Below are 72089 nucleotides of genomic sequence, written 5' to 3' on the forward strand. Positions count from 1 at the left end.
ACATGATGGTGTTGTACGATCGAGCCCGTGTGGGCCCCACCATGAAAACTTCGGACGAAATCTCTATCATATGTTTGTTCCGGCTTATTTTGCAAGCCAAATCCTTTGTTTTTTGTTTTATTTTGTGGTATTCGAGTTGCTTCAATGCCAAGTGTTGATTCCATACCTTCCCTAAGCGGTGTTCTCATATTTCTATGTGGATACTAAGCCTTCTTGATCATCGAGATTGTCATGCCAATTCTTTTCCAACCGACGTGATCTTTTTCAAGTGGATCCGATCATTTCAACGTTCTCAAGATCAGTTCTAAGCTTTTTCTCAACGGTGTTTATTCCATCTGCCCAAGTTGCCTTTGTTTTCCCGCCCTCCCACCCTTTTTATTCAAGGACTAAGATTTCTTAACCAAGTATCCTTTTATTGATGGGAAGCCTCTCCATCCTTTTTCGTCAATGTTCTTATCTGGTGATTCTCAGGAAGATGCTCAGGAAGCTTCAAGTTCATCATCCTTCGTTGTTGTTTCTTCTCTGGTGGACTCAAGTCAAGCTTTCAGTGTTGATCGTATTCTTTTCCTCGTTTCAAATGTTTTCTCATGCCGGTGCACCTCTTAATCATCCACCTCTTGCTATTCATGTTTATCTGGAGTGCTGAAGATATCCCAGAAGATTCAAGTTTCTATTCGTAATCCTTTCAAGCTATTTCGAGGTCTTACTTTATTCCAGCCATTTAATTCAACCGGCGCAATCTTTCTTTTAAATCGTTCAACGGTGTATCTTTTGAGTGGGCCCTAACCCACAGGTCTTTTCCCAGGATCTTACCTGACTCTTCTAATTTTTCGGAGTTATTCTCAAATTCATTGCAAAGTTTGACGTAAGAATGAATTTTCTTCATTCATATGTCTTTCTCCAAGATCTTTCAAATTCTTTCATCGTTGGTTCATCATTTCTATTATCCATTGTTCCGGAGTGTCTCAATAATTTTGGTGGTATTTCTCATCGTCATTCTCGGATTTTGAAGACCGAAGAAGAGTTCCTCTTAAATCCTTACCCGTTCTTCCAAAGATTCATGGTTCTAGCTTGATGCCATCCTCTCATAATTGTTTTTTCGATTGTGAGAATTCTTTTCACCCATCCGGAGCATTTCATGAGTTGTTTTCATTTCTTGATCATCCGAAGGCCATCATTTCAGAAGATTTATTCGTTCTCAACATTCAACTCTCGTTCTCCAAATCTTACCGGTGTATCATTCAAGTATTCTCTAATCAGTTCATGATCTTTTCGTTCTCATGTGTCTAAATTCTGTCAAGTATCTTTATTCGTTTTCTAATTCTTCCCGATGAATTGCGCCTTTGCTACTTTCATTTTCAATTCTTACGGTGGTTCATTCAGGAATTCTCTTCTGTTGTTATCGTATCAATTCATTCGTTCTTTTCCAAATTCTCTTCCGTTGTTACCGGTGGTTCGTTGAAGTCCTTCTCAAGTTTGCGCTATCTCTCTCTTAATCCTTTCTACGAGAATAAGTAGTATGCCAAAATCCATTGCTTCTCATCAATTTAAATTGGTGAAGGATACGCATAACATAATCCTTGTTCTTGTTTCATCCAAGTGATTAATTTCTTCTTTCCGGAGTTGTTCATCATATCACATTCTCGATTCGAGTTGCTTCATCTTTATTTTCCGGAGCTCCAAGTTATTTCAATTATATCATTTCAAAGCTCCACCCAAATCATTGCAAGGCTTCACCTTGTGTTGTCAACTTCTCTTTCTTTTTATCATCCTTTTATTACCGGAGTTCTTCATGGAGGCTCTACATGGTGCTTCGTCAAGGATTCTTTTCATTCTTCAATTGTTCTTCAAGATTTTTCTCGAAGTTAAGATCCGTCAAGCTATACTCTAAAATAAACATGGTGTTCAACACATGTTTTGTTTTTTGGAGTTCAAGCATTCTTCATCTTGCATTCCGAAGTGCAATTCTTTCTATCTTATCTTTTGAGGTGGTGGTATGTCATTCTGGATAATTTCCCTTCGGGTTCATGATTCACAAAGTTTTCAAGAGTGACATATTTAAATCCATCATTTTATCTTCGTTCAAGAGATCTTTTCTACCAATCAATCTTTTTGTTGGAGTTGTATTGGGTTATATTTCACCTATAGCCTTCCCTAAGGAATGTAGCTATTTGTGGTGTCTAATAATGATCCAAGTTTTCTCCTATCCTCTCGACGAGAGAAGTTTTCATCTCTTCGTTGATCTCAAGCAAGCAATTGTTTCCGTTAGTGGCGGGTAGTCACCTCATAATTTTGAGATGTGTTCCATAAGCCCACAACAAGCTTGTTCTTTCCGTTGTTGATTTTCCAACAACTCCGTTATAACCTTCTTGGAAGGGTGCTTTCCAAGCTCATTTGTGGCAGAAGTTGTCATTTTCTTCTCCATTCGTTATTCCAAGGATCTATCTTCTTTTACTTATTTCTTCCGGAGGCATGGTGATGTTGCTCTCTTCGCTTATCATCTCGAATCGTGAAGATCGTGTTCTTTTCGTACTTATCATTTAACCGGAGTGTTGTGTCATCTCCTCAATTTCTTTTCATCTTATCAAGTTTTCCTTCTCTTTTCAACCGGAGTGCTGTCATAATTATGTCATTCTTGTTCCTTGGCTATCTCGTTATACCGGTGTGGTTTCATATTCTTTGGTTTGTTAAGCCCTTGTTAAATGTCTTTGAACCCACAAGGTTCTCGCAATGTTCCTTGTTTCTCTTTTCTAACGGAGTGTTTTCAACTTTGTTCATCTTCGTTGTATTATTTTCTCGAAATTGTTCAACTTCCAAGGTTCTTTGGTTTCACTCGTTTGTCAAGAAGCAATTTGTTTTACCTCTTCCCCTTCCGTTTCTCTCCGGTGCCATCCTAGATCTCGGGACGAGATCCTCTTGTCGTGGTGGAGTGTTGTAACGCCCCGAGACCGACGCTCCAGAAGCCTTCCATGTTTTTTGTGTTCGGCGTGTGTTTTATTTGTGTGTTGCATTCATCATCGCATCATTCGCATTGCATCGGCACTCCGTTGTCGTCATGTTTTAAAACTTGCATTCGTTCGTCGTTGTCGTTTCTTCCTTTGCCTTCGTCACCCTCTCACTGACCGCTTTGTCTTCATTGGCCTTTCATCAACCCCTCGTGTGCGCGTCCGAAACTTCCCCGAACCCGAACCGGACTACCGTTACCGTTGGGTCCGGATCATCCCCTAACATCTACAAAATATCTCTGTTTTGTTATTTGGACTCCCTACCTATTTATTCTCGATCGTCCGATTGCGATCGGAGGGACGAGGTAGCCCCTAACCTAATCCGTGATGTATATATTCGTCCACCCCTAGCCCATTTTGGCAAACCCTAAATTTTAGGAGGATTGTCCCTCGCTGTCGCCACCCAACCAAATCCTTCTCGGGATCTCCTCCCGATCCACCTGCTCATCTCCTACCGAGCGCCGCCTCCACCTACCAATCCAGCGATCCACCCAACCAGAGCCTTCCCATGGCTCCCTTCAATTCCTCCCTCCTCCTGGCCGAGGAACCAGCGCCGCTCGCCGATCTCCTGCGCCTCCCCTCGTCCAGGAGCATCTGCTCCTCTGCCCAAGCACCCCCAGCCTCGGCCTCGCGACCCCGCGACTCCCTCCTGCAGCCCGCGCAAGCCACCAGGAGGCTGGCTCCCGTGCTGCACAGGAGCTCCTCGAGCCCTCGATCCAGCCGGCCTCGTCCGCGTGCCGCTCGTCGGAAGAACCAGTAGGCCTCCTGCCTCACCGGAGGTCGACTACGGCCGCCCAGGCCCGTGCTCCGCTGACCCTTGCCTTGGTCCCCTCCTTCCTCTTGATTTCTCCTCCTCTCTCTCTCAGTCTAGTGCCTCTCCTTGTACAGGAGTAACATGAGCTCCCTTCGCCGCGCCATGGCGCCGTTCCGCCGCTTCATCGCTGCCACGGGACACCGGCGCCCCAACCTGCCTCGCCGCCCCATGCGGATCCGCGTCCCCATGCCTCTCCTTGTTCGGATCTGACGCTTGCCGCAAGTCCACAGCCGCACCATGGACTCCTCTGCTTCGCGCCGCCGCCTGCTCAAACTGCTCGAGCCCCGCGCGACCGTGCGCGTTGACCGCGCGACCGTGCGCGTTGACTGCGCTCCTCCTCGTCGTGCAACTGGCCAGCCTCCCACGCGCTCATGGGCCGCGCCACGGCCCAGCCACCCGCTGCTAGATCCCCCTGCCGGCCTCCCTCTCCGCCGACCTGGGCCTCAGCCCGTGGTGAGCAGCCCAGTTCCCTCAGTTTCGGCCCGATATGTTTTTTTCCTGCTTTGGACGAATTTGTCTATTATCCAGTGATTTACCTGTTTTACAGATTAACCCCTAATGTTCATGCATCTAATAACTAATTAACCGTGCATCAGATTAAAATGATTTTAATATGAAAAGTACTTAGAATTTCATCTAGTTTCATAATATGCCACTTTCATCCCATGTTAAAATGTTTAAAAATGCTGTTTGTTTAAATTTGCTTAAATGCCATGTTAAAATGATTTATTTCATAACTAATTAACCTATATGTAAATGGGGTAGAAAAATGCCTAGTTTAACATTGTGCACTTTATTTTGCTGTTTAACAACTTTAAAATATGGTTTAGGGTAGAACAGTACCAAATCTAAAATATGGACATGAGGATTTTCCGGAATTGTTGTTTGTTGTTCCGGCCTCATTTAAACTTGCCTAAATAGTTAGTTTACTTATGCTTCACCTCTTGCCATGTTAATCAACATTTAATATTGTTGGGTACATAACCGAGAGAGAACTAAATATTTGATGTGGTGTTTTCGTCAATATGCAACTTGTTACATATTGAGCTCCACTGAATTTGTAGTATTGTTTGTTGCATTTTGCCATGCCATGCTTCATTTAAACCGGACGTGCATCATACTTTATTGTGCATCATGCCATGTTTATGTGATGGTTGTTTACTATGTTGTTTGTTTCTTTCCGGGTTGCTTCTCTCGTTAGCTTCGGTTTCGTTCCGGAGTTGTGAGGATTCGTTCGACTACGTTTGTTTGTCTTCTTCATGGACTCGTTCTTCTTCCTAGCGGGATTTTAGGCAAGATGACCATACCCTCGATATCACTTCTATCTTTTCTTGCTATTTGCTCGCTCTATTGCTTTGTCGTGCTACCTACCACTTGATTATCAAGCCTCCCAAATTGCCATGAACCTCTAACCTTTGTCACCCTTCCTAGCAAACCGTTGTTTGGCTATGTTACCGCTTTTGCTCAGCCCCTCTTATAGTGTTGCTAGTTGCAGGTAAAGTTGAAGATTGCTCCATGTTGGAACATGTTTATATTGGGATATCACAATATCTCTGATTTAATTAATGCATCTATATACTTGGTGAAGGGTGGAAGGCTCGGCCTTATGCCTGGTGTTTTGTTCCACTCTTGCCGCCCTAGTTTCCGTCATACCGGTGTTATGTTCCTTGATTTTGCATTCCTTACGCGGTTGGGTGATTTATGGGACCCCCTTGACAGTTCGCTTTGAATAAAACTCCTCCAGCAAGGCCCAACCTTGGTTTTACCATTTGCCTACCTAAGCCTTTTTCCCTTGGGTTCTGCAGACTCAAGGGTCATCTTTATTTTAAACCCCCAGGCCAGTGCTCCTCTGAGTGTTGGTCCAACCTGTCAATCGCCGGTGGCCACCAGGGGCAACTCTGGGCTCGCCTATCTGAAGCTTGGACAATCCGGTGTGCCCTGAGAACGAGATATGTGCAGCTCCTATCAGGATTTGTCGGCACATTTGGGCGGCTTTGCTGGTCTTGTTTTACCATTGTCGAAATGTCTTGTAAACCGAGATTCCGAGACTGATCGGGTCTTCCCGGGAGAAGGAATATCCTTCGTTGACCATGAGAGCTTATAATGGGCTAAGTTGGGACACCCCTGCAGGGTATTATCTTTCGAAAGCCGTGCCCGCGGTTATGTGGCAGATGGGAATTTGTTAACGTCCGGTTGTAGAGAACTTGACACTCGACTTAATTAAAACGAATCAACCGTGTGTGTAGCCGTGATGGTCTCTTTTTGGCGGAGTCCGGGAAGAGAACACGGCTTTTGGGTTATGTTTGACGTAAGTAGGAGTTCAGGATCACTTCTTGATCATTGCTAGCTTCACGACCGTTCTGTTGCTTCTCTTCTCGCTCTTATTTGCGTATGTTAGCCACCATATATGCTTAGTGCTTGCTGCTGCTCCACCTCACTACCTTCTCCTACCCATAAGCTTAAATAGTCTTGATCTCGCGGGTGTGAGATTGCTGAGTCCTTGTGACTCACAGATTCTTCCAAACAGTTGCAGGTGTCGATGATACCAGTGCAGGTGACGCAACTGAGCTCAAGTGGGAGCTCGATGAAGATCTTGTTCGTTGCACTACTAGAAAAAGGTCTATAGATGGGATTGACACTAATGGCGCACCACCTTCTGATACGCCATTAGAGTTGAAACTACTAATGGCGCACCTGGCGCAGGGTGCGCAATTAGTATCAAAAAAAAATTTAACAAGTGCGCCTGTCCAAACATACTAATGGCGTATCCAGACACAGTGCGCCATTACTAGTTGTAACTAGTAATGGCGCACCTGGCCCAGGGTGCGCCATTAGTATCAAAAAAGTTTGTTTTTAACTAGTGCGCCTGTCCAAACATACTAATGGCGCATCCGGACACAGTGCGCCATTACTAGTTTGGCGCACCTGGCCCAGGGTGCGCCATTAGTATCAAAAAAAATTTAACTAGTGCGCCTGTCCAAACATACTAATGGCGCATCCAGACACAGTGCGCCATTACTAGTTGTAACTAGTAATGGCGCACCTGGCCCTGGGTGCGCCATTAGTATAAAAAAAATTTACTAGTGCGCCTGTCCAAACATACTAATGGCGCACCACCAGAAGGTGCACCATTAGTAACCTGGATTACTAATGGCGCATTTAGAGTTGGTGTGCCATTAGTAAGTGGGCAGCAACAAGATATTTTGGACAGCCTCTCCTACCCACACTCACTTTCTCCCCACTTCATTCTCTCCACCTCCTCCTTGTCTCGGGTGCCTCCTCTTTTTCACCTCATTTCCACCATAGATTCATTCAATTTAAGTGGTTAAATTACCTTGTTTTGATAGGTAAGTAAGGGGGGAGCTATATTTATGTTGTTCTCCCTACAACAATGTGCACATGCACTTTTTATGGCCTAGCTAGATCTATGTATGTTCGTGGTGTTGCATATGTTTGTGGTGTTGCATATGTGTTTGTGTTTGGAGGTGTACCGGTATTTGAAATGCGATACTTGCCAATATTTTGCCGGAATGTTGATTCATTTCCGTTTCGGCGAGAATTTTGGCATTAAGCATTCTTTTTGGTCCTATTTTTAGGGAAAGTCATGCCAAATTTTTTCTTGGTGCTAAAATATCGTTTTGCTCTACCCCGCAGGCGACCATGGTCCGCATGATGACCAAAGGCATCGTGAATAGGTTTTTGAGGTCCGCGAAGGCCGAGATGCTTCAAAAGAACGAGACGGAGATAAGATGTCCGTGTCGAAGATGCAAGCTGAAGAGCCTTATTGCGGACCCGGAATCCTGGCAGGTGCGGGACCACCTGCTCTTGCGTGGTTTCATGGATGGCTATCGGTGGCAAGGTGATGAAGATGACTACGAAGTCGTCCATGGGGGGCGGGCAAGAAATGAGGAAGGGCAGCAAGACAACCAGCGCGGCTCGGGCGGGCGAGAAGACGAAGAATCCCCAGGAGATGATCACGACGGTGATGCTGTACACAGTCATCATGTAGAAGATGCAGGACATGATGATGAGGAAGATGCCGGAGCAGATGACGGGCATGATCATGAAGATGATGATGCCGGCGGAGCAGACGACGCTGGACCATCGATGGGCTGGGTGCAGGACCCTCATATTCAAGAGCTGCTTCTCAAGCAAACGGATAACGCAAGAGCTGCCGCCCGAGAGAAAGCCAAGATGGATCAACTTGAGTTAGACGCGGTTACTCCATTGTATGAAGGATGCAGGCCCGAGGATACCCGCCTGAAAGTAACGCTCATGGCTCTGGAGATGAAGGTAAAACACAAAATGACCGACGCATGCTTCAACGAGAACATGTCATTCTGGCACGAACGTCTTCCCAAGGGGAACAAGTGCCCGACCAGTTTGGAGGAGGCGAAGAAAATCGTGTGTCCTCTGGATTTACCGCACGTGAAATACCATGTGTGCATGAACAATTGCATCATTTATCGGGACGAGCACGCGGAGTCTACCATATGTCCGGTGTGCGGCGTCACTCGATACAAGAAGAGGAAGAAAGCTCCTCGAAAAGTGGTGTGGTACTTTCCGATCACTCCTCGTCTGCAGCGGTATTTCGCGGACCCTAAGGTAGCAAAGCTCCTGCGTTGGCACGCGGATAGGGAGGAGAAGAAGCGAGAAGATGACGCAAATGATCTGGAGATAGATAAAAAAGACAAGATGCTGAATCACCCTAAGGATGCGAGCCAGTGGCAAGCGTTGAACTTCGAAGACCTAGAATTTGGGAACGATCCAAGGAACATCGTGCTGGGCGCGAGCACCGATGGAGTCAATCCGTTTGGCAGCCAGAGAAGCACACATAGCACCTGGCCTGTGTTTGTGTGGATGTACAACCTTCCCCCCTGGTTGTGCATGAAGAGGAAGTACATTCACATGAGTATGCTAATTGAAGGACCGAAACAACCAGGGAACGACATCAATCTGTATCTGGGGCTGCTGAAAGAGGAGCTTGACACGCTGTGGAAAACGCCAGCCAATACGTGGGACGCCGCAGAGAAAGAATATTTCCCTATGAGAGCCGCGCTGCTCATGACGGTGCACGACTATCTCGGTTACGGATATGTCGCGGGGCAGGTGGTCCACGGATTTTCTGGATGCATTAGGTGCATGGATGACACAACGTATCGCCAGCTAGATATAGATCTCGGGTCTTCGAAAACCGTGTTCATGGGACATCGAAGGTGGCTTCGCGACGATGACCCGTGGAGAAAACGCAAGGATCTATTCGATGGTGAAACCGAACCCCGAGGACGCCCGCGTACGAGGAGCGGCGAGGAAATAGACGAGCTGTTGAAAAATTGGAAAGACTGCCCACTGCCGGGAAAGAAGCAAAAGGCGGCAGAGCCGGGAAAGAAGCGAAAGGCGCCAGAGCCGCTGCTGAAGGTATGGAAAACGAGGTCTGTTTTCTGGGACTTGCCGTACTGGAAGATCCACCGTGTGCCTCACAGCCTTGATGTCATGCATATCACGAAGAACGTGTGCGAGAGTCTGCTTGGTATCCTGCTCAACATGCCAGAGAGGACCAAAGATGGGCCGAAAGCAAGGGCAGACTTGAAATCAATGGGCATCAGGCAGGAGCTTCACGCTATATATGATGATGAGGCGAAGCAGGACACGGAAAGTCGTCGCAAAGGCAAAAAGGCCAAGAAGACCGGAAATGACTACCCTCCCGCGTGCTTCACTCTAAGTCAGGAGGAGATCGAGCAGTTTTTCACCTGCCTCGTAGGAGTAAAACTTCCTTACGGTTACGCGGGGAAGATAAGCAGATACCTAGACCTAGCGAAGCTGAAGTTCAGCGGGATGAAGTCTCACGATTGTCACGTGCTGATGACGCAGATACTTCCAGTTGCAATCCGTGGGATCATGGACGCGCATGTCCGTGAAACGCTATTTGGCCTATGCAACTTTTTCGACGTCATCTCTCAGAAGTCTGTTGGCGTGAGGCAACTCAGAAGGCTACAGGAAGAGATCGTGGTGATACTATGCGAGCTTGAGATGTACTTCCCGCCCGCATTCTTCGACGTTATGGTGCATCTGCTGGTCCATATCGTGGACGATATCATCCAACTCGGGCCGACGTTCCTGCACAGCATGATGCCGTTCGAAAGGATGAATGGTGTCATCAAAGGATACGTTCGCAACATGTCACGTCCAGAGGGAAGCATAGCCAGGGGCTTTCTGACCGAAGAGTGCATCTCCTACTGCACGAATTATCTAGGCATCGAGAACCCCGTTGGTCTGCCTGTCAACAGGCACCTCGGCAGGCTCGCTGGATGGGGTCACCGTGAGGGTCGCCGCGAAATGCATGTCGACTTCGAGGGTCGACTCGCCGACTTTGAAAGAGCAAACCTAGTCGCGCTACAACACATAGACGTGGTCGATCCTTGGGTGGTAGAGCACAAAACCTTTATTAAGAAGACGTACAATGACCGAGGCCAACAGAGGACGGACGGAGATATACTCAAAGAGCACAACTCATGTTTCACGCGTTGGTTCAAGCAGAAGCTTCTGTCGTACCCTTTACATGAGGATTCTTCCGCGGAAGAACAACTCATATTCGCCTTGTCACAGGGCGCCGAGCACAACCTGATGACCTATGAGGCGTACGATATCAACGGCTACACATTCTACACCGAGGCCAAGGACATGAAGAGCGATGGTTATCAGAACTCTGGGGTAACGATGGAATCCTACACCGGTAACGACAAGGACAGATACTACGGAAGGATCGAGGAGATCTGGGAGCTGAGCTACGCTGGAGAGAAGGTCCCGATGTTCCGTGTCAGATGGGCCAAGAGCGTCCTAAAAGAAGACCGGTATTTCACCACCATGGTTATACCCGAAGCCAAATCCAAGACCGCAGGCGCAAACGTCACCGCGAAAAATGAGCCATGGGTACTGGCTTCCCAAGTGGACCAATGCTTCTTCATTACCGACCCGTCAAAGCCCAGTCGTGTTGTCGTGAGGAGAGGCAAAAGGAAGATCATCGGAATGGATGGAGTAGCCAATGAGCAAGACTTCGACAAGTACGGCGACCCGAGAATCGAACATGACGACGATGATGAAGTAGCAGCATACACCACAAGAAGAAGCAGGACCACCCTACCTAAAGGACGTCCGTTCCACAGAAGAACTCCATTTGCGAAAAAGAAGGGCAAGAAGATTGTGAACAGATAGCTAGCTAAGATCGATTGTATTTAAATCGTAGCCTTCATTTCTCGATTGTATTTCATGGGCACTTTTTGAACTATCATGAATATTTTTAAATTTCATGGACACTCGATCTCGATCCCCCTCCATCTCGATCGCTAGCTATCCCACCTCGCCAGATCCGGTCCCCCTCGCCGCCGAGCACCCCCCGGTCCACCAGCCCCCCGCACCCCGCGCACCCTCCCCCGCTCCACCGGCATTACTGTTTGATGATATTTTTTAAAAAATTATTACTGTCTTATAAAAAAATATTACTGTTATGATTTAAACAAGTTTGAACATATTTAAACACAAATAAATATCAAGCAGCATTTTAAATGCATAAAAAAAATTGTGGAGCCTGGGAATCAAACCCAGGACCTCCTGGTGTGAGAACTGGCTGCTGACCAGTCGAGCTAGTAGAGGGAACTTGGTGTGGATCAGGTAAGGTGGAAGATAACCTGTTGGCTCGAGCAGAAATCAAAAAAAAAACTAATGGCGCACCAGGGTGAGGTGCGCCATTAGTATGGATGTACTTATGGCGCACCAGGGTGAGGTGCGCCATTAGTATGGATGTACCTGTTGGAAGATAACCTATCCCCTCTCTCTCCCTCGCCCTCGCCCTCGATCCCCTTCCCCTCTCCTCTCCCGACGCCGCTGCCCCGCCGCCTCGACGCCGCCCCGTCGTCCTCGTCTCCGCCCCGACGCCCCGACGTCGCTGCCCCTTCCCCTCTCCTCTCCCGACGCCGCTGCCCCGACCTCCTCCTCGCCCCTCGACGTCGCCCTCGATCCCCTTCCCCTCTCCTCTCCCGACGCCGCCGCCCCGTCGTCCTCGTCCTCGCCCTCCTCCTCGTCCGCGCCACCGCCGCGCCGCTCCGACCTCCTCCTTGTCCCCTCCGGCCTCCTCCGCCTCCTCAGGTATGCCCCCACCTCTCCCTCCCCCTCCGGCCTCCTCCTTCCCCTTTGTAAATTCTAGGGTGTAGGGTTTGCAAATTTTAGGGTTAGGGCAGTAAATTTTAGGGCAAATCTAGCACAGTTAGCAAAGTTAGAAATCTTTTAGGAAATTAGGGTAGTAGCAAAAACAGTAGCAATTTAAAAAAACAGTACCAAAAAAATTAGGTATAAAAACAGTAGCAAATAAAAAATATTAGCAAATATAGCTAGGGTAATTTTGTTTAGGTATAAAAAACAGTAGCAATTTCAAAAGAATAGTAGCAATTTTAAAAACAGTAGCAAAAAAATAGGTATAAAAACAGTAGCAAATAAAAAAAGAGTAGCAAATATAGCTAGGGAAATTTTGTTTAGGTATAAAAACAGTAGCAAATAAAAAAAGCAGTAGCAAATTAAAAAAACAGTAGCAAAAAATTAGGTATAAAAACAGTAGCAAATATAGCTAGGGCAATTTTGTTTAGGTATAAAAAAACAGTAGCTACAATTTGTAAAAAGCATGAGCAACTGATCTGATTCATCTCATCCTCTCTCGATATGCAGGATACAAGTGGAACAAGGCAGGGGCGTAGGTGCTTGCTACTCAGGCACGGCGGCAGAGCCAAGCACACCCTCCTCTCCCAAGGTACCAACCCCTCTTCCTCTCCCCCTGTATATACTGCTGTCCAGTACATTTTTTTGCTCAATTTGCTGTTGTCCAGTACATCTTGTTAAAATTCCTGCTGACCAGTACATCTTTGCAATATATGGTGATGTGTACCATTCTTGATAGGATGTATCAATTGTAGTAGATGGTCAAGAAGATGTATAGAAAAGAAAAATGATGGTTAGGGTGGTGGCCTAGTTGTATAGGATGGTTAGGGTGGTGGCCTAGTTCTTTGGGCTGTCTTTGGCTGTACTTAGAATAATCCGCAGTTCAAAAAAATACCATGTCAAGTGTTGTTTCTCTGAGATGTTATTAAATAGACATTGAGAAAAAAAATGGAACTAAGTTACCTGGAATGATCATATTGGCCAACTATCTTGAAGTAGAGTATTCATATTGGCGAGCTAGCAAGTATATATGATTGGTTCCCTCTTTGCTTTACTTGGTTCAAATTTCAAACTCTGCGTCTTTTTAGTGACAAATCCAAATACGAAAGGCGGAGCGTGCATGCATATTCAGCTCATTACACTTATTCATTGTGGTTGGGGAGTTTTCAAGTGTATATGATGTGTTTACTCTTAGCAGAAATCATTGATAGTTTTATTAATACATCACTTTAACATTGGTATCAGAGAGAAAATACAACTAGGCCACCACCCAACAGTGAGAAATCTGCAATTCTCAGAAAGTAATGGTGGAGATTTTTATTCTTCTAGCCAGCGTAGCTCGAAACTTCCAGCGTAGCTCGAAACTTCCAACTAGGCCACCACCCAACAGTGAGAAATCTGCAATTCTCAGAAAGTAATGGTCAAGAAGATGTATAGGATGTATCGGAGAGAAAAACTTCCAGCGTAGCTCGAAACTTTTTCAATCTTCAATTCTTTGCATACATTGGCACACACCCGACGTTCGTGAAACATCTCGGATGCCACCAGCAATAACCTGCGCGTCCCTGCTACTGCTACCTGCAGATTGCACAAGTCAATTCTCTGTTTTATTTGCTTTCACATAACGGAATAACTAATGGTGGCTGCCTAATGATGACAGACTAAGTTTCTGATTTATTTTGTTATAGAAGTGTAGATTCATTGGTAGCAATTGTTTTCAGTGTCTCATGTTGCTTGTAGTGTTTTGTCCAAAATGTTGAATGATACTGCTTGGAGATGCATATATTGTTTCACCTCTTCACATGCCAATGTATTTTCCATGTTGTGATGGAGGCCTTTTTTGCCTTGTCCACCCGAGAGGCCCTTGAGTTTGCCGAAATGTCGATTAACTTCCGTTCCGGCAAATTCGGGTACTCCATATGTCCTATTTTCAGCAAAGGTCATGCTGAAATTTTCCGTGAATTTTAGCATGACTTTGCTAAAAATAGGACATATGGGGTACTTGTGACTAATGCATGGGCCGGGGTATCTTAGTAGGTAATTAAGTAGGATCAAGTGCCCCGGCGTACTTGTGACTAATGCATGGCTTTTAGGGTGCCTCGGTGTCGATAAAAACCGAAATGATGAAAGCTTAGGCTTTTAGGGTGCCTCGGCGTCGAAAAACCCTCAATGATAAAAGCTTAGCTTTTAGGATGCCTCGGTGTCGACAAACCCTAAATGATGAGACCATGATCTTGTTCCTTGACAATAACCAACTTTTTGACCAAACTTTGTTCCTATTTAGAGAGAAACATGGCCAACAACGATGAGGCCGGGGGTTCGAGCGTCAAGCCATTCTGGAAGCTGTCCAGGAGATGGAGGAACAACCTCACTTGTATGAGGACGCCGCCTTCCCCACCGATCCTGAGACCACTAATGGTACCGCCGAGGATGACCCCACTGATGCCACCACTGATGGTGCCGCCGAGGATGCCACCACTGATGATGGCGGCGCACGCACAGATGGCAGCCAACCGAAGAGGCAACGGAAGGACCGGCGCCCGACCGTGCTCCGCACCCTCAAGGAGGAAGTTACTGAAGTGGACTCCGACGGGAATCCAACGGCGCCCGAACGAATAGTCAAGGGGTACTCGCTTCAGCTCGGGTGCATTCTCCGGAGCACCGTCTCGATCAACACCGAGAATCTGAGGCATCCTGACCGAGGGAATTTGTGCAACCTCCTCTTCACGAAGCTGCACGAACGATACAAGTTCCCCGCTGAATTTGAAAACACAAGCCTCAAAGGGAATAAAGTGAACAATGCTGCCCTCACGAAGATGAGCAAGGCCCTGTCTACTTGGAAAAGCAATGTGAAGAGAATGATCAAGAAAGGTGAGAGTTATGAGAAGATCAAGGAGAAAAATCCTTCGATCACCGAAGATGACTACAACGACTTCAAGATCAATTGCTCGAGCACCGCAAACTCCGAATCAAGTAAGTGGGGGAAACAAATGCGGGAGCTGAACTTAGGGGAACACACACTCGGTCCCGGCGGTTACAGAGTGGCGGAGCCTATATGGGACAAGGAGGAGGCGGACCATGCCGAGCAAGGCCTACCGCCCCTCTTCGATAAATACGGTGACAAGCAGACCAGGAACTTTGTCAGGGCCCGGTACAAGAAGGACCCGAAAACAAAGGAGCTTACCACGGATCCGAAGACCAGGGCGCTTGAGCTTGTTCTGGTAAGGAATACACCCCCTCGTAATTAGCTCCATATGGTTGCATTCTAATTAATGAAGCCAAATTTCTAAATGGTTCACATTCCTTCCGCAGGCGACTGAAAGCAGTAGCGCGGGGTCGACTAAGAGCAACCCTTGGGACACCACTCTAAATAGGGCGTTGAATGTAATGAAGAACAAGGATAAGCTCAGTAAGCCGACGTCAGCTGGTCGTGTGGCCGGCAAAGGCTTGTCGACAAAATGGTCGTCATACTATGACACTGCTGGGCGAAAGGAGAAAAAGACCAGCTCGGAAAGCCAGGCGCGCGAGGTTCAAGAACTCAGGGCATAGGTGGCGCGGATTCCGGAGATTGTCCAAGAGCAAGTGCAACAACAACTCGGAGCGACGATCACCGCCATTGTGCCTACCTTGATCCAGGGGATTAGTGCGTGGATTGCGGGCGGCCAACAGGGGCCGCCCCCGATTCCTAGCTTCACGGCCAGCAACTCGCAGAACGCGATGGCGGGGCCATTGGTGTCTCCGGCGGAGGCGACATTGGTGTCTCCGACACCGGCACGGGAGCTTAATGAACCCGGGTGTACGCCGGCCGGCACCTCTGCAGCAAGCGGCCCCTCCGTCAACTGCACGCCCGCCGTTGGCGGTGCCTCGACATTAGCCGAGCTCGACGCCATCATCACGGTAACTAATTAAGCCTCTCTCGGCCGAGGACTTCATCTCCTTGCCTTTGACTGGGCATCCCTAACGCCCTACATGTTTTCGCAGGGCGCCACCGACGTTCCGTGCACTCTCCTGCACTTCGTGAACAATGAGTTGGTCGATGTCGCCAAGGGCAAAATCGTTCAACCGGGCAACCCCTTGTTCCACGGTACCCAGATGCCACCCAACTTGTTTAGGGTTCAACTGGTTCGGGTGCTGCCAGGCTGCGACGAGGTGTTACCTCTGATTCGACCCATCGGGGCCGACGATGATGACATGATGAACCTCAGCGCCTGCCTGAGCTGGCCCCTGCTTTGGCCGAAGAGCCAGATTCGTTTGGGGGCGGGGGACACCACCCCAAAGAAAACACCGCCAGTCGTGCCGGCGCCAAGTCGGCCCCATGGCAAGACCGCCGCAACGGTGCCGGACATCCCTATGCCACTGGATCCAAACATGCATATGGCACAGGATCAGAACGACGACGACGACGATACATTTGCCAACGTCGATCAGTACTTTGCCGATCATGGGGACGGTGGCGACTTCATGGGGCCTCCTTCTCAAGAACCCAACCCAACAAAAGACGTGTGCGATCTAGCTGGTACCGCGGAGAAGCCAAGTTGCAACAGGCGTCGTCTGCAGTTCAGCTCTCAGGAGACGCCTCCAGCTGCCGACTTCACCGAGCCTCAGATAGGCGAGGTGCCAAATATGATCAGCCCCAACACACTCAAGAAGGCGGTCTGTGAGCAGAACTCGGTCCCATTACAGGAGATCAAGAAGAAGGCACGCAAAAGAAAGACTAACAAGGGTGCGGGCCAGCTGGCACCGAGTATGATCCGTGCTCAGGACGGGCCACCTTCAACTGCGGATATCTCGAGGAGGGTGCATGTGGCGGGTAGGCCGATGCTACCGAGAAATATGCTCGATGCTGCAACCGGTGCTATGCGGAGTCTGCATGACAGTGTTCTTTCTTTGGAGAAGCGGCGTCTCCGAGAGAAGGATGTGGCATACCCAGTTTTCGCGGCCAAGGTGCCAGAGGGCAAGGGCTTTGTGGATAACTCCATCGGGGGTACGATCGTCCTGCGGTTTGATGACATCCACGCTATGTTGAACCTTCATCCGCTGCACTACACCTTCGTTCGGCTATTTTCGCTGAGTATGGAGATGCGGATCATTCGCGACAAGACCCCGGACATCGTGATAGTCGACCCCTTCTACATGCGTGCCAAGATCTTGGGCAGCGCTGGGGACCGGCAAGTCGCGAGTTCTTACCTCGAAGGCGTCATTCTGGCAAACCAAGATAAGGATAACTTCCTTGTGCCTTACTTTCCCGAGTAAGTCCTCCCCTCAACCGCCCCGTAACATATGAATTCTTAGATTTCGATCGTTTTTCTTTTAACATTCCGTGTTTTCTGCAGTGACACACATTGCACGCTCATCCTCCTAAGCCCCAAATATTCCATGGCCACGTATTTCGACCCGGACTGTCAGTCGAACATAGACTACACAAATGTCAAGAAGGTTCTTGATGATGTTCTCCCCGGCTACGTCAAATCTGGAGGCACCTTCACCAGGCCTATTCGTAAGTACGGCAAGCACGTGTTCTCCCACAATACGACATTCTGCTACGTCAAGCAGCCGCCTGGCGGTCAGAAGGGTGCCTACTACGCCATCCATCACATGCGGGCGATCGTACGGGACCATCATCAACTACTGCTACCGAGTAGACTCAAAGATTGGGCCGCGAGCGTGTCGGCAATCCAGGACGCGGACATCAGACAAGAATTCTTTCGCATCCAGTCGGAGTTTGCGGAAATCATCCATCAAGATGTCCTTCGTACCTCGGGGCAGTTCTACCTCAGAAATCAACCGTCCAACAGTGACATCGACACAATCCTACAAATGCAGGCTGACAACGCCCGTTGTTTCATGACTCCCACGATAGACGGCGGCTTCATCCACGCTCCGGTCCCTTGAGTCGAGTCGAAAGCAGTGATGCTGTGTCTAGTTCTGAAACATCGATTGGCTCATGTTGTAATTAAACTTTAATGAACTTGTAGTATGTCTCTTTGGTTTCGAGAGTCCTTCAACTTAGATGTAATCGATGCTATTAATGTCTTGCTTTTCTCTTCCGATCGTTCTGTTGCATACTTATATATCGCTTATGTATTGTCTGTGAATTGGTACTAACGTTTCGTTTGGCTACTGCATAGCGATGCCGTGGTATGTCGTGTACAAGGGTAAGGTTCCCGGAGTCTACGACGACTGGGAGGAGTGTCAGAGACAGGTTCACCGATTCAGCGGTAACAGTTACAAAGGGTACGCCACTAGGGCCGAGGCCGAATCTAGATACGCCCGCTATCTAGCGGGAGAGGGGAGGGAGCGTTGGAGGAACCGGATGAAGACGAGTTTCATCGTGATGATGCTCATCGTGATGACCGCAGCTCTCTTCTATGTGATAGTAGTTTAGATGATCGATATCGACTTGTAATGTGAAGACAAACTCGGGGTCTCGAGACTTGTAATATAATGTTCTATCTTTGTTCGGTCTTTTCAATTCGGAGACTAATATGATGAATTGTATTCGGAGACTAAAATGATGAATTGTATTCAGAGACTAATCTTCTATTGTATTCGATGAATCTGTTGTTGATGTGTGCTGTCTATATTTTGTCCAATTATACATTTTGTAACCTGTGCAAAAAACAGAAAATTAAAAAAAAACTAATATTCATACTAATGGCGCATCACATCATAGTGCGCCATTAGTATGCCAAACGATACTAATGGCGCATCACTAAACAGTGCGCCATTAGTATGCCGAAGTTACTAATGGCGCATCCTGTTGTTGTGCGCCATTAGTATGCCAAAGCACCTGGGTATACATGGCCCCCTGGGAGGCATACTAATGGCGCACTGTTGTATATACTAATGGCGCATCTGGGGTGCGCCATTAGTATACCAGATACTAATGGCGCACCAGTGGTGCGCCATTAGTAAAATATACTAATGGCGTGCTACTAATGGCGCACCACTAATGCGCCATTAATGGCCAAATTAGGTGCGCCATTAGTAGGCCTTTTCCTAGTAGTGTTGTGTTGTTTCGTTTCCTGTTGATCAGTAGTGGAGCCCAGTTGGGACGATCGGGGATCTAGCATTTGGGGTTATCTTCTTTTCTTTTGGTTCCGTAGTCGGACCTATGTGTGTACTCTGATTGATGTATGATTTATTTATGTATTGTGTGAAGTGGCGATTGTAAGCCAACTCTTTATCCCTTTCTTGTTCATTACATGGGATTGTGTGAAGATGACCCTTCTTGCGACAAAACCACAATGCGGTTATGCCTCTAAGTCGTGCCTCGACACGTGGGAGATATAGCCGCATCGTGGGCGTTACAATCGTATCCAGCCTCCATTGCGCATGGCAGCCGCAACAACTTCTGTATCCTCCTGGTCCGAGCATGCCCACAACCCGTACAAGCAGCTATTCCCCAGCCTCCTTGCATATTCCTCGATGTTTGAATAGCTTAGCATGTTTTTTCTTTGACTCCTTTGCCTTTGAAGTTTTGACATGCTATTCTTATTCATCTCAAGCTGAGCAAGATGCTATCCAGTACCTGTGTAGAGAGCTTGAGAACTACGGACTGCTCCTGTGTGAGAGAAGTCTGATCAGCCAATTCCTATATATAATGTAAGCTACTTTCATATCTTTGTCAGTGAAAATATTGCTTTGTTCTTTCCTGATCCTATTTTGTTAGCATGCTATTTTATATTTTTGGGCCTACCTTAAGAAACATAACATTAGTGAAGAAGTTCCGGCAAAGTTTGGAGCACGTGCGGACGGCGGAAGGTGTTCCGGCAATGCGTTAGAGGCGAGATTGGATGCTTCTGGGGCTGGTTAGGCAAATTAAAATGTGAAGGAAAGCTTCTTCATGACTATAATACCGGGAACAAAGGTGACCACATGCATCAGAAGGTCTCGTCAACAACTAAGAAGAGCACGATGGCAGATCCTTCTCAAGGCATCATGGGGCTGGATCACAAAATCTTTACCACCAAAATTAAATACATAGCAACGAAAAAAGTTAAATACATTAACAGCTGTAAAAAAATCACAACAACCTATTAGCAGCAACATTTCAGTTGCTAAGTGATCACATCCATAAACAGACCCACCTATGCACTTACGGCAGAGTTTTTGAAATTTTAGGTCTGCTATAAATACCAATACTAAGGTTAAATAATACATATTAGAAGCTACATGCATTTGAAGGGACACCACTCATGTCCTCTAGAATTTTCACCGTGTCCCAAGGAAACATTGTTCACCTCATGAGGAAACATTGGTTCAACAAGAAGGAAAGAGCACAAAGAGCTATGAAAATTCACATCAAAGTAATTTGATCTCACAAGAGAAGTTGAACAAGCTAGTTAAGCATAGTGGCAAGCTCATGAATGTATCGCCCCATCTGCCTACCATGAGATGGGCTGCAGAAAATGAACTGATTGTATCATGGGATTGGAGCTACATCAACATACTGAAGATGTAAAGATAACTGGAAATATATATCAACCTATCATGAGTGTGAGAGAAGTGAAAAACAAGGAATTGATGGTAAAAATCACCACCGTTATAATTGTCATTTATGATCTTACTGCAAAAAGTACCAGGGTGAGCAATCAAAAAGAAAAATCATGAATACTAATAGGAAAATTGCAGAGCCATCATTAAACCTATATGTCTACGAATGTAAATAAAAATGGGAAGAACAGTACCAATATTTTTTGCTGAAATTAATGAATGGATTGTCCCAATTTAACTTGAAGGATGAAACTTTCCAATTTTGGATGCCCCAAAATTGTACAGAAACTAAATCAATAAAAATGGTCATGCTAAAAGACATCATCTTTGAGAAATCCTTTATTCAAGGCAGCCTACTGCTTGTGCTTGAATTGGACCAGGTGATGGGCAGCAGCAACGTTTGTAGCCCATAATTGCTTAACTCATGGTTACTCACCTCCATGCAAGAACCAAGAACCAACACTTCTGTACATACTCATTACTCGGTACATATCCTATACCAAGTTAATGTTATGTCATTATAAATGTTGAATCAGGGGAGAGAGAGGGGTGGCGGCTGGGATAGAAGATGGCCTGGTATTGTATTCTATTGGAGTTAGGGTTTCCTGTACAAGGGGGCAGCACATATATAGGCTGCTGGGTTACATGGACCACATGGGCCACATGGGACACATGGGCCACATGGGCCATAAGCGCACACACACACACTGAAATACAGATAAGACACAACCCAACACTCCCCCTCAAGAGGGATGATAGATATCTATCATGCCCATCTTGTCACAAGCAAGATTGCTCTCCCTGGTTCCCAAACCTTTTGTCAGACAGTCGGCGACTTGTTGTCCAGAGCTCACATGAGTTATCTTGATGATTCCTGCATCCAGTTTCTCTTTGATAAAGAATTTGTCTATCTCCACATGTTTTGTTCTGTCATGTTGCACTGGATTATTAGCAATGCTGATTGCAGATTTGTTGTCACACCACACATTCAGAGGATCTTGTCTGAGCACTTTCAGCTCAAGCAGAAGGCCTCTTACCCATAACATCTCACTCAGCCCTTGAGACATTGCCCTATACTCAGCTTCTGCAGTTGATTTTGACACCACCGGTTGTTTTTTGCTTCTCCATGATACCAAATTTCCACCAACAAACACACAATAGCCAGAGGTTGATCGTCTACCATCAAGACAGCTAGCCCAATCAGCATTGCTATAACCGTCAACATTCAAATGGCCATTACTCTTGAACCAGAGTCCCATACCAGGGCTGCCCTTTAGATACCTCATGATTCTATAGACTGCATCAAGGTGTCCACTTCTGGGGTCATGCATATATCTACTTACTACACTTACTGCATATGTAATATCTGGTCTAGTGTGACACAAGTACAGAAGTTTGCCAACCAATTGTTGATATTTTTCTTTGTTAACTTGTACACCCATCTGTGCTGTCAATTTGTGATTTTGTTCAATGGGAGTTGGGGCTGCTCAACATCCAAGCATTCCCATATCACTTAGGAGCTCTAAGGTATACTTCCGCTGAGACAGGGCTATTCCCCTCTTTGATCTTGCAACTTCGATACCCAGGAAATATTTTAGCTGACCAAGATCCTTAACTTCAAATGCTTTGCCTAGGCATTTCTTTAGTCTTCCAATCTCCTCTTCATTGTCTCCCGTTATTATGGTGTCATCCAGATATACTGCAAGAATAGTAATCTGTTGCTTGGAATGTTTATAGAAAACAGTGTGATCTCCATTGCATTGTTTATACTCCATACTGCAAACTGCTTGTCTGAACCGGTCAAACCAAGCCCTTGGCGATTGCTTCAAACCGTAGAGAGATTTTCTCAATCTACAAACCTTCCCAACAGTCCCAGGTGTAGAAAGTCCAGGAGGAATTTCCATGTAGACTTCCTCTTGTAGATCTCCATGTAAAAAGGCATTTTTTACATCAAGTTGGTGTAGTGGCCATCCAAAGTTAGCTGCACATGAGATTAGAATCCTCACTGTATTCATCTTTGCAACTGGGGTGAATGTTTCGTCATAATCAATACCATATGTTTGGCTGTACCCTCTGGCTACTAGTCTTGCCTTGTAACGCTCAACCTTACCCTCAGGATTCTGCTTCACTGTGAAGATCCACTTACAACTGACTGCCTTCTTCCCATATGGAAGATTAGCTAGCTCCCATGTTTTGTTCTTTCTCAGGGCCTCCAACTCTTCCCTCATGGCTTCACACCACTTTGGATCTTGTCTTGCTTCTTTCCAGTCTTTAGGAACAATCACGGCTTGAAGTGATGCGACAAATGCTCTAAATGAAGGTGATAGGGCTTCATAGGTGACATAATTACTGATGTCATGCTCAAGATTTCCCTTGCTCAAAGTTTTCCTTGCTACTTCCTTCTTGAGAGCAATTGGTAGGTTAGGTGATACTTCTTCAGTACTTGAATTCTCATATGACTCCACTTCAGATGAGCTTCCTGTCGCTTGAGTTTCTTCTGACTGCTCCCCCTGTTCCATAGTTTCTTTTGACTGCTCCTCATGCACTTGTTCCTCCACAACTCTCTTCCTTCTTGTATACACCTGAGGATTCCTTTCCTCATTTGGTCTCTGCCACCTCTGCTGTTCAGCCCCATCAACTACAACTGGAATGAAGGATCCCACTATTTTCGGGGTTGGTACTGGCTGCTCCTTGTCGCCATTGGCGCTGCACTCACCACTCAAGTTGCACTCCTCCTCTTGACCACCCTGCATAGATTGTGAGTGGTCAAGTTCTTCGAATAAAGTGCTGAGATCTGTCTTCTCACCATAGAAAGGCTCAGATTCTCGAAAGGTGACATCCATACTTACAAATGTGCGCCTTTCAGCAGGACTCCAACACTTATAGCCTCGCTGCCCTGCAGGATATCCAACAAATATGCATTTTACAGCTCGTGGATCCAGCTTTCCCACTGCTGGTCTGTGATCTCTAACGAAGCAGGTGCACCCAAATAACTTTGGAGGAACTGAGAATTTGTTCTCCCCAAATAGCATCTCACATGGGGACTTCATACCAAGCATTTTTGAAGGCATCCGGTTGATCAGGAACGTTGCAGTCATGACAGCTTCACTCCACAAGAATTTTGGCACATTCATGGTGAACATAAGTGATCGAGCCACTTCTAAAATGTGTCGGTTTTTTCTTTCTGCAACACCATTCTGAGCAGGGGTATCTGGACATGATGTTTGGTGCATTATGCCTTGTGCTGACAGGAAACCTCCAAATTGCTTGTTTACATATTCAGTTCCATTGTCAGATCCGACCACCTGCACCTGCACATTAAATTGGTTTCGCACATAGGCATAAAACTCCTGAAAACATTGGAATACCTCATCTTTATGTCGCATGAGGTACACCCAAGTCATGCGAGTGTGGCAGTCTATAAATGTCACAAAATATTTCATTCCACTAACAGAAACAACAGGACATGTCCACACATCAGAGTGAATTAGCATAAACGGGGATATACTCCTTAGCCCCTTACTCAAATATGAGATTCTTGTGTGCTTTGCATATTCACATGCATCACACATAAGCTTACTCTTGTCTACTCCACGCATTACATCCGGAAACATCTTACTCATCTTATCAAAAGCCATATGCCCCGTGCGACAGTGATGGATCATCGCCATTGTCTCACTTACTCCAACTAGTACAGCCAAAATAGGACTAGCACCAGACCTAGACACATCACGATCCATATACCACAATCCACTATGCCTGGTTCCTGTCCCAAGTTTCCTTCCAGTCATCCTCTCCTGAATCAAACATATTTTCTTATCAAGAGTTATTCGGCAATCTATCTGATCAATCAAAGCACTTAGAGAAAGCAAGTTCACAGGAAAAGCTGGAACATGTAATACATCAGATAATTTAATAGTGGGTGTACATTGAACTGATCCAACTCCTTTAATCGGTTGTGAGGTGCCATCAGCAGTTTGTATTGTTTCACAATGTGTAATTGGGTACTGAGTATATGATTCAAACTCAGTTGAGGTACCCGCAACATGATTGGATGCTCCAGAATGTAATATCCAATCTGGAAGGAAATCATGTGTGGATATAGATGCATTTGCAAAATTACCTTCCCCTGTGTAGACAAAGTGGGCAAAGTTCCCAAAGATGTTGTCCTCCTGGCTTCTACTCTTCGACTCCCCTTGAGAGGTTGTTGACGTCCCTTCTTGCGTTGCCAAGTTAGCCAAGTTTTCTTTGAAGCCACTGGAATAATTCGAACCCCTAGAGTTACCTCTGCCTCTAACTCCCCGGTATCCACATCGGCTGTAACCTCTTCCCCTACCACGTATTTCTCTGCGTTGTGCCGTGCAATTGATGCTTATGTGACCTTTCTCTCCACAGTTGAAGCACTCTCTTGTCTCCTTCCATTCAGACACAGTAAATGCTGAGCGAGATGCATTCGCTTCTCCAGTCCTGGTCAACTTCAACCTGACCTCCTCCTGTGCCATTGCTGCAACTGCCTCCTCAAGTGAGGGGAGCTTTGGCTGATGAAACAACCCAGCACGCCTCCCTTCAAATTCTGAGCTAAGTCCCTTCAAGAATTTCATCACTCTCCTACGCTCTACCCACTTCTTAGTAGCAACTATACATTCTGAATGTGGTAACTCCAGTGGATCATAGTGGTCTAAGTCAGCCCACAAATGCTGCAGTTCTGCTACATACTCCATCACCGACTTATCCCCTTGTTTTAGCTCATTTACTCTATCCTCAATCTGCGCCATAAGCATTATGTTCCCTTTCCTGGAGTACAATGTTTCCAGGGTTTTCCATACCTCTGCTGCATGGGGAAGAGTCTCCATGGCTGCTGCAATGGATGGGGTCAAGGAGTTCAGCAGCCATGCCACCACCAGAGAGTCAATGACACTCCACTTCTTCCACTCTTCACTTGCCCTGTTTGCCGGTTCATCTACTTCCCCTCTGACATAGCCTTCCAGCCCCTTTGTCCTCAATATTAGCAATGCCCTTCTGGACCAGCTTAGGTAGTTTGTGACCCCTTCCATCTTGATTTCATTTGGCATCAGTTCTATTTTCTGTATCACCTCAGGCTGAGGAACAAGCGCACCTGGGGAAGCCACACCCTCTACCTTGACAGTGATGAGCTCAGCTAGCTTCTCCAACGCCTTTACCAACCCCTGGTTGTCCCCCATCTTTCCAATCTTGAATCACACCACTAGCAACCTCCAGCAACCACTGCTCCCCACTTTCACCTCTCTACTACCTCCTCCCCTCAGATCTGGGATTCCACCTCTCCTTCTTCCACACAAGCCTTCTCCTCTCAGACAATCGCCAGCAAGCACAACCAACCAACCACCATCACCACTGCTGGGATTGGGAACCCAAGCTCTGACACCATGTTGAATCAGGGGAGAGAGAGGGGTGGCGGATGGGATAGAAAGATGGCCTGGTATTGTATTCTATTGGAGTTAGGGTTTCCTGTACAAGGGGGCAGCACATATATAGGCTGCTGGGTTACATGGACCACATGGGCCACATGGGTCATAAGCGCGCGCGCGCACACACACACACACACACACACACACACACTGGAATACAGATAAGACACAGCCCAACAATAAAACTTGGTAGAGTCTAGTAATACTTGGATAGAAAAATAAATGCTCTACAAGCATACAGCTGAAGCAGAATACCTTATCAGACATGACTCTCTTTCTATTTCGCAGGTAAGTTGTGAAAGCAATACAGTAGCCAAAAATCAAAACCAATTAAGGTAATAATAAGTATGCTCCCCTCAGAAATACAACCTAAGCTCCTAAAGAAAAAGAAGAAACAATGGTTAGTCTCATGCAAGAAATTCTGAAGAAAAAGATGAGACATACTTTCTCGACCTTTGGAAACAAAGATGCAGAAAAAGGAGGGACATACAAAACTTATACATGTGGAAGTACCATCAGACAGCTAGCTGGATCCCCTCCTCGTCAGATCCAGTGTAGTGCAACGATGTCATTTGGGGGAGTATATCCAATGTTTAATCAACAACTGACGATGAGCTTAAATTGGTTGAGCAAGAGTGTTTGCACTGCAGCCTTGTTTTCAATCTCTGCTCATACTACCATTCCCCTTCCAAAACTGACCATCCTATCAATAGTACTGCCAATGTTGCAATCCTTTTTATCCGAGCCAACTGCAGTTGAACCTTGGGCAGAGTCATGTGTGTGGCCGCCCTAATTGAGCATCAAAGCCGAGTCCAGCATTTGTCGGGTGCCATAGCCGCCTCCTTCTCAGCACCGTAGCGGCTGTGCCTCAGGTTCCATCCCTTGTTGCGTAGTCAGAGGCAGGGGACAGAAACAACATCTAAAACAGGGAATTGCATCCAATGAATATCAAGGGAATATATACCTCTGGTATAGCCGCCGGCGGCGACATTGGACGGTTGGACTAACGTTCTTGTTCCTCCGGCGAACTCGGTGTTTCTTCCTCCGGCGAACTCTGCGGCGACATTGGATGTTTCGATGAAAATTGCAATTTCGACGGAATTTGATGGAGCTTCTGGCCCAAGGACGCAACCTGATGGAGATTCTGGCCGGGGACCCTTCCTTCTTATACCAGGCAACTCAAATCAGGGTAGGGAAATCCATTGATTGCAGTTGGAGAAGGACACGGTCCCTAATCACGACACGGGAGCAACAACTCGGACATTGGGAGGTGACCGTGGCGGCTGCGGCGGCTGGAGGACGCGAGCCTCGTCACGGCCGCTCGTAGGGCCATGCCCTTCCTTCCTTGGCAGCGCGAGATGGGGGGAGAAGGGGAGCACGGGAGCCGGAGAGTCCAGATCGGCGGCGGCCAACGCTGGTCAGGAGGAGTTCGTGCGTGTTGAGAGGAAGAAGAAGGAGATGTCCGCGTGTGCGTGCGCTTTTAGAAGTTTTTCTTTTCAATACTGGACGACCCATAAGAGAAGGCTCATAATAAAAGGATCAATGTAAGAGAAGGCCCGTAATTAAAACCATTAAGCTACGCGTGGAGGGCGGCCAACCAGCTATGCCACATGGCGCAAGCTGGTTGGCCGCGGTGAGAAATCTTTTACAAATTTTTTAGATGAAGGTGTGGATTATTTTTTAAATGTATTTTTTCAGATGGAGATGAGGACCTGTGGTATTTTTTAAATGAAGGGTTATGCAAAGTGTCACTCGCTGGTAGGCTGTTGTGGTATTTTTTTTTCTTTTTTCTTTTTTACATTTTTAGATGAAGGTGAGAATATATTTTTTGAGATGTTTTTTAGACGGAGGCGAGGACTCTATGTTTTTTTTTAAATGAAAACATGCGCACAACTTTCTCTTAGGCGGCGTCACAGGGTAGCGCCCCAATCACTAGTAAAAGGATCAATAGCGCGAGTGCGTGCGAGGTACCAAATTTTATTAGTACCACCTCGCATATATCTATATCTATACCTATACCTATATATATATATATTGGGTAACGTAGTAATTTCAAAAAATTTCCTACGCACACGCAAGATCATGGTGATGCATAGCAACGAGAGGGGAGAGTGTTGTCCACGTACCCTCGTAGACCGACAGCGGAAGCGTTATCACAACGCGGTTGATGTAGTCGTACGTCTTCACGATCCGACCGATCAAGTACCGAACGCACGGCACCTCCGAGTTCTACACACGTTCAGCTCGATGACGTCCCTCGGACTCCGATCCAGCCGAGTGTTGAGGGAGAGTTTCGTCAGCACGACGGCGTGGTGACGATGATGATGTTCCACCGACGCAGGGCTTCGCCTAAGCTCCGCAACGGTATTATCAAGGTGTAATATGGTGGAGGGGGGCACCGCACACGGCTAAGAGAACTCAAGGATCAATTGTTGTGTCTCTGGGGTGCCTCCCTGCCCCCGTATATAAAGGAGCAAGGGGGAGGCAGCCGGCCAAGGGGAGAGGCGCGCCATAGGGGGAGTCCTACTCCCACCGGGAGCAGGACTCCTCCTTTCCTTGTGGGAGTAGGAGAAGGGAAGGGGGAAGGAGAAAGAAGGAAGGGTGCACCCCCCTTCCCTAGTCCAACTCGGACCAGACCATGGGGAGGGGTGCGGCCACCTTTTGAGGCCTTTCTCTCCTTTCCCGTATGGCCCATTAAGGCCCAATACGAATTCCCGTAACTCTCCGGTACTCCGAAAAATACCCGAATCACTCGGAACCTTTCCGAAGTTCGAATATAGTCGTCCAATATATCGATTTTTACGTCTCGACCATTTCGAGACTCCTCGTCATATCCCCGATCTCATCCAGGACTCCGAACTCCTTCGGTACATCAAAACTCAATAAAACTGTCATCGTAACGTTAAGCGTGCGGACCCTACGGGTTCGAGAACTATGTAGACATGACCGAGACACGTCTCCGGTCAATAACCAATAGCGGGACCTGGATGCCCATATTGGCTCCCACATATTCTACGAAGATCTTTATCGGTCAGACCGCATAACAACATACGTTGTTCCCTTTGTCACCGGTATGTTACTTGCCCGAGATTTGATCGTCGGTATCTCGATACCTAGTTCAATCTCGTTACCGGCAAGTCTCTTTACTCGTTCCGTAACACATCATCCCGCAACTAACTCATTAGTCACAATGCTTGCAAGGCTTATAGTGATGTGCATTACCGAGTGGGCCCAGAGATACCTCTCCGACAATTGGAGTGACAAATCCTAATCTCGAAATACGCCAACCCAACAAGTACCTTTGGAGACACCTGTAGAGCACCTTTATAATCACCCATTTACGTTGTGACGTTTGGTAGCACACAAAGTGTTCCTCCGGTAAACGGGAGTTGCATAATCTCATAGTCATAGGAACATGTATAAGTCATGAAGAAAGCAATAGCAACATACTAAACGATCGAGTGCTAAGCTAACGGAATGGGTCAAGTCAATCACGTCATTCTCCTAATGAGGTGATCTCGTTAATCAAATGACAACTTATGTCTATGGCTAGGAAACATAACCATCTTTGATTAACGAGCTAGTCAAGTAGAGGCATACTAGTGACACTCTGTTTGTCTATATATTCACACATGTATTATGTTTCCGGTTAATACAATTCTAGCATGAATAATAAACATTTATCATGATATAAGGAAATATATAATACTTTATTATTGCCTCTAGGGCATATTTCCTTCAGTCTCCCACTTGCACTAGAGTCAATAATCTAGTTCACATCGCCATGTGATTTAACATCAATAATTCACATCACCATGTGATTAACACCCATAGTTCACATCTCTATGTGACCAACACTCAAAGGGTTTACTAGAGTCAATAATCTAGTTCACATCGTTATGTGATTAACACCCAAAGAGTACTAAGGTGTGATCATGTTTTGATTGTGAGATAATTTTAGTCAACGGGTCTGTCATATTCAGATCCGTAAGTATTTTGCAAATTTCTATGTCGACAATGCTCTGCACGGAGCTACTCTTAGCTAATTGCTCCCACTTTCAATATGTATCTAGACCGAGACTTAGAGTCATCTAGATTAGTGTCAAAACTTGCATCGACGTAACCCTTTACGACGAACCTTTTGTCACTTCCATAATCGAGAAACATATCCTTATTCCACTAAGGATAATTTTGACCGCTGTCCAGTGATCTACTCCTAGATCACTATTGTACTCCCTTGCCAATATCAGTGTAGGGTATACAATAGATCTGGTACACAGCATGGCATACTTTATAGAACCTATGGCCAAGGCATAGGGAATGACTTTCATTCTTTTTCTATCTTTTGCCGTGGTCGGGCTTTGAGTCTTTACTCAATTTCACACCTTGTAACACAGGCAAGAACTCTTTCTTTGACTGTTCTATTTTGAACTACTTCAAAATCTTGTTAAGGTATGTACTCATTGAAAAAACTTATCAAGCGTCTTGATCTATCTCTATAGATCTTGATGCTCAATATGTAAGCAGCTTCACCGAGGTCTTTCTTTTGAAAAACTCCTTTCAAACACTCCTTTATGCTTTGCAGAATAATTCTACATTATTTCCGATCAACAATATGTCATTCACATATACTTATCAGAAATGTTGTAGTGCTCCCACTCACTTTCTTGTAAATACAGGCTTCACCGCAAGTCTGTATAAAACTATATCCTTTGATCAACTTATCAAAGCGTATATTCCAACTCCGAGATGCTTGCACCAGTCCATAGATGGATTGCTGGAGCTTGCATATTTTGTTAGCACCTTTAGGATTGACAAAACCTTCTGGTTGCATCATATACAACTCTTCTTTAATAAATCCATTAAGGAATGCAGTTTTGTTTATCCCTTTGCCAGATTTCATAAAATGCGGCAATTGCTAACATGATTCGGACAGACTTAAGCATAGATACGAGTGAGAAACTCTCATCGTAGTCAACATCTTGAACTTGTCGAAAACCTTTTTGTGACAATTCTAGCTTTGTAGATAGTGACACTACTATCAGCATCCGTCTTCCTCTTGAAGATCCATTTAATCTCAATGGCTCGCCGATCATTGGGCAAGTCAATCAAAGTCCATACTTTGTTCTCATATATGGATCTTATCTCAGATTTCATGGCCTCAAGCCATTTCGCGGAATCTGGGCTCACCATCGCTTCTTCATAGTTCGTAGGTTCGTCATGGTCTAGTAACATAACCTCCAGAACAGGATTACCGTACCACTCTGGTGCGGATCTTACTCTGGTTGACCTACGAGGTTCAGTAATAACTTGATCTGAAGTTCCATGATCATCATCATTAACTTCCTCACTAATTGGTGTAGGAGTCACAGGAACAGATTTCTGTGATGAACTACTTTCCAATAAGGGAGCAGGTACAGTTACCTCATCAAGTTTTACTTTCCTCCCATTCACTTCTTTCGAGAGAAACTCCTTCTCTAGAAAGGATCCATTCTTAGCAACGAATGTCTTGCCTTCGGATCTGTGATAGAAGGTGTACCCAACTGTCTCCTTTGGGTATCCTATGAAGACACATTTCTCCGATTTGGGTTTGAGCTTATCAGGATGAAACCTTTTCACATAAGCATCGCAACCCCAAATTTTAAGATACACCGTTGAATGATTAAAAGAAAGATCGCGCCGGTTGAATTAAATGGCTTGAATTAGGTAACAACCTCGAAAGAACTTGAACGGATTGGGAATGGAAATGTGAATCTTCTGAGGTATCTTGTACACTCCGGAACCAATGAATGGCGAGAAGTGGATGATTAAAAGGTACACCAGCATGAGAAAGCATTTGAAAGGAGGAAAGGGCTATAATCAACACTATAAGCTTGAATTGGATCCACCGGAGAAGAAACAACAACGAAGGATGATGAACTTGAAACTGTTGAGCATCTTCATGGGAACTCACCGGATAAGAACATTGACGGGAAAGAATGGAGAAACTTCACCTCCATAAGATGGATACGTGATTAAGAAATCTGAGTCATTGAAGAAAAAGGGTGGGAGGGCGGGTAAACAAAGGCAACTTGGGCAGATGGAATAAACACCGTTGAGAAAAAGCTTAGAATTGATCTTGCGAATGTTGGGATGATCGGATCCACTTGAAGAGAAGCACGCCGGTTGGAAGAGAATTGGCATGACGACCTCGATGATCAAGAAGGATTAGTATTCACATAGCAATATGAGAACACCGTTTAGGAAAGGTATGGATTCAACATTTGACTTCGAAGCAACTCGAATACCACGAAACAAAACAACAACAAAGGATTTGGCTTGCGGAATAAGCCGGAACAAACATACGATAGAGATTTCGTCCGAAGTTTTCGTGGTGGGGCCCACACGGGCTCGATCGTACAGCACCATCATGTACAAGGCTGTGCACATGACATACGAAGCGTCCCCGAGTCGGCATAGCCAAGGACTCTTTAAGACACTACGAGACCACTGTAAAACCAACCGTGTACAGGCGGACCACTAGACGTCGAACCCCAATCTCATATCATGCATCTGTCGGAAAATGTCCTAAGAGCTACTTGAATTCCCACTTATAAACTCCCGAAACTTTTCGGTTATGTGTTGACGGATGTTGCAAATGGCAAGCAAAACAAGAATGACGCGAATCTGCGATTAACAGCATGATAGCACTTAAAATGCAACAAGTAGCAAAGCTACAGCACTCCAACATAGCAACAAAACATATGACAGTAATCTACAGGAGATGCTTGACTAAAGATGAACACTGAGCTACTGCTAGTTCACAACATATCAAGCTCAAACAAGCATGGCAAAAGTGCAAAAGATAACAGGATCACAAACTTAGTGAAAAACTGGACATGGCAGAAAACAGCATCAGGTAGCAATGTTCAGAGCACGAAATCAACATGCTACAGGAACTTAACATAGCAAAACAAGGCATGGCAGTGTTCTACTAAATACACATGACAAAAGTCCCTTACTGACCATAAGCCAAAAAGGACCAGAAGATATGATGGCAAGCATGTAAACATAGCAAGTTTCGTTATCAGGTTTCAGACTTAGCAGAAAACAGGGCATGGCAGAAACGATAATATGTAGGCATCTATATATTTGGTAAAGGGTGGAAGGCTCGGCCTTATGCCTGGTGTTTTGTTCCACTCTTGCCGCCCTAGTTACTGTTATACCGGGATTATGTTCCTTGAGTTTGCGTTCCTTACGCGGTCGGGTGATTTATGGGACCCCCTTGACAGTTCGCCTTGAATAAAACTCCTCCAGCAAGGCCAACTTTGGTTTTACCATTTGCCGCCTAAGCCTTTTCCCCCGGGTTTTTGCGAGCCCGAGGGTCATCTTATTTTAACCCCCGGGCCAGTGTTCCTCTGAGTGCTGGTCCAAACTAGAGCACCGTGCGGGACCGTCCCTTGGCAACTTGGGTTATGTTGGTACCTGTACGCTTCGCTTATCCGGTGTGCCCTGAGAACGAGATATGTGCAGCTCCTATCGGGATTTGTCGGCACATTCGGGCGGCTTTGCTGGTCTTGTTTTACCATTGTCGAAATGTCTTGTAAACCGGGATTCCGAGACTGATCGGGTCTTTCCGGGAGAAGGTTTATCCTTCGTTGACCGTGAGAGCTTATGATGGGCTAAGTTGGGACACCCCTTCAGGGTATTATCTTTCGAAAGCCGTGCCCGCGGTTATGAGGCAGATGGGAATTTGTTAATGTCCGGTTGTAGAGAACTTGACACTCGACTTAATTAAAATACATCAACCGCGTGTGTAGCCGTGATGGTCTCTTCTCGGCGGAGTCCGGGAAGTGAACACGGTTTGTGTTATGAATGACGTAAGTAGGAGTTCAGGATCACTTCTTGATCATTGCTAGTTCACGACCGTTCCATTGCTTCTCTTCTCGCTCTCATTTGCGTATGTTAGCCACCATATAAGCTTAGTGCTTGCTGCAGCTCCACCTCACTACCCCATCCTTTCCTTTAAGCTTAAATAGTCTTGATCTCGCGGGTGTGAGATTGCTGAGTCCTCGTGACTCACAGATACTTCCAAACAGTTGCAGGTGCCGACGATGCCAGTGCAGGTGACGCAACTGAGCTCAAGTGGGAGCTTGATGAAGATCTTGTTCGTTGTGTTGTTTCTTTTCATATTGATCAGTAGTGGAGTCCAGTTGGGACGATCAGGGATCTAGCAGTTGGGTTGTCTTCTTTTATCTTGGTTCCGTAGTTGGACCTATGTGTGTATATTGAATGATGTATGATTTTATTATGTATTGTGTGAAGTGACGAAAGTAAGCCAATTCTTTATCCCATTCTTAATTATTACATGGGATTGTGTGAAGATGACCCTTCTTGCGACAAAACCACAATGCGGTTATGCCTCTAAGTCGTGCCTCGACACGTGGGAGATATATCTTCTTCCTGCGGTACACGAGGTGGTACTATTTTTTTCAGCCTTGTGTTTCTTTTCCGTGACCCGACGCATCACTTCATCCATTGTCCGCTCCTCCGCTCAGTCGCACATGGGCCAAGCCCAGCAAAACCGTGAAGCCAGCCCATGTCTATCTGACCTGACGCATCGCAGGGCTCGCACCAGAGGGAACCTCGCTGCTGCGCTCGCCGCCTCCAGCCGCTTGTTCGCGGCAACCATCCTCGACCCCTCCCCGCACCCTGTTAGCGCCGCCAGCTGCTCCACTCGCCCATGTCATTCTTGTTGGTCTTCCTTCTCCAACCTCTCCCGTTTGGCCGACCTCCACCGCGCTCGCACCACTCGGTCCCCTACGTCATGCAGCACCCGCAGGCCAGCAGCGACGCCTTGACATCAACACGTTCGTCGGCTTCCACTCATGCGTGCCCATCTGTGACGCATGCGCTAGCGACACCGACGGCGCCGAGACAAGCTCTAAAGCAACCGCCGCATGCCGTCCCCATCAGACGGCGGCCCCGTCAGGGAATAGTGGGATACACGGACTGCCCCACCGCGGATAAAATTCTTCAGATCCCCTCTCTGTCTAGGCGTTGTCAACGCACGAGGTTCAGGTAAGACCATGCTGAGTTTGCTGGCGGCGAACGACTACAACGGGGCATTGAATAAGGCACTGGGATCAAGAGGTTCAGGTAAGATGTGATCCCTTTTTTTGTCGGACCATGTTGGCTGCGAATGACTGCAATGGGGCACTGGGAGCAAGGAATTCAGGTACGCCCCCTCCTCTCTTTGTATCATTTTCTTGTATGCATCTTGATCTGATTTTTACATGTTACTGATGGGTTTTTTCATTTGTCAGACCATGTACGCCGTTCAACTTGACAGAAACCTTTTTTTTTTTGTTAAGAAGGATTAAGCCTGGGAGATTGATGGAATCATTGCCTCTGGTCTAGGTGATTCGCCTACTTGATGTTCGTTAGTGCCTACTCCACATGATTTTCTAAGGGAAAAAAATACACACACCACATTTAAATCTGAAATCCGTACTCCATAAGATTTTGGCCGAAAAGATATATTTTACAACCAATTTAGTATTCTTTTGAATAAGATGACTTATGATTTTTGAAGAAGTAGCTTAGGGCCAAGCATATACGCAGCTTTTCAACTACAGTAGTTCAAAAGCTGAATTGATGTCCTCTTCTGAACTTCAAATGGAGATTCATCTCTAGAAATAGTGCACCGACAAATAAATGAATTTGCATTGCTCTTTATAAAGTTCTAGATCAGTCGAAAGAAATGCTTGTGTTTATTTTTGGAAATGGCTGAAGCCTTATGTACAACTATTCTTCTTGGAAACTATGATGGACTTTCGGCCAGCCTGAACAATATACCAACAACCAAAGTTAGCTTACAAAGGGTTCAAATTACATTGCAGACAGTGTAGAAGCAGCAGTGAAAATGAAAGAAAAATAACAAAGGTTTGGAGGGGTCAAAGATCACACACCAGGCTACTATGAATTAATACAACACTTGGACCAAAGAGCAAGATCGTCAAAGCAACAGCGAAGTGCATGCTGCATTGGCCCCTCGACTTGTCTGAAGATGATGGCGTTGTGCCCGAAGACGGCTCTGAGAAGATAGTTCTAGGGGCATTGGCGAGTATTCCAAAAAACATATTGTATCTAAACTAGACAGTGACACATGTTTTGAATCCAAACTTATAAAAGCCATTTCATGTTAAGTCTGAATCTGCAAATGACCACAATAGCATTAGAGGACCTAATTTGGGAGATTCTATCTTCTGAACAACCATAGGCGTGAACATCTTTTCTATTGGACAAATGTGACTATTAAACTGTCTGTGGTATGTTGAAAATATGAGCAATTTACCAAATGATTTTATTAACAGAAATACTAGATAAAGCATGACTAATATAGCAGAGACAAAATTAGTCATGCAATCTGACAAAGAGAAGGTAAATAACATCTGCATATAGGAACTGTAACCAAGTTTATCTATAGCAGACAGTAGGACAAGTTTCATATATGAAGCAGAGTCTATCATATCTAGGGCAAACACTAGAACAAGAAACTGTAGCAGAACCTCTAATAGAAAGAGGAAGAACACGTACGGGACAGCAGCAGCAGAAACACTGGACTTGGGGTCGACATCCTCTCCAGCCATGTCGTTGATGAGATTGTCGACGTCGGGGAAGTAGTCGTCGGAGTCCGTGATGAAGAAGTTAGTAGTCGCGTGGAGCGCTCCCCAAAAACCTTATCACCCTTCTCCCGTACAGGACTCAAAGAGGTGCGGTTTCGGAGGCCTACTGTCCCGACTCGCGGTGCACGCCGCAAGCCGGGATGAGGAAGACAACAGTAGCACAGAGATTGGAACCGGTGGCGAGAGGAAGGAGAAGTTCTGGTGCCTTTCTCTGAGAGGAGCGACCTCCCTTTTATAGGCGCAAGAGAAGGAGGCGAGAGGCTGCGCCGGGAGCTGAAGGGAACGCGGGAGATGAAACGAACAGGCAGCAGCCGAAGGGTGCATCGTTCGTATTCAATGTTCACTACAACAAAAACTTTGCAGCTCCCGAGTGACCTTTCGTATACCGTAGTGCGTGGCAAAAATTTAGATATCGGCTCATTCCCGCAACCCGCGGCATGGCGGGCGGCGGAGGAGGAGCGCGCGTGGATATCCCTCTTGTTCTCATGCTCATACAAGTGGGGAAAGAACCTCCCTTATAAGGAGGTCCAACTCCCACTAAACTAGCAATGTGAGACTAAACTTTAGTAGTATCCCTTGCCTTGCACAAATGGGCTAAGTGGGCCTCTAGGATTTATTAGAAATTTCTGAAATAGTTATTGGGCTGCCCAAAATAGACTAAATTCCAGCATGGTAGACATACTCGGAGGTCAAATATTCAAAGGTACAAGTATTCCTCTTTTGACTTCCCCTACATGTAATTCAGCATGCACACACACATCTTTGGACACTTGCACGGACAGGGAGAGTGCTTCTTTGGACTTTTTAAATTGGGAGATAACCAAGTTCAAATTGTGCGTCAAACATTAACACAGGCACTCCTATCCATTGTGCGGTATGAAGAAGTGGAAATATTAATGGTGAAAAAGATCTCGATAATACTGCCTGGTGTGTATGGGATTGTAAAGGTATATGTTGAAAATGTGGTTTGATCCAATTGGAAATTTTCACGCAAGCCTCCGCTTCATGGGTGTTTTTTAGGCTACCTCCGCTTCATAGTAGCACGCTCGGCCTCGACCCGCGCTCTATATCCTTCTGTTATGGGCTTTCTCTTATGGGCCGTGATCGAGCTATCTTTTGGCATTTCTTGAAATCAGAGGGAGAGCATTTTAGCAGTATACAAAGTTTACATACAATAGTCCCACCCTGCTCTTCGATACTGATTCCCACCAATTTATATATGTTGGCAAGTTGCTTGGAATATCAACAAGTGGCTTCGGGAATAAACAAACACAACTTGAAAACAGAAAGAGAGGCCTTCCAATGAATTAGCAAGCACCTGAGAGAATCACGGTGGGGAGGACTTGCACGCGTAGAGGGTAGAGAAATTAATTCCCAATAAATCGGTCACTTGGACAGGGTCGACTAAATGGCTAAGCAAACGGGGTTTATAATTCGTGAGGCATGATGAAATATTAATAGGAGAAATATGTATTTTTATATTGTATTTATTTTGTATTGATATTTTATTTTTAAGTAATCTTGATCAAACATACGTATGTTTGACTTGAATTAAACCCGATGTACCTTATATATCTGACGGAGAGAGTATAATTTAAGATCATCAATTCTATGTGTCCAAACAGGAGCACAAACTGTGGCTGAAGATGAGAGGTGCCAAGGACAAAAGAAGGCGCGTCTCGACACAAGAGGGCAAGGCGATGCTAGGAAGAGCCGAGGTAGTGTGAAGGCCTCCCGTTGCACCGCACGGGCCCTTTTACTAGTCTTTTCCTAATAATAATAAAGTACGGGTTAAGTTTTACCGTCGCGGCCTTTTTGCAGAAAAGTTCTTCTGTTTTTTCATATTCAACCGCAGTCCCTTTTTAAGTCGATATCTGAAAAAAACGTTTCGCTCTTACGAAAAGAACCCTACAGTTTTTAGCATTCAACCCGCGATTCTTTTTAGTGGAGAGGCGGTCGAGCGGGAAGGACTGGGGCGTCGCCCACGACGCAGACGAGACCGGCGGCGGCCTTGCGGCGGCTTGCGGTGGCGCGGTCGACGAGGACCTGCCGGATCTCGCCGGATCTGGTGGGAAATGGCACGCAGGCGACGGATCTGGGAGGAAAGCGGCCCGAGCTTGGAGCACGAGGCTTGGCGTGGGAGGACGGAAGGAAGGAGATGGGAGGCCGGAGGGAGAGAGAAGGGAGTGGTGAGGTGCGGCGGTGGTCCTGCTGCTGCTCCTCGCCGGCCATCGGCACGAGGTAGGGCTCGGGTGCGCGGAGGCGTCGACATCGTCGAGTGGATCGAGCAAGTGGGCTAAGTTCCGCCGTCGCCTTCATCGGCCTTCGTCCATTCCCCTCGCTAAGGCCTTCTTTGGATTGGAGGATTTTCACAGGATTTTCATGGGATATCAATCCTCAGGATTGTTTCCTATGGAACACGTTTGGATCAAAGGATTGGGCCATTAAAATTCCTCAGGATTGGGTCTCCAAGGTGCTGATTCCAAAGGAATTTACACATGAGGTCCGACCTCTGGGAAAAATCCATAGGATGGGTTATGTCATGGCAATCAAATCCTCCATTTTTTCTATTCCTTTGTTTTGCAAATCCTGTGATCCAAAGAAGCCCTAAACAGGTTTTTTTCCCGTCCCCTCCCACCCACGCTTCATCACTAAAAAAACATGCCTCATCCTCTCAGCCTTCTCTCTGCAATTCTTTCCCAGATCTTCTCCTGCTAGCTAGGGTTCCCCGCCGCAGGCGCACCTCGGCAGCCATCGAGGCGACCACTGCCGCCTACAGGCGGAACGAGGCGGAGGAGAACCTCCTGGTACGGCTTAGCAGCGCGGAGGCGACGTGAGGAGGAGACGCCAAGGTGCCGGTGGTGCGCCCGCTGCTGGTGGTGCTCAGCGAGGACGAGTGCCGGAAGGGGCTAAGCGCCAATGTCTGGTAATAATTTTATCTTCTTTCAGATGTAGGAATTGATACGGATGAACTTAAAGGTAGAATATCTAATCTTAATCTTGCGGTTTTCAAGAAGGCGCCCAGAAAATCAATTGACACCATCCCTTCTCTGATTATGCACACAGATCAGGAGAGACATATTGGCCGGGACAATCTTTAAACAATGATGAAGCCCTCTCCCGGGTCAGAAATTGAACACATAATTCTTCTTTTAGACAGTGAATAAAATTTGCCTATTGATGATGTGATTGGTGAGGAAGGTTTGTCTTCAGGGAAGGAGAATGAAGGATTTACTGCTTCAGATCTGTTGAAAGATCTCTCTGTACAAAGAAGGCCATTTGAAGATAGACATGTGTCCTTGAAACAGCAAACACGTAGTGAAAGTAGTGCCTCCTATAGGAAGTCAATTTTTAGAGAAATAGAAATTGTTGTGAAAACACTCAGTTGGTGTGGAGGTGATATATATGGAGTTTGCTCAGAAACTGCTTCAGCTATCAAACATGGAAATTTCTCTGAGCAAGCCTTGTTTGATGTTGTTATCGATGAAGCTACATAGGTGGGGTCTCAGGCTCTCAATACTAACTATTCCATTTCAAATCAAGCTAGCTTTAAATATTTTATCTGAGCTTGTTTTGGTTTACTCCTATTTAGACTCTTGAGCCTGCAACTTTGATTCCACTTCAGCTACAAAAGTCAAAAGTAACAAAGTGCAGAATGGTAGTGTGGTCTCTCTTAATATATGAAGCAAACATTACAGTGCTAGCTCGTACTACTTAGTAACATATCCTTTTAAGGTTGGTGATCCAAAGCAGCTACCTGCTACCGCGATGTCTGGGTAGGCAGCCTGTGAATGTATGGTCTTCCAACAGTAAACAGGTCAGCCATAACTCCTACATATGCTTTCCCTGTAAAGATTTCTGTGACAGTGGAGTTAAAGACTGTTAAAATTTAATTGAAACCCTTTTAGATATCTTATGCACCATGTTTGGATCACTAAAATAGTTTGCTTTTGAGGAGTGCCTCTCTTCTTGGGAATTCATAGATTTAGCATTTTGCATCACTAGCACTTAAGTAGACCATTTATTAGTTTCCTATGAATGTTCGTTATTAGAAACAGATATTTTTTTACATAGGAACCCGGACATGGATTGGTGACAAGCTTCCCTCACACATTTATTTGGAGTTTGTGCAATACACACAACTTGGATCTATTGAATCAGCCAGTAGGTGGAGATCGTAATTAGAATCAGGGCATTTCTATGAAAGTCTATATATCACAGTTAACTACAGGGAGGTAAGCCGTAGTGTTATTTCACATGCTACACTTGCATCAACAAAACATGCATGTGTATTGACTGCATTTTCAATTGTATTTCTGATGGAGCAGGAAACAAATGAGATATTCCCATTCACAAGTGTTTATGCTGAACCCAGACTTTTCACACCAACCAGTAAGTATCAATTATACAAAACATGTGAAACAACCAGTAACTATGGGTACTTACTGTAAGAAAATAAATATCAACGAAAAGGAAGGAACTGGAGCCTGTAGTGGTTACACGGAGCCAACTGTGTGTTTGTGACAACATTGAATTAACATTTAATCGATGTATCTAAATGTATATATTTTATATGTGTAAACGAAGGGGTTGGAATAAAGTGGGTTTTCATATCATAATTTTTTTAACTTGACTCCGTGGCCCTCCTCCTCCAGACCCCGTTCAACCTCATCAAACCAACTTGTGTGTCGAGGAGCTTAGCTCAGCTAGCTGTTTGCATGCTCTGTAGTTCCTATTCTGAACATATGAGTTAACTTCCCGAACCCATGCTTACGGCATCAAGTATTACATAGACTTTTTTGCTTAATTTACTTGTCCATAGAAGAATCTGGACGTTTCATTTGGTTCAGTTACTATCAGCAAGAACACATTGTGAGTGCCAGATCTTTAACCGTTTGCCTGTGAATGTATGGTCTTCCAACAGTAATTATATTGGCCGTAGCACACCCGTGCGTCGGGATGATGTACACCGCTTGGGGGTTAATGCCAAAATGGTGTATGTCGATACTGAAATATCCAAAGGTCACTTGACCGGATCAATTTTCTTTTCTCTGGAATTGTTTCTTATGTATATGCACAGATGTAGATGCTATGTTTTTACAATTTCAGAACACATATGCTTGCTAATGTGATTACTTATTCATTTCACTAGATAGCATGTTCCCATCGATCCATCCATGTACTGAATCGACAATTTTCTTACTCTGTTCAGGTTGCAATCATGAACGAGCAGCAAATGTTTGCACTGAACTACTGGGGTAAGGCAGTGAAATACTTTTTGCTCGCGGGAGTGAAAGTTTGGAACAGAGAAAGAACAGACAACAAAGTGTATGCACTACACATATGCTACTACTTAGATCCTTATTTCTTGTCTTGCAATGAAGGAGTACAGGCCCTTCCATATAGGACTTACAAACTGACTAAAGACTGAATATTTCTACTAGCAGTTTATTACTCATCTTTGCAATTTTATTGTCTCATAAGCATAGACCATTCATATGCATAATTGTCAGGTTGCTCTTTTCTCATCTTTTAAGTTGATAGGGAAATTTTAACAGATGACATGTTTATAGGAATGACACTATTCTAATGGCAGAATGAGGATGGGGCATTCGGTGATCCAACATCTGTTCTATCATCAGGGATGATGGCATTCTTTAGCAATACTAAGCCGCTTGATAAATCATGGCATGAGATGGGCCTTGGGTATAATCCAAGCATCGACCCTGGATGATCCGTGGTGATGCAATTTAATGGAAACATGAACCATGGCTTGATGTTGCTTTCAACCAGTACAAGGCTATGGAGAAAGTATGTAGATACTGAAAAGGAATTCCTGACACTATGTAACTTTGGTCTCTCAAGTAATTGAAGAAATTCTCCAAGAATAAGGCAACCATCAATATATTTGTTCTTTTATTGGCAAAAGAGTCTTCATGTGAATTGTCTCTTTTTAGTTGTTGCGAAGTTTCTTACCTTTGTGCTGGTTAACTATTTTTATGTAGAATTTGATAATATATTTTTAGCTAAGATGCAATCATTGTAGTATATATAGTTGAAGGGGATGTTATAGATGAAAATTTGTGTACTATTTGTAGCAAACACATCCCCAGTTGTATTAATGGAAATGGAGGAAAAATATGGCGTTTGCTCCGTAGCGAAGCACTAAAGAGGCATGCGGGGACACACGCATGACTCACCCTCCCTCCATGAAACAACTCCACAACATTATGAGTCAAAAGCAAGCGGAAATATGGGGGCGTAATATGGACTTGGTGCATGAGTAGATAGGTGTATAGACTAGGCGCAAGAGTAGTTCACAGAGTGCAACCCTCAAATCCAGCTCGATGAGATTACTTTTTTTAGTTAGACGAGGTGCAGGACTAGCTCATAGAGGGCGATCCTCATATCTAGCTCGACGAGATTAATTTTTTAAGTTTTAAACATTTCATTGCGTGGTTCAATGACAAGTGTGTCATGCAGTGGTTGACCTTACCACTCTGGAATCGACCACATTCCAACATGTTTTGATTAGGTAAACAACATGACCACCGTTGTCGAGGGCGCGATCACTGTTGTCGAGGGCTTAATGGAGGATAAGTGGCAACACAGGCAAGCTATTGTGCTGAAATAGATGTCATGTTGAAAATAGAAGACACGGATGAAAGGAGACTGTAGACATGCTTATTGGGATAGGGAGTTTCATTCTCCCGTTGCAACGTACGTGCATATGTTATAATTTGAGAAATTATTCACCTACTCAAAATCATAAATTAAATCTAATATTGAGTATACCTTAACTAAATGAAAGAGCTCCATGAAAAATTAGTGACCCACTCAAAATCGTAAATTATCAAATGTTGAATATCTTAACTGAATGAGAGAACTCCTTGAGAAAAGAAATTGTTGAACAAGTCAAAATCATGAACCAAATCCATGATTGACACCTCAATTGAATGAGAGGTCTCTAAAATTAGGGAGCACAGTATATTATAGAATAGACGATAGATGATTGAACCATTAAAATATATACATCCTGTTGCAACGCACGGGCATTTTTACTAGTATGTTTTAAATTTAAAGTGAAAGCGTAAATTCACAGAAAGAAGCGTATTGTGACGGTAAACTCACAGAGTCAATCCGTGCTTTATTATTAGGAGAAAAAGATTATATTCGACAAGTGATACTCGTCAACCCATACAACCAGCTGGACCTCCATAGTAAAACATATGGCCGTCCTTTTTAGCATGGAGAACGTCACTCACTTTGTAACATGCTGGCCTGGTGACAAGTCTAACCAAGCCACTCGGATCATATACATTAGCTTTGGAATCAAAGAGCTTGATATTCTTAAAGTATGCTGCTTTCCTTTGGCCCTCTTCTGGAAAATGACCGCTACCCATTGCGGGACCACCTTTATCCTTATCCTGGTAATTGACAAATCCAAGCAATGCTACTTCGGGGGCTATACCATACAGTCTAGGACAAAGCTCTTTTGGAAAATGCCCCAAAAATGCAGGTTTATGCAAATCGTCTCGATACAACACCCAATCTCTCGTGTTTGGATCCTACGAGTTACGGAAAATGATAAAAATGGTCAGTAATCCGTCGATATGTTAATACCCTTGTACTGAAATTTGCTAGGCTGCAAACAGTGAGTAATATATATGGTACTAAAACCTATTATTGTGTGGAGAAAAGAATTACATAGTAAAATAATACTCCCTCTGATATGAATTAATTGATGCATCCTCTATAAAGTGTCCATTTTACATTGTATGTTTTTCAACAAGCTTTACGTATTCACTAAAGAAGATACTCCCTCCGCTCCATGTTAAATGTGGTTACTTAGTTATTTATTGATCCCTTTGTTTCAAAATATTTTCCATAGAGTACATGTGCTACTCTTGTCCAAGCATACACGAGTCGCAGGTAACATTAAGAACTATTATCCAGCTCAGAAAATAAATAATATGTGCTACATGAATGTTTGAATTTGTTTATGGATTTTCCCCTATTTTTTTTGGTGTGCTACATGTATCCTGTGCTAAGACCAAAGGGTACATGTACCTATTATTACGTCCCTAGACCAATTCAAAATTAATATGCCCCAATACGCCCTAAAATAATTTCCATGTGATGGAATTTAGTGTTAGTGTGGAATAAGCTATAACTGTGACTATATTTATAAATCACACACATACTTAATAAATTTATAGTATGTAAGAATATGTTGAATGTACTATAGGGTATTTTATAATTGGGTTTATTGCATGTTCATTTCAGTAATTTGTAATTTCGTGGGAGCAAGAGGCGATCGAATTTTTACGTTGCGGAAAATATTTGCCTACACACTCTTATTTCATGAACAGAAAAACCTTTGATATTCTAGATGGTCTACAAACCGATATTATGAGAGTAGTAGTAAAGGGCGTACTGTATGCAGGCTAATTGTTATGTAGCGATCGTCCCGGCCGTAAGTTGAGGGAGGAGCAACAGCTTGACCCGGAACAAGTGCAGCTCCACTAGCAGGCACAAAACCATGGCATTCCAAATTATAACAGCCCGTTGATTTGTTGTCGTCTTTCTATTGGATGACAAAACAAATTTTAATATTATTAAACATATGAAAATGACACCATTTACCTTTACTCTAATGATAATAAATTAATATAGACTTACCGTCCATCGTATAAAGAAATGGACATCATTATTATTATATAACTCAGGAAGTACCTACATCAACCATAATTGCAAATTTTTATTTTGTGGTAGTGCTTGAGTTCACAATGATATTGAAAATAATATTCGCAAATGTTTCCAATTACATGAAATCCAGCTTCGATCATATTGTAGGTCTTATCTTGATCATCAGTGCTGATACTTATTGCTGCCCCGGATTCTTGGGAATGATGTTGTACTTGCGAACCCCATATACCTATTTTAACTCGAGCGCCGTAGCTGCTTGCTGGCGTGACCCAGCCAGCTACCTAGTAACAAAATAAAGAAAATAGGCTTATTAGCTCATATACATGAATAATACAATTGGCTGTTGGAAAAGAAATACTACACTCTTAGACCTCTCACGATCAAAGTACCATAAAAATATCATGCACTATCGAATGATGTGGCACTACAATTAAGAATGCGAAAGAGATTCTAGTATCAAACTATGATACAGTATCACAGTGAGTCAAATGTCAAAATATAATAAGAGATAGATCATAGCCCAATTTTGTATTCTAATTTTACAAAGGACTAAATGAGGTGACAATATGATATTGTTCATAATATTTGTACTAAGGACGTATTATCACAGACGGATATATGTCATATGCTTATTATAAACAACTACTCCTTTATTATTTTAGTCCTCATAGAAATACTACTACACCCTCCGATCCATATTAGTTGACGTTGGTTTAGTACAAAGGTGTACTAACTGTATACTAAACCAACGTTAATTAATAAAGATCCGAGGGAGTAGTATATATCGTCCTCATAGAGAGATGAGATTGAGCATAAGGACTTCTAAGTTTTACTAGGTTCCAAAAACATACATCATAGAAATAATATGCAAAATATTGGTTACAATACAAGAAACTTGTACTCTTTCAATTTATAGAATTGTGAAAAAAGAGGTAGTAGAAGATGCCTAGATTTTTTCTATGGAATCCTCCCTCAAATTAAATTATATATTTAGTGAGAATTTACAAAGATGGAAATCCTCCAATCTTTATACTCCCTCCGATCCGAATTAATTGATGCAATCTCTATGGAACAGGTTGCGTCAATTAATTCGGATTTGAAGGGAGTACTTGGAATCTTTGGAATTATAAAGAGGCTCGAAACAGAATGAAGATCTAGGTATTTATAACCCATTGGCAGACCAAAATTGACCCTTGTTTTGGATAAATTTAGAATATCATCATTAATTATATCAAAAACAAAAGACTAGAACAGAGGACAGTGATGAATGCTTTACATGATTGTAATCATTGTTGCCTTTGTATTTGTTCCTCCCAGCTAACACAAACGAGGTTGACCTTGGTGATGTTAAAAACTGTCAAGAGCATAGTAATATTGTCACCTGCTTTTCAAGAAATGAGCTAAACAACATAAACCGCATGAGGTAAATCATAGGGACAAGATCCAACTTTGATCCGTAATTTTACTTTACTATATTTATGATCAATAATACTAGATGATGGTGCTATTTGGGACAGACCTACACATATAAGTTTTATGTATCCTATATGAATAGTTATATACATATAAGTATATGTATTTATTACTTATTTAAAACATCCAGGTGTTGGAGAACTGGTTGAGAATATTATTCTAAGCTTCCAACAAAGATGACTCACATGCATAACAGGCATATTCTAAGAAATGTATCTTATAAAACAGGCACAATAAAAAATATTCTACTCCCCATAATCTGAAGAATTATTTTGATAATTCCAAGCACTTTTTATTCAACTTTTGTTCCTTGAGGTATCTGTACTTCCAACTATTTATAACTCAGGTTTTCTATTCAGATGGATTAAATATGTAGTACACATAAGGTAGTTTAGGTGAGGCGGGGTGGTTTTTAGTAACAACTGACATTGAACTAATATTTACCTTTTTTAAATTTCCAAAGAATGAAAGGGGCATATGGTCATCTGCATGTTTTAAAAAGATGCAGCGCGTGGAATAAGAAGTGCACCCACAAAATTTGGTTTGAAATGTATATAGAAAGTTGGTAAAACAATTCTATGTATTTAATGATAGCCATTCATCCATTATTTATTTTAAGAAGCCGAATGGATTGATTCGGTTTTCAATGTAGGTACATGTAGTATTCTGCTATATACATATGTGAATTCCATTAGAAAATTATAATTGTATTGTGTATCTTGTTTTTCTTACAACAACATAGATATTATTGGGATGATGTCATTAGTTCCCTTTTAGAAAGTAGTAACTCCTTTATGAAAAACACATGGAGGGAATATGCTAGTAATGATCCATGCATTCCCTAAACCTTACTGAATACAAGATTTAACCTAGAGAAAGCATAGCTCTTGAAAATTTATAGAAAATATATATTAGATTGTAGTATTACCGTCCCATTGTTTTGCAAGCGTTCATATGAATCTACTGAAGTGAGACCGCTGGATGCACATAAAAAGCATATCAACATGGCTACCACCATGTAACCCATTGCTATGAGAAACAACATTCTTATTAGAACTTGGTTATTCTTCATCTTCAAAATGGTAAAATTTGGGAGGCAATTTCGATAGTATATATTGGTTGTAGTGTGGAAGTATGCATATATTGGTTGTGGTCTTCCCAAGAAATGTAAAATGTACATATTTGCTAAAACTGGTTAAATAAGAAATCAAGGGGGGCTAGTAACCATACCTGAAGTTCTTCCAATCCACATTTGATGAGAAGAATAGACGTTTGACCTGCTTTTATAAAGGGGAAAGAGTCGCGGGGTAGACTACGTGTTGATTGGATAGGGGTGGCATGACATGTGTTGGACATCACCACACTCTCTTCCCAATTGTCATATATCTCCACACTCTCTTGCCAAGTGTCATAGAAAATATGACACTTGACAAGGGTTTGTGGAGATGCCCAACATGTGTCATGCCACCGCTAGTGATCAAACACATAGTCTACCAGACTAATATTTCCCCTCTATAAACCCATATCAAGACATTTATTCCTCTAGCCAAGATTCATAAATAATATTACGCTTGTCAAGTGAGTTGAAGATGCAAAACACTTGTCAAGCCACCCTAGTGATCTGACACATAATCTAACTCACTACTCTATCCCCTCAATAAATGCAAGTCAAAACATATTTATTCTTCATAATCAAATGAGGATTGGAAGAACTTTTGGTAAGATTGGTAGCCCTACTCAATTTATTGTCTTACAAATTTCAGCGATCACTTCTTGGGCAGGCCATTACAAAGATATGCACACTTCCACACTATGTCCACCACCATATTTTATCAAAATTTGAGGAAATTTACCACATAACACACATTAATATACTATCACAATATGCTTGGAGGTTTCCTAAGATTTACACTTTTGAAGAACAAATAACCAATTGATTTTCATCTATTGAATGTAATTATTTTCTCACATTAATGGTTTGCATGATGGTAGCCATGTTGATATATTTTTTTGCATCCTAAGATATCGCTTCCTTAGATGCCATGTTGATATGTTTTTTTGCATGCTAAGATATCACTTCCTTAGATGCATATAGCAGCCTAGGAACCAATTGGACGATAATACTACCGTCTAATATACATTTTCCATAAAAATTTAAGTGTATCCTTTAACTATGTTAGCTCTTCAATTCACAAAGCCATAATATATTCATCACAACTAGCATTGGTCCTTTATGTAAAGCCTCCATGTGTTTTCATAAAAGGCATTCCTACTTTATACAAGTAAATTAATGCTATAATCCTAAATACACCTATGTTTTTCAAAGAAAAACACTTCAAAAATATATAATTACATACATAATTCATATGTACCTTGTGGAATAGTGTATGCCTCTATAAATATTTCATGACATAATTGACCAATTCATGTGCTTAGAAGAAAAAAATAGTTTAATCCTATGATATTAATTAGATGCATAAAATATTTCTATATGAGATTAAAATATGTACAAGAGCACCCAACTTATCTGTCCTCGAAGCCTTTCAAGATCTCAAAGAGAAGTTGCATGTACCTTTCTTCATGGATATTATTATTTTGGGCTCTTGGGCTATCTGGATCTCACGCAACAACAAGATTTTTGAGCACATTCAACCCTCCTTCACTACAAAGAAAAAGACATATCCGTGACATTTTGGGCCGAACGAATTTTTTTCCAGTCATGCTTATGACACTTCTATGATGATAATTGTGACAAAACCCGGTATCATCACAGATGTGGTGGGCTCCTACTTCTATGAAAAAAATCATGATAGAAAATGGGCTTTTCGTCCTGGGCGGGCCGGAGACGCAGCTGCATGACATTCTTTGGGCCGTCCATGATGGAAAAAAACCGTGGTAGAAGCGAGGGCGAGGAAAATATCGTGGAGTTCCCGGTTACGGTGGGTGGTCGGGGACGAGCGATGCATGGAGGTTTGCGCGTTTCTCTCGTACATGTACGCGCGTGTGTGCGAGGCGTTGCACTCTAACTGAACCCGAGCGAGGCGTTGGGCTCTAACTGAACCCGAGCGATTGCACTAGCTATGTTACTGAACCCCGATCGATCCCTTGCTGTTAACTGAACCCGAGTGATTCCTTCGCTACTGCTGCTAATTGAAGCCGATCGATGCTACCTCTTGATGAACAGTGAGCGTTGTTGAGGGGTTTGGATGAACAGTTCCCGGTGGAGGGTTGGATGAACAGGATCCCATGGAAGTAGAGGCCGTTGCCACTGGATGAACAGGACCCTGATCGAGCCGGTTGGGGGTGGATGAACAGGACCCCATGGAGGGCGGGATGAACAGGACCCCGTGGAGGGCTGGTTGAACAGTAGCCGGTGGAGGGCTGGATGAATAGTAGCCCATGGAGGGGTGGTGGAACAGGACCCCGTGAAGAGGGCTGGCTGAACAGTGGCCGGTGGAGGAGCGGTGGATGCTGGATGAACAGGAGCCCGTGGATGAACAGTCGCAGGTGGAGGCTGGAGGAGGTCGACGGTGGATGAACAGTAGCCCGTGGAGGCAGTCGACTGTGGCGATGGACAATATCCCGTGGAGTCCTGTTTTCGGTACGCCACACCCTTCCCGATGAACAGGACCCCATTTCGACCGTAGCGCTCCAACACAAGTCCGTTTCCTCCGTTTTGCGGTACGCCACACCCCTCCCGATCAACAGGACCCTGTTTCGACCGTAGGAGGTCCAAGAGAAGTCCGTTTCCTCTATTTTGCGGTATGCCAAACCCCTCTCGACGAACAGGATCCCGTTTCAACCGTGGCCAGTCGAACACAAGGCCGTTTCCTCCGTTCTGCGGTACACCAGGCCTTGTTTCGATCGATTTTTCCGTCCAAGCCGGTTGGCTCCCGATGAACACGACGACGCAGTTTCTCCGTTCCGACCCAGCAATGTACACGAGCCCTGGCCGTACGTATGTGCGAGTAGGCATTCGAGACCCCGCCTGTATGTACGTACGTGGCCGTATTTACTTTCTTGCACCCTGGCTGTACATACATGTACATTGCGCGCCTATACTACGACACGTGCCCTTTCTTACACGGCCATGGTTCATCGCTGCAGCCTGCAAACAGACCGAACGTATGTACGTACACGTTCGCGACCAAAATGACAACGCTACGTACGCTTCGACCAGGTGGGTCCCGACTGTCAGGCACTTCCTTGCGTGCGAAGATGTAGCTGGTGGGTCCCAGCAGTCAGGGGGGAAACATTTTTTTGCAAAATACGGTGGCCCATCCAGTGGGTCCCTGCTGTCAGGTGGAGGAATCATTATTTTGCGCGTAATAAGGAGGTACTTCCTTGCTGCGGCCGTGGACCCAGCTGTCAGCCTCTCCATGTAAAGTACTCTTCCGATGGAAGTCGTTCCTTGACCACATTGACCACACCGTACCGAGAGCACCAAGGTGGTGGACGACGGCGAGGCCTAGGAAGGGGACGACGCGGAGCCGGGGAAGACGCGGCAGTGGATGCCCACGTGGAGAGGAGTACGAGGGTTCACTGGTTCGACTACGGTGTGAGGCTGCCGTCGTCGCAGAATAACAGGGGGTGTGGGTGAGTAGAGGGATGGCCTGGCCATCGGTGGGAGTAGTAGGGCACGGTGAGGCCTCCGCGGCATCACAGCCGGCCACGGGAGGCAGGAGCTCGCGGCACGAGCGGCGCTGGTTTGGGCGGCTGGAGCAAGAAGACCAGAGGTTGAAGAAGCACTACGGCCGTTGGACGGACATCATATGGTCACTGGAGCTAGAATCGTTCATATTGACTAAGTTGACAAAGCCATCCGTCCCCGTCAACTTAGTAGGCCCACAAGTCAGCCTCCCACTATGGTGGGTCCCAGCTAGCACGGGGAGTATTCATTTTTTTGTGCGTAATAAGGAGGCACTTGCTTGCGTGCGAAGATATAGCTGATGGGTCCGACCTGTCAGTGGGGAGAACATTTTTTTCCGCAAAATACAGAGGCCCTTCCGGTGGGTCCCAGCTGTCAGGTGGAGGAATCATTATTTTGCGCGTAATAAGGAGGCATTTCCTTGCATGCGGTCGTGGACCCAGCTGTCGGCCTCTCCACATACAGTCCACTTCCAATTGATGTCGTTCATTGACCACGTTGACCACGCCACGCCGAGAGCACCAAGGAGGGAACGACACGGAGCCAGGGAAGACTCGGCAGTTGTTTCCCACGCGGAGGGGAGTACGAGGGTTTACTGGTTCGTCTGCCGTTGCCGGAGAATAACAACAGGTGTGGGTGAGTAGAGGGATAGATAGGCCAGCGATGGGAGTACGGTGGGGCGGTGAGGCCTGCGCGGCAGCACAGCCGGCCGCGGGAGGAGGGAGCAGGTAGTCCTGCCGACGCTAGTTTGAGCGGGTGGAGAAGGAAGAGCAGAGATTGAAGAAAGCACGACGGCCGTTGGATGGACATCCAACAGTCACTGCTCTCGTGTGTTGACTAAGTTGAAACGGTGTTGCGTGTGCGTCAACCTTTTTTTAGGAAAGCATACGCGTCAACCTATAGTAGGTGCACAAGTCAGCCTCAAATCTGTGGAAAACAGCATACAGCCAATCTGCCATCATTTCTAATAATTTACAGCCCATTTGCTAATTCTTAAGAATTTTTTTGGAGCCCATCTTCTTTTTGTTAGAATTACACCCCATATTGTGGCCACGGTTAAAAATTATATGAAATTTTGCATATTTCGGTGCGGTCAACTGTTTTTAATCCCGAAATATCGAGTCACATTCAAACTATTTTGAAAAATAATTTATATAAATATAAAATCCAAATAATTGTCCATGCATAAAAATCAATGGAATTTAAAATCTTGTAATGAAAAAAAATTGAAACTAATTCCCGGTTTGATGTGTTTTAAAAATGTACAACCCATTTCTCATTACTGATAGCCCATTTTCTAGGCAAACCGAATGAAACTCTCCTCCTCTTGAAAGATTTGCAGCCCAGCAGGGCTGATAAAGCAAGTAGGCCTCGTTTGGGTATTTCTTTAAAAAAAATAGAACTGGGCTAGCCATTTTCAGCAAGAAAAAAACACAACTGGGCTCATGATGTGGTAAACATAAATAAAATCTTGGCTAGACGGGCCACAGCCCCCGCACAGCCCCGTTGTTATCCTGATCCGTCGCTAAAACTAGTATAAATAACAACTGCTTATTCCTAAAAAAAGTAAATATCCACTGCGTGACCTGCTGGGTCCCTGGTGTCAGCCGCTCGTTGTGTAATTCTCTCGTTTATTGACTACGTTGACAATGGCGTGAGCACCAGATGTCCAACCATTAGGAGGAACCATTTTTTTGGGCTTGTAATAACGAGACACTTGCTTGCGTACTGCCATGACGCTGGTGGGTCCCTACTGTCATCCTCTCCACGTACAGTCATCTCCTTGTTCCTCTCGGTTGTTGACGATGTTGACAACGCAAGAGGGCGGCGCACCATGCACGGCGAGCGAACCAAGGCGGAGGACGACAACGAGGCCTCGGACGGAACGTACATGAGCCATGGAAGATGCGCCGGTCCAGTCGCAGGCGGAGGGGAGTACGAGGGTTGACTGGTTCGGGTGCGGGTGCATGTTGGGGTTGACGTCGTCAGAGAATAACAGGACGTGTGGGGGAATAGAGGGAGGGACTGGCCAACGTTGGAGGGTACGGTAGGGCGGCGGAGGCGCAACCAGCCATGGGAGGCGGGAGCAGGCGGAGCCGACGCGGTGGTTTGGTTTGGACGGCTGGAGGAAGAAGACAAGAGATAGAAGATACACAACAGATGTTGGATGTCAATCCAACGGCTGGTAGGCAGAATTGTTTGTTGACTAGCTAGTAAGTCGACACCACCTTGGATAGGCTATTTCCTCGAGGGTCCCAAATGTCAGAATCCAAATCTGTCATGGTCATGCAACCTTTCCTATGAAAATTTACAGCCCATTTGGTGTGCTAGTTTAAAATAAGTTTGTGGGTGCTGGTGGGGGCTAATCACTTGGCTTCTGTAATGCACAGTGTGCTCAAGCAGCCGACGAGAGTGATGTTATTTCCCTTGGTTGGGATTTGTTACAATATTCATTCTAAATTAAACGAATGGCAAGCCATTTGCCTTGTTTCAAAGAAAATATGACAGTCACAGCCGAGTTGAAAAGGGGAAGAACATCAAACTCCAGCTTACAAACTGTACAAAAGCACGAGGGTTAATTGTTCATCAGGTTTAGACAAAATCTAGGTTGAAAAGGGCAACAACATCTAACTCCATCATCGTTTTCGGCAGTCACAGTCAAATGGATCGGTCAGGTCCATAGAATGAACATCCTGGGTCGTAAAATTTACTAGATTATGACCACAATATGTTGTAAATAGAAGCCCGACACGTTCAGAAGCTCTTTTGTCCACCTGAAACTCCTTTTTTTGCTCTTTGACATACCCATCCGTCAAAACCATGTTGCTGATAAACTTAAGCCTGCTGGACAATAGTAACCTCGCATTCAGCAGGAAGAATGTGACAAATCTAGTGTTTGCATGGTTGGCTACATATCGTTCTAGCGTTATTTTCTTCAATCGAATGTCATGAGACGTGAGAAAATCCCGGTGCTTACGAATCCACTAATTGGTTATAACTTTCTTACACCGTCCTGTTGCCTAAATAGACATGAAGATTGAAAACAGTTAAGGTCTAAAAAAAGAGTGTCGAAACAGCAACAACTGAATGGTTAATTATAGTACACTATATGCGGGCTTCCAATGCGCGTGAAATTATCACCTTTATATACAACTTCTCCAGACATGGAAAGCATTGCAACAAGCCAATAATCTTGTTCAGATCAAAACTATTCATTTGGATATATAAGATCTTGACAGAATCCAGCACCATTGATAGGCTATCCATGGAGAAACTCTTCATTGAGCATAGAACATAATATTAGTACAAAATATGTACTCCAAGATGATATATAACTTATGCGCAGAAATTTAAAATGCAGCTTATGGTTACAAGTGTAGATGATAATATAAAGTAACTAAAGAACTGTGGAGCCAAACACCATCTTGAAATGAGCACAGAGATCATGTATTACACCCAAGGTCTCCAGTTTAGGCGCAGAGAGGACGGTTATTTGCGACGGTGAATAAACAGAATCAAAGATCAACATTTGAAGTGAAGGGGCATCTTGGATGATGAGCGGCCTTCCGTCAAAAGAAATTCCAATTCTTACAAGGTTAGGCGACTTTATTTGGAGATAATCGATTCTAAGTGTGAAAACAAGCACCAAGCACTCTAGGTCAGGGAAACTAGAGTGGATGATGTTGTGCAATGAGGCCTCCGATATACAAACCCGCACAAGTGAAAGTTTCTTGAGAAATGGGAGTCGAAGGTTTAGTACTAGATTGTCTTGTACGTAGCTGTGACAGCCTGGTTTTTGCCCTCTCTCATTTGCTTGATTTTTATTTGGATTAAATTTGAAACTTGGAGTTTTTGAATCTTTTCATATGGACTTAAACACATGGGTACTCTAGGCTTTCACCCAAGTGCTCCATTTCCCTCTCTAATCATCATTCCCCTTCTGATCCACTCCAAAATAATCTTTGGAATATTTTTCTTAAATGAAAAATATTCATTTTCTCTCAAAAACCCTAGCCAGATCAGTATGCTCCAAAGCAACCCTAATCTTTATGACCCAGAAAAATCTGAGATAATTCACAAATATTCTTTGAACCCTAGGCACCTTCCTGAGCAAAAATATTTCATCACTTTTTGGAATATTTTTGCTACAGAAAATATATTCTGTTCTGGACAGAAATGGTGGTTTCTACAGCAACTACCATTTTACTTGCTCCATTGTCCTTGGGTTTTCATGTGCATTTTCACCTTAGTAACTCTTGGCTAACCTCCAAAGCACAGCCTCTAACTCCCAGCCATTTGACCTCAGTAACCTCTCAAAGTTACTGACCAGAAACTTACCTGGCGTGTAAAAACTTCTCTACTGCACCTGGATCCAAACCAAAGCGTGGTAACATCTCAAACTACCACGAACAACACGCCAGACATGAAGTTTAGGCTTAGCTCAGCCTGATGTCATAGTCCACGCGGTGACCGCGTTCGTCCAGGGGTGCTGGCATGCGTGTCGACGCACTCTGAGTGCCGCCGAGCGCTCTGTTTCGCGCGTGCTCGCTTCCCCGACTGCCGTAGCGCGCCAAACTTCGCCACCATCTTCGTCTCACTCCCTTAACTCCCCTCTGGCGCTCGCCAATGCCGGAGCTCGCCGCAGCGAGCACGGGCACGGTCCGGCCAACCCAACAGTGCGGTGCGCACTGTGCTCGTCGCCTTCTCCTCGTTCCTGTGCTCGTCTCCGTCCGCCCATAGTTGCCGCGTGAGTTGCGTCGCCTTCTCCCCCTCTCACTGACGCCGCTCCTCGCCGGGCGCCGTGGACAGGTGTCCACAAGAGGAGCCCGAAACCCCCTCGCCGCTCGCCTATAAATAGAGCCGCCCCCAGCCTCCTCGAGCACCATCCAGCACTCACACACACCCCAAAAGCGAGTAGGAAGCCATAGCCCGGCCGGGCAGGCCTCGGGCCGCCGTCTCCGAGCTCGAGCTCGCCGGCGATCCCCTCTGGTCGCTGCGGTAGCTCCAGCCCCTCCCAGGCCAGGGCGACTCTTCCAGGGCCTCCGCTCCTCTCCGGTGAAACCGCTCCGCCCCTCTGGAGCCCCTGGAGTTGCCTCTGCTCGCCGTCTTCTTCATCTCCGGCGACCATCGTCTTCTGCCTCCGCTTGCGAGGTTGATTCCGACGCCGTCCGACCGCCCCTAGCTATGCTACGGGTACGGGCAGGTGCGCCTCAACCCCCTCTTGCCATCCCTCCCTCTCTTTTTGGCCAAGGAGTCCTCGTCGCCGGCGAGAGCTCCGGCGGAGCTGCGACTCCCTCTGTTTCCTTCTCCCCTCCTCCTAACCTGACTAGCGGGGCCCGCTAGTCAGCCACTCTGTACGCGCGCGAAGCGGTACGAGTGGTGGCGCCCCTGGGCTTTACGCCTTCGACGTCACCCCCCAGTCTGTTTATTTTTATTTAAATTCATTTGAATTTACAGAACACTTCAAACAACCATAACTCCTCAACCATAAGTCCAAATGAATTGATTCTTTTTGCATCTTGTTCTTTGCAAAGAAATCTAGCAGCTCAGCAAAGATGGGATTTTTCTGAGCTGTTTAGAATTTCTGGTGATTTTCAGAAGTGTTCTTGATATTTTCTTTTTGTGTTTAAAATTATTTTCAGAGGGTGAGGCTTGTCTTGAGGATCACCAGAAGGCTTGTGAACCTCATCTGCACTAAGGCAAGCCACATCAACATTTTCATGGTGTCATTTCAATATTTATGATTTTCTTACTTGAATGAAATGATTAATCCATGCATTTAAATAATTATTGTGTTATTTATTTTCTATTAGGTGTTTGTAAGTTAATATGCTTGATTTACAGAATGTGGAAACTACCTTAGTTGGTGAAGCAAAGCTAGGATCTATTTGTGGTGATGATAGAAATAATTTTTGTTATGCATGTTATTAACCATTTAAAGTTATGTTCGTGCATAAATAAAATGATAAAAATTTGCTAGAAAATATTTTGTTAAGTACTTGTTTAGTCATTTTACTTGACTTACAGAATGTTTGAACCTCACTTGGTTGGTAAAGCAATTAGGATCTGTTTGTGGTAAAATCTTTGTTATTCGTGTGAGAAATTAATCAGAGTTACGTTCTTTTATGAGAAAATAATAAAAATTGCTGCAAAATATTTTGGTTAATATGTGAGTTATCTTGATCAGCAAAGTAATATGAGTTGTTGATGTTTATGCTTAGTGTGAATATGGATGACATCGGTCATTTTCGTTATTAAGTGATGCATGTGTAGTTTTGCATTTCATGGCATGCTATGACACCGGTCATTTTCATTTTAAGTTGAACCAGAATATAACTCAACTTGAATATACCGTTGACTCGGTCATGGTGCCGCTGAATCGAGTTTTCCCAGTGCAACCACATTTTCCTTTGTGGGAAGGCCTTGATTCGGTCCATTGACATTGCCTCTAGTCGGTGCCTCCAACTAGGGAAGGTTATGTCGTGCTTACCCTGGCCCGGTAAGTAGGCATAACCTTGTGTGCCCGTTGTTGAGATTATGGTACCGAGTCCCCGAGTGGGATCGTTTTGGCCACGACGGTGGTCGGTGTGTCTTTGGTAGACACGGGGCCACCCAGGACTAGCCCATTGGGGATTGGGTCGGAGTGGCCGGGAGAGTGTCATGGCAATGGAAGGGTTTCGTCGGAATGCCGTTGGTCCACCCGAATGGGAGTGCGAGGCCATGGGTTCCGTGGTGTGAGTACAGTGTGCTACCTCTGCAGAGTGTATAATCTATCGATAGCCGAGTCCACGGTCATGGACTCCTCGTAGTAGGTCCCACCATGAGTCAGCGTTTAATAAAATTTGCATACTAAGCTATGAACTTTGCATTGTTGAGGATGGCAGAGAGGCCATCGAGATATTCGGGACCAGATATTGGTCGTGGTTGTGATCGCCGTAAGGATCACGAGTTACTCTTGTTAAAACCATGTTTTTGGCTTGTTTGTGGTCCGAGAATGATCACGGTTGGTAAGTTGTCCCGAGGGACGTTCGAGCATGATCACAGCATGTTTGACATATAGTGTTGCATTATTATTAATTGGTTAAGTATCATGATATTGTTTGCCATTATGATTATGCCTGTTGTGAGGTTGCAAGTACATTCAATGTACTGACCTGGCGTGTCATGCCAGATTTCAGGAAAGTCTCGTTGGAGAGGAGCGCTGCTTGAGTCTAGATCGTGTCCACATCGGTGTCCCTGTGATATGGAGCTTCCGCTACGACGTTATTCCGCTGCCGCGTAGTTGTTATGATCGAGGCCCCTTTATGTTCACTAAATAATGTACATATTGTTCAGCCGCACCGGGTGTGCCGCTTGGCCTCGACAACTGTTGTAATATAAACTCTGTTCTGCTAGCATCAATAAAGTGGTTGTTTTCTGTACCAAGATGTTGTGTGTTGCCAGAAGACATGGTCTCTGGGCTGGCAATGCATGGTAAACCGGTCGCTCTGAGCCGGGGTGCCACAACGCTTGGTATCAGAGCCGCGCTGACTGTAGGCCACGCTAGACTACGACATGTTAACTGGACGTTAGATACGAGTTTAAGTTGAGTGCCGGTAGTAATTTTTGCTGGTTGTTGCATTGCATGCAGTTGGTTTATAATTTTTTATGCTAACCTGCTAATGGTTGTGGGTGTAGATGGCTCCAGTGCCGTATCCGTGCCAGTTGCAGCTGATGCCGTACACGTCACCGCACCTCTTTCGCAACGTGTGGCGTCGGCTGTACCCTCTCGGAGATGACCCAGTCTATCGTGTGTACCAGGAGCATCTAGCCGATTCAGTGTATGAGTATCACGCAGTGGTCACTCTATGCACTAGTTCCGATTCCAGCTCTTACACTCGTACTTCTCGGAGCGGTTACGCCTCCACCGCTTCTCAGGCTGTCCAGTTTGCTGCATTCGAGGTCCTTGTCGAGCTTCGCTACAACGAGGTTCGAATGCAGAACCACGCATGTTTCTATTACTACCCATCTCTGCACGACAACGGTCGTGTCCGTTTCCCTATCATTGATCCGGAGTCTGATAGCATTGCTAGCCATCTTGCTCGTTATGTCACTGCTAGCTATCTTATGATCCACGAGCTGGCTCGAGAGCTGACTCGTGCCCGTACTGCTTTAGTCGCTGCTTTAGTCACTACTAGATCTACCACTACTCCATCTTCTATGGGATTTACCCCTTATATTCCATCCAGTTCTAGTTCCCCTATTTCGCCGGTTACTCCTCCGAGTAGCACGGGCGTCTCAGCCGTGAATCCTCTCAGTACTCCTGCCGAGTGGGTTTCACTTCTCGCTACTCCTGTAGCCCCGATGCTTCATCCTACCCCTGCCCCTGAGGGAGAGCCCTCGAGGCAGCGGCGTCGTGTTACCTTTAACCCGGAGGTTTCCGTTAACCACGTCAGTTCGGGATCCGAGACCGCTTCAGGGGAGGACACCGCAGCTCCAGCAGAGCAGTAGTATCTTTGAGTATTCGCAGTCGTCCGGATGATGTATGGATGTAGTCGTATGAGTCATGATGTTTCGTTGCATGTATGAGAGTAGTTGAACCTGGCATGTTGTTTATCTTTCATGTATGAGTCTATGTATAATTATGTTGGGACTTTATTTGCCGTATTTTCTTCGCTTTTTTGTTTTCTTCCGGGATTTGTTGATGGCTTTTCCCCAATTTTATTCTTGGATGTTTCTCATCTCGATTGCGTTGTCTTGGGAAAATCCACCATAGGATGACACGGGGAGGCAGTAGTAGCAACGTTCGTGAGGGAACTCCTGTTCGTCGTTCCGCACGACAAGCAGGACATTCTCCCGAACCGTAAGTTCCGCCACCACCTCCACCGCCAAATTCGCCCTCCACCAAGCAAATTCTGCGTATGTTTGAGGAAAGAAGGAACAACGATCTGATCGAAATATTAAGGAGTGTGCAAGCTATGGTTGGACAGAATGGAAATCAGAACGGTCATCACTCAAAGCTGTCAGATTTTCAAAGGACCAAGCCACCCAGTTTCAGTCAGATTGTTGACCCATTGGATGCAGACGATTGGTTGTGCACCATTGAGAAAAAGCTTGAGATTGCTCGTACTGAAGAAAATGATAAAGTTCCATTTGAAACTCATTACCTTGAAGGCGCATCTGCCATATGGTGGGAAAATACAAAAGCCATGTGGCCGGTTGATGAGGAAATCACATGGGAAAAGTTTAAGGATCAGTTCCGAAAATATCATATCCCTACTGGAGTTATGAAGACCAAGCAGCGTGAATTTCTCGCACTCGTCCAAGGAAATCAGTCTATGGCTGAATATTTGCAAAAATTCAATCATCTTGCCCGTTACTCTCTTTATGACGTGGCCACCGAAGAAAGTAAGATTGACAGATTTCTTGGAGGCCTAAATCCGCAACTCCGGTGTACTCTCAGTATGCTTGATTTCCCAGATTTCCAAACTCTGGTGAACAAGGCTTTCATTGCTGAACGGGAGCACAAGCTTATAGCAGATAATAGGCCTGTTAACAACGACAACAAGCGTAAGTTTGAGCCAAAGAAGGATGGGCAACCAGTGCAAAAGGCTCGTACCTGGCAGCAGACTCAGGTGGAATACAAGCCAAATTGGCAGCAGAATGTTAACAAGACCACCACTCAAGTCAAGAATGTCGTGACCAACCCAATACATGAAGAGCGTCAGCGCAATAATTCTTGCTTCAATTGTGGGCAGAACGGACATTATGCCAGACAGTGCCCCAAGAACAACAAGTCGAATGCCCTAATTAGGCCACAAGTCAACTTTATGGAGTCATGGCCAACCTAGCAAAACTTCACTGAGCACGTGCATCATATCTCCGCCGATGAAGCCCAAGAGAAGCCAGAAGTCGTCATTGGTATGTTTTCTGTTAATGACATACCTGCCGTAATTTTATTTGACTCTGGGGCTTCCCATTCTTTTATTTCTCGGAGTTTTGTTGCCCAAAACAACTTTCCTTGCACGCTTTTGGGCAAAAATATGCTGGTACAAAGCCCGAGATCTATAATCAAGAGCAATCTGGTCTGCCGTGATCTGGAAATCAATATCAACGGAGTCTACTTTCCAACCTCTCTGATAATCATTGAGTCTGAAAAGTTGGATATTATATTGGGTATGAATTGGTTGACCAAATATCAAGTTTGCATAAACTGCGCAACCCGAGAGGTCACTTTGACCAGTCTGAATGGGCACACTACCAAATTCTACGCTCGCAAGAATATGCCCAAGCAAGAATTGGTTTGCACCGCTGTGGCTGAATTGGAATTTATTCCTGTGGTCAGCGAGTACCCTGATGTATTTCCAGAAGAACTGCCAGGTATGCCACCAGATCGAGAACTAGAATTTGCAATAGATCTTGTGCCGGAACTGCACCGTTATACAAGAAGTATTACCAGATGCCCTCATCAGAATTAGTGGAGCTAAAGAAACAGCTTGATGAATTGCTCCAGAAAGGATATATTCGTCCCAGCTCTTCACCATGGGGATCACCTGCTATTTTCGTGGACAAAAAGGATGGCAGTCTCCGTATGTGCGTAGATTACCGCCAGCTGAATGAGGTCACTATCAAAAATAAATATCCGCTGCCAAGGATTGATGATCTGTTTGATCAGCTCAGTGGGGCTAAAGTATTCTCTAAGATCGATTTACGGACCGGATATCATCAGCTCAAGATTAAAAAGGAGGATATTCCTAAGACCGCATTCACTACTCGGTACGGTCTTTACGAATATACCGTGATGTCCTTTGGTCTCACCAATGCCCCTGCTTTCTTCATGCATATGATGAACAAAGTATTCATGGACTTCCTCGACAAATTCGTGGTAGTCTTCATTGATGACATCCTCATTTACTCCAAGGGTGAAGAAGAGCACAAGGATCACCTCCGAGCAGTGCTACAACGACTCCGCGACCATCAGCTATATGCCAAATTCCGTAAATGCGAATTTTGGCTCAAGCAAGTTGGGTTTCTCGGACATGTACTATCCGCTGAAGGTATAGCTCTGGACCCGAGCAAAGTAAAGGATGTGCTTGATTGGGTGCCGCCCACGACTGTGACGCAGATCCGTAGTTTTCGCGGATTGGCTGGATATTACCGTCGTTTTATTGAAGGGTTTTCCAAGATTGCTAAACCCATGACGGAGCTGCTCAAAAAGGATAAGAAGTTTGAATGGACAGAGGACTGTGAGAAAAGTTTTAATGAGTTAAAGATACGTCTGACAACCGCACCTGTATTGACTCTTCCAGACATTTATCGCAGTTTTCATGTGTATTGTGACGCCTCTAGGCAAGATATTGGTTGCGTACTTATGCAAGACAGCAAGGTAGTAGCATATGCATCGCGATAGCTACGACCCCATGAGGGAAATTATCCTACTCATGATTTGGAATTGGCTGCGGTGGTTCATGCATTAAAAATTTGGAGACACTTTCTCATTGGAAAACGGTGCCAAATTTTTACCGACCACAAGAGTCTCAAATACATCTTCACTCAGCCAGATTTAAACCTCCGTCAGCGAAGATGGCTAGAGTTGGTCAAGGATTATGACCTTGGAATAAATTACCACCCGGGCAAGGCCAACGTAGTTTCCGATGCACTCAGTCGAAAGCCCGTCAGCTTAAATGTCATATTGAGATCCTTGCCGCCCGAACTCCAAGAGGAGATCGTTCAGCTCAACTTGGTCATAGTGGATGCTGGCCTTGCTAATATTTTGGAAGTTACACCCACACTTGAGATAGAGATCCACAAGGCCCAGCTAGCTGACGCCAAGCTGCAAAGACGTGCCCAGGGCCAGATGGCAGAACAGACCCCAAATTTCTTCAAGGAAAAATTCGGTACCCTCCGATTCCATGGACGGATTTGTGTACCCAATCAACCGGATTTAAGGAAGAAAATTCTGTCAGAAGCACACGAATCCTCATATTCCATTCACCCGGGAGGTACGAAAATGTATGAGGACCTTAGACAAATATTCTGGTGGGATGGAATGAAGAAATACATTGCCTATTTTGTAGCCTGTTGCGACATATGCAACAAGGTGAAGGCAGAGCATCAGAAGCCAGCCGGAATCCTCCAACCGCTGCCAGTTTTCACAATGGAAATGGGATGACGTTTGTATGGATTTCATTACGGGATTGCCTAAGACTCAGCGAGGCAATGATGCAATCTGGGTCATAGTGGACACCCTAACCAAGGTTGCTCACTTCATCCCGATCAGCACCAGATACCGAGCAGATCAACTTGCACAAGTGTATGTATCCAGAATAGTCAGTCTGCATGGAGTACCCCGAACTATCACTTCCGACCGAGGTTCCCTGTTTACCTCCGCTTTTTGGTCACGCCTCCATCAAGCCTTGGGGACAGTACTGAAATATAGTACTGCATATCATCCTCAGACGGATGGACAGACAGAAAGGGTAAATCAAATACTCAAAGATATGTTGCGAGCCTGTGCTTTAGCCCAAGGACCCAAATGGGAAGACTGTTTGCCATATGCCGAGTTTTCCTATAACAACAGCTTCCAGACCAGTCTGAAAATGTCACCATATGAAGCTCTGTATGCCCGTAAGTGCCGCACTCCTTTAAATTGGTCTCAAACTGGAGATAGCCGTATCTTCGGAACAGATCTCATGATGGAAGCTGAGAAACAAGTTAAGGAAATCAGAGACAGATTGCAATTGGCCAAATCTCGACAGAAAAGTTATTATGATGCAAAGCACCGACAGATAAGTTTTGAACCCGGAGAGCACGTATACCTCCGAGTCACTCCTATGAAAGGAGTCAAGAGATTGCAGACTTGTGGAAAGTTGGCCCCAGATTTATTGGTCCATTCCCGGTTATGTCTCGAGTAGGTACTGTTGCATATGAATTAGAACTACCCGCTGAGTTGGCAGACGTGCACAACCTGTTTCATGTTTCACAATTGAGACGATGCATATCCCCGCCTGAGAAAAGGACTGCTATGGCTGAGGTAGAGTTGGCAAATGATTTAACTTATGAAGAGAGATCGTTCAGAATTTTGGATCAGATGGAAAGGGTCACTCGCAGTAAAGTAAGGAAATTTTACAAAGTTCAGTGGGAGCATCACACAGAGTCAGAATCAACTTGGGAGCGGGAAGAATTTCTACAGTCACATTATCCAGAGTGGTTTTCCCAAGCAACCGAATCTCGAGGACGAGATTCATTCTAAGTGGGGGAGGTTTGTGACAGCCTGGTTTTTGCCCTCTCTCATTTGCTTGATTTTTATTTGGATTAAATTTGAAACTTGGAGTTTTTGAATCTTTTCATATGGACTTAAACACTTGGGTACTCTTGGCTTTCACCCAAGTGCTCCATTTCCCTCTCTAATCATCATTCCCCTTCTGATCCACTCCAAAATAATCTTTGGAATAATTTTTTAAATGAAAAATATTCATTTTCTCTCAAAAACCCTAGCCAGATCAGTATGCTCCAAAGCAAACCTAATCTTTATGGCCCAAAAAAATCTGAGATAATTCACAAATATTCTTTGAACCCTAGGGCACCTTCCTGAGCAAAAATATTTCATCACTTTTTGGAATATTTTTGCTACAGAAAATATTTTCTGTTCTGGACAGAAATGGTGGTTTCTACAGCAACTACCATTTTACTTGCTCCATTGTGCGTGGGTTTTCTTGTGCATTTTCACCTTAGTAACTCTTGGCTAACCACCAAATCACAGCCTCTAACTCCCAGCCATTTGACCTCAGTAACCTCTCAAAGTTACTGACCAGAAACTTACCTGGCGTGTAAAAACTTCTCTACTGCACCTGGATCCAAACCAAAGCGTGGTAAAATCTCAAACTACCACAAACAACACGCCAGACATGAAGTTTAGGCTTAGCTCGGCCTGATGTCATAGTCCACGCGGTGACCGCGTTCGTCCAGGGGTGCTGGCATGCGTGTCGATGCGCTCTGAGTGCCGCCGAGCGCTCTGTTTCGCGCGTGCTCGCTTCCCCGACCGCCGTAGCGCGCCAAACTTCACCACCATCTTCGTCTCAACTCCCTTAACTCCCCTCTGGCGCTCGCCGACGCCGGAGCTCGCCGCAGCGAGCATGGGCACGGTCCGACGAACCCAACAGTGCGGTGCGCACTGTGCTCGTCGCCTTCTCCTCGTTCCTGTGCTCGTCTCCGTCCGCCCACAGTTGCAGCGTGAGTTGCGTCGCCTTCTCCCCCTCTCACTGACTTCGCTCGTCGCCGGGCGTTGTGGACAGGTGTCCACCGGCGGAGCCCGAAACCCCCTCGCCTCTCGCCTATAAATAGAGCCACTCGCAGCCTCCTCGAGCACCATCCAGCACTCCCACACACCCCACAAGCGAGTAGGAAGCCGTAGCCCGGCCGGGCAGGCCTCGGGCCGCCGTCCCCGAGCTCAAGCTCGCCGGCGATCCCCTCTGGTCGCCGTGGTAGCTCCAGCCCCTCCCAGGCCAGGGCGACTCTTCCAGGGTCTCCGCCCCTCTCTGGTGAAACCGCTCCGCCCCTCTGGAGCCCCTAGAGTTGCCTCTGCTCGCCGTCTTCTTCATCTCCGGTGACCACCGTGTTCTGCCTCCGCTTGCGAGGTTGATTCCGATGCCGTCCGACCGCCCCTAGCTATGCTACCGGTACGGGCAGGTGCGCCTCAACCCCCTCTTGCCATCCCTCCCTCTCATTTTGGCCAAGGAGTCCTCGTCGTCGGCGAGAGCTCCGGCGGAGCTGCGACTCCCTCTGTTTCCTTCTCCCCCTCCTCCTAACCTGACTAGCGGGGCCCGCTAGTCAGCCACTCTGTACGCGCGCGAAGCGGTACGAGTGGTGGCGCCCCTGGGCTTTACGCCTTCGACGTCACCCCCCAGTCTGTTTATTTTTATTTAAATTCATTTGAATTTACAGAACACTTCAAACAACCATAACTCCTCAACCATAAGTCCAAATGAATTGATTCTTTTTGCATCTTGTTCTTTGCAAAGAAATCTAGCAGCTCAGCAAAGATGAGATTTTTCTGAGCTGTTTAGAATTTCTGGTGATTTTCAGAAGTGTTCTTGATATTTTCTTTTTGTGTTTAAAATTATTTTCAGAGGGTGAGGTTTGTCTTGAGGATCACCAGAAGGCTTGTGAACCTCATCTGCACTAAGGCAAGCCACAACAACAATTTCATGGTGTCATTTCAATATTTATGATTTTCTTACTTGAATGAAATGATTAATCCATGCATTTAAATAATTATTGTGTTATTTATATTCTGTTAAGTGTTTGTTAGTTAATATGCTTGATTTACAGAATGTGGAAACTAGCTTAGTTGGTGAAGCAAAGCTAGGATCTATTTGTGGTGATGATAGAAATAATTTTTGTTATGCATGTTATTAACCATTTAAAGTTATGTTCTTGCATAAATAAAATGATAAAAATTTGCTAGAAAATATTATGTTAAGTACTTGTTTAGTCATTTACTTGACTTACAGAATGTTTGAACCTCACTTGGTTGGTAAAGCAATTAGGATCTGTTTGTAGTAAAATCTTTGTTATTCGTGTGAGAAATTAATCAGAGTTACGTTCTTGCATGAGAAAATAATAAAACTTGCTGCAAAATATTTTGGTTAATATGTGAGTTATCTTGATCAGCAAAGTAATATGAGTTGTTGATGTTTATGCTTAGTGTGAATATGGATGACATCGGTCATTTTCGTTATTAAGTGATGCATGTGTAGTTTTGCATTTCATGGCATGCTATGACACCGGTCATTTTCATTTTAAATTGAACCGGAATATAACTCAACTTGAATACACCGTTGACTCGGTCATGGTGCCGCTGAATCGAGTTTTCCCAGTGCAACCAAAATTGCCTTTGTGGGAAGGCCTTGATTCGGTCAATTGACATTGCCTCTGGTCGATGCCTCCAACTAGGGAAGGTTATGTCGTGCTTACCCTGGCCCGGTAAGCAGGCATAACCTTGTGTGGCCGTTGTTGAGATTATGGTACCGGGTCCCCTAGTGGGATCGTTTTGGCCACGACGGTGGTCGGTGTGTCTTTGGTAGACCCGGGGCCACCCAGGACTAGCCCGTTGGGGATTGGGTCGGAGTGGCCGGAAGAGTTTCATGGCAATGGAAGGGTTTCGTCAGAATGCCATGGGTTCCGTGGTGTGGGTACAGTGTGCTACCTCTGCAGAGTGTATAATCTATCGATAGCCGAGTCCACTGTCACAGACACCTCGTAGTAGGTCCCACCATGAGTCAAAGTTTAATAAAATTTGCACACTAAGCTATGAACTTTGCATTGTTGAGGATGGCAGAGAGGCCATCGAGATATTCGGGACCAGATATTGGTCGTGGTTGTGATCGCCGTAAGGATCACAAGTTACTCTTGTTAAAACCACGTTGGTGGCTTGTTTGTGATCCGAGAATGATCACGGTTGGTAAGTTTTCCCGAGGGACGTTCGAGCATGATCACAGCATGTTTGACATATAGTGTTGCATTATTATTAATTGGTTAAGTATCATGATATTGTTTGCCATTATGATTATGCCTGTTGTGAGCTTGCAAGTACATTCAATGTACTGACCTGGCATGTCATGCCAGATTTCAGGAAAGTCTCGTTGGAGAGGAGCGCTGCTCGAGTCTAGATCGTGTCCACATCGGTGTCCCTGTGATATGGAGCTTCCGCTACGACGTTATTCCGCTGCCGCGTAGTTGTTATGATCGAGGCCCCTTTATGTTCACTAAATAATGTACATATTGTTCAGCCGCACCGGGTGTGCCGCTTGGCCTCGACAGCTGTTGTAATATAAACTCTGTTCCGCTAGCATCAATTAAGCGGTTGTTTTTTGTACCAAGATGTTGTGTATTGCCAGAAGACATGGTCTCTGGGCTGGCAATGCATGGTAAACCGGTCGCTCTGAGCCGGGGTGCCATAGTAGCACAGCGCAAAGGTGGCAGTGTGGAGAGAGGAGGAAAACCGCGAGATGGACATCGGTGCTGAGGGCACAAGTACATGGCGTTCGGTATCTGGTAGGTGATTTCTAGGGGAATAGTAGAACTCAAGCACCTATAGTTTTGTGAATTCAGGGCATTTCAGCTAGGCGTCCACCGTGCAGGGCATGGTATGCTTGCTCAGGTAGCATGACGGAATGTAGAGGCTTTGAACGGAGCCCTGGTGGGAGGAGATGATGGCTCTGGGGATTTCAAAATCATTGAAGAGAGATAGCTGACGACAGTCGAGATTAAGGGGCACGGCTTGCCATAGAGGGCGCCACCGAATTGAGAGGACTTGGGTGCAGCAGCAATCGTTGGTGGGGAGAAGCGAGATGATCTCCCCAAGGACGGCGTCGGGGAGATCGCTGATGTGGTCCACCCGGGATTCTAGGGGTTCCTGGGTTCCGGTGGGGGCGGGGTCGCCGCTTCTCCCCGCGCCGCCGGGTGCGAGAACTACAACAGGCGTCGCCGCTGGCGGGAGCCTCATCTTCTTAGCGCTGGGGTCAGCCGACTCCATTTTCCTCGAGGGCGTCACGTCGCTCTCACAGATTTGAGCAGAGTAACGAATGACGAGCCTGGTTGTAGTGCGAGTGAAGAAGAAGGGGAGCTAGGGTTTTTCTGTAGTAGTGAGGAAGAAGGGGAGCTGGGGTTTTCTGTAGGAGTGAGGTGAGGAATTTGGGGGTACGAGTGGAGCGAGCTGACGTGAGGTGGGTGGGAGTGAGGAGGAAGAAGAGCACCTAGCTTTTTTTGGGGGGCAGTGTGCTGGGTGTGGGTAGCACCTCTCATTAAGTAAATATATGGGATTTTGAATGGATTTTATTATTTACTAGGGTGGATGGGCTATTTTGTCTTGGGCCCAGAGAAACAATTACTACTAGTACAGTGGCGACACTCTACAGCTACCCAGAAAAACAATTACGACTAGTACAGTGGATACACTACCGCTTCTAGCTCCTCCTAGATCATCGAAATGTCTCCCTCTACTGAATGCCATTTTGATTTTGTTCACCGACATGCGGGCCATGCAGCACGCGGGCCCAAATGCCATCCACCAAATAGAAGGCAGTATGTAGGTGGAGAGTCACCCCGGTCGTAGCGCAGCAGTAACGAGTCGTGGTATCACAAAACCCCAGCTCCCTGCAGTCTAAGTTTGACGGACGAAGCAACCATCATTTCACTCTTCGCTGAATCCCCTTCTCCCTCACCTCTTCAAGAAAGCCAACACTCGCATCTTCCACTGTTCTTCTCTCCCAACGAAGGGAAGGTAAGAGGATCCGTGATGTTGGTATATTTTCGTTCAGAGAAAAAAAAGAACTTTTGGAAAGAAGTAACCGATCCTCACTCTCTTTTTTGTTTCATTGTCATTGCAATTGTGTTTTCCTTTCAGTGGTCTCCTAGTATTCGTCAGTTTCATGATGGACCAAGGAGAACCAGGCAAAGATCTACCAATATTGGAGCAGACGCGGGAGGCTGATCCCCACGAAACAGAGAGCTCCAAGAAGATGGAGGCAGCCACCGAGCCGACCCCAGATACGCTCACGGCCACTACTGAGATGGTCAATGCCCCATTTGAGGTTACAACCTCCGTGGCCCTACAGGAGCAGTTTTCCCCCTTCGAGGATGTGCCCCCCCCCCGCGCAGAGCTGCCCAAGGTGATTTTCTTCTTTGCCGATCTCGATTGTGGTTTTTCATCTAAGTATGTGGTGATGAATAATGCAAAATTCTATTATCTTCGATGCCATGCTATACATAGTGGTTTAAATAACTTGTGTTTCTTACATTGGAAAGTAATTCAGAATTTGTTTCAGTTTCAATTAGAGCCCTGATGCAGACAAGGATTGTGTGGTTGTACATGTCACTCGCTATGAGGCGGATGACCTGAATATACGCACTGGGAAAACAGAGTTCTTAGGATGTTGGATGCTGGAAGCCATTTGCGCTTATACAGATGTCGAGTTGTATCCTAGCCTCACTGTTGTCAGGCGTGTTTCCAGGGTGTACTGAAGCACAAGAAGTTCAAAGCTACTCCTTCATTTGTGAGGCATACTGTTCTTGTCAAGCTTACGCAGGAAGATGACGTGGCATGCCTCCACAAACAAGTTTATGAGTGGCAAGGCCACAAGGTTATCTTCATGAAGGTTCACAAGATTGAGCTGCTACTAGACGTCCTCGATGATGTTCATGGCAAGGTTCCTCTTGTGTCCAACCCAAATTAGATCGAGGCATGAAATAGTTGCCCCAGCTAGTGTTTAATAGTAGTTTGGATTGTGTCTAATTATCCGAACCTTGCCTACTATCGAGCCCTCTGGGGCTAGTACTCTGTTTGAATCCGTCTATGGGAACTGCTGCTACTTTTGTGTGCCCGTGAATCATGTGAGAACCATCGTAATTGTTGCTGAAACAGATGCGTCCTCACTATTTTTTTCATGAATATGGCATGGTAAGACATAAGTAGTGTGTGTTTGATGAAATAGAGTACTCGTTCGAGAACTGTGCGCTGACGTATACATAAGTACTTGTAAACACTGTTGGTGCTACCCCACTTGTAAGCAGTTGTCTAAAACACGACACATTGGCTCAGCTCGCTTCAACACTAGGCTATCGACCAACTAACAATCAATAATCTGCTGTCTGACATATAAGCAACTACGTATCTTGTTACAGTGGTTCATGCAGTTAACTGAGGCCACAATGTAAATTCCAAACGTTCACACGCTAGTCCAGCGTTCATGTGGAACACTCACATTAAACTCGGCTTCATAAAAAACTTGAAAAGCATAAGTTAAGCAATTTTATACATCTCAATGATGCATAGAACATAACAAACATATACTAGTTCACAACAAAAGTCAAAGTTGTCAGAAGGTTTAAAAATCAGGAAAAATCAAGCAAGGCTTCTCTGAGAAAAGGGCCTCCCTAGGCAGGCTTTAATTTCCTGGAGTTCACCCTGGTTTTTCCTGGAGTTCACTCTGGAATGCTGAACTTAACCATGTAGTGTACTGACCAGCTGAAATTCTTGTGCATTCCACTAAATTTAAGCACCGCTATTTGCATAAATAAGCAGACCTCAATACCTCTTGTTTGCGCACCTGTCCCAAGAACCTCCGTGCAGCCATGCCGGCTAGTCCCTGGTCCATGGAGGAACCGGTAGAAAGTGCATTCCGGCCTAGGATGCAGTTGTTTTCGCTCGTCCCTGCACTGCAATCAGGAAGTAAAACGTACGAATCAACTTCTTTTAGATTGTGTTGGTCATTCTACCTATAGTTACTACCAATGTAGGAATACCTGGAAGACGGGTGGTTAGAGGACGACAGCTAGGAATAGCCATCTCATTTTGTGCAGTTGTACTAAAACTGAGGTTTGTTCTTTTGATTGCGCAGATAGAAACGATATGAAGACAGACATCCCTGGTTGCGTAAATATGAAATATGGTTATTTAAGCAGTGATGGTTATTTCCAGTGGCATATGATTAACAACCACATCTATTGTGTTATAACTGCCACTATATTAACAGTATAAAAAAGTGCCATTAAGTAAGAAGTAGCATCACATCACATCTACACTGCCACTAGATTAACATGCAGAACAATAGCATTAGTATTACTATCATGAGAGTAGCACATGGT

The 72089-nt window shown here is 45.2% G+C and overlaps 1 protein-coding gene across 1 annotated transcript; it reads right to left on the bottom strand.

Moving 5' to 3' along the window:
* Positions 1-43747: 43747 nt before the first annotated feature.
* Positions 43748-48025, bottom strand: LOC120974974 (protein neprosin-like). Its single transcript, XM_040401693.2, has 6 exons — positions 47745-48025; positions 46620-46697; positions 45463-45624; positions 45317-45370; positions 45072-45221; positions 43748-44202 (listed from the first exon to the last, which is right to left on the bottom strand). The coding sequence occupies exons 1-6, from the start codon at positions 47994-47996 to the stop codon at positions 43825-43827; spliced, it is 1074 nt and encodes a 357-aa protein (XP_040257627.2). The 5' UTR covers positions 47997-48025; the 3' UTR covers positions 43748-43824.
* Positions 48026-72089: the final 24064 nt, after the last annotated feature.

Source organism: Aegilops tauschii, chromosome 2, assembly GCF_002575655.3.
Source record: "Aegilops tauschii subsp. strangulata cultivar AL8/78 chromosome 2, Aet v6.0, whole genome shotgun sequence".
Lineage (NCBI taxonomy): Eukaryota > Viridiplantae > Streptophyta > Magnoliopsida > Poales > Poaceae > Aegilops > Aegilops tauschii.

Coding starts and splice junctions, on each gene's coding strand:
- LOC120974974 (XM_040401693.2), bottom strand. CDS start 47,996: ATGTACATTTTACATTTCTTGGGAAGACCACAACCAATATATGCATAC. Junction 45,222..45,316: donor ATTTCTTTATACGATGGACG/GTAAGTCTATAT, acceptor GTCATCCAATAG/AAAGACGACAACAAATCAAC. Junction 44,203..45,071: donor TAACAATTAGCCTGCATACA/GTACGCCCTTTA, acceptor CGTAACTCGTAG/GATCCAAACACGAGAGATTG.